Source organism: Trichomycterus rosablanca (assembly GCF_030014385.1).
Source record: "Trichomycterus rosablanca isolate fTriRos1 chromosome 5 unlocalized genomic scaffold, fTriRos1.hap1 SUPER_5_unloc_1, whole genome shotgun sequence".
Lineage (NCBI taxonomy): Eukaryota > Metazoa > Chordata > Actinopteri > Siluriformes > Trichomycteridae > Trichomycterus > Trichomycterus rosablanca.
This window is the reverse complement of record NW_026946943.1, coordinates 308403-380491: the sequence shown is the minus strand read 5'-3', so window position 1 is coordinate 380491 and position 72089 is coordinate 308403.

Below are 72089 nucleotides of genomic sequence, written 5' to 3'. Positions count from 1 at the left end.
AGGAACACCACTTAGATTCACCGCTTAGATTCACTGCTTAGATTCACCGCTTTGGCACATCGCTTAGATTCACCGCTTAGGCACATCGCTTAGATTCACCGCTTAGGCACATCGCTTAGATTCACCACTTAGGCACATCGCTTAGATTCACCCCTTAGATTCACCGCTTAGGCACATCGCTTAGATTCAACGCTTAGGCACATCGCTTAGATTCACCGCTTAGGCACACCGCTTAGATTTACCGCTTTGGCACATCGCTTAGATTCACTGCTTAGGCACACTGTTTAGATTCACCGCTTAGGCACATCGCTTAGATTCACCGCATAGGCACACCGCTTAGATTCACCGCTTAGGCACATTGCTTAGATTCACCGCTTAGATTCACCGCTTAGGCACATCGCTTAGACTCACCGCTTAGGCACACCGCTTAGGCACACCGCTTAGGCACATCGCTTAGATTCACCGCTTAGACACATCGCTTAGATTCACCGCTTAGGCATATCGCTTAGATTCACCACTTAGACACATCGCTTAGATTCACCGCTTAGACACATCGCTTAGATTCAGCGCTTAGGCACATCGCTTAGATTCAGCGCTTAGGCACATCGCTTAAATTCACCGCTTAGGCACATCGCTTAGATTCACCGCTCAGGCACATCGCATAGATTCACTGCTTAGACACATCGCTTAGATTCAACGCTTAGGCACACCGCTTAGATTCACCGCTTAGACACATCGCTTAGATTCACCGCTTAGGCAAATCGCTTAGATTCACCGCTTAGACACATTGCTTAGATTTACCGCTTAGATTCACCGCTTAGGCACACCGCTTAGATTCACCGCTTAGACACATCGCTTAGATTCACCGCTTAGACACATTGCTTAGATTCACCGCTTAGGCACATCGTTTAGATTCACCGCTTAGATTCACCGCTTAGTCACATCGCTTAGATTCACCGCTTAGACACATCGCTTAGATTCACCGCTTAGACACATCGCTTAGATTCACCGCTTAGGCACATCGCTTAGATTCACCGCTTAGGCACATCGCTTAAATTCACCGCTTAGGCACATCGTTTACATTCATCGCTTAGATTTACCGCTTAGGCACACCGCTTAGATTCACCGCTCAGGCACATCGCTTAGATTCACCGTTTAGGCACATCGCTCAGATTCGCCGCTTAGGCACTTCGCTTAGATTCACCGCTTAGACTCATCGCTTAGATTCACCGCTTAGGCACATCGCTTAGATTCACCACTTAGGCACACCGCTTAGATTCACCGCTTAGGCACACCGCTTAGACACATCGCTTAGATTCACCGCTTAGACACATCGCTTAGATTCACCGCTTAGACACATCGCTTAGATTCACCGCTTAGACACATCGCTTAGATTCACCGCTTAGGCACATCGCTTAGATTCAGCGCTTAGGCACATCGCTTAAATTCACCGCTTAGGCACATCGCTTAGATTCACCGCTCAGGCACATCGCATAGATTTACTGCTTAGACACATCACTTAGATTCAACGCTTAGGCACACCGCTTAGATTCACCGCTTAGACACATCGCTTAGATTCACCGCTTAGGCACATCGCTTAGATTCACCGCTTAGACACATTGTTTAGATTCACCGCTTAGACACATCGCTTAGATTCACCGCTTAGGCACATTGCTTAGATTCACTGCTTAGGCACATCGCTTAAATTCACCGCTTAGGCACATCGTTTAGATTCACCGCTTAGATTCACCGCTTAGGCACACCGCTTAGATTCAGGCACACCGCTTAGATTCACCGCTCAGGCACATCGCTTAGATTCACCGTTTAGGCACATCGCTTAGATTCACCGCTTAGACACATCGCTTAGATTCACCGCTTAGGCACACCGCTTAGACACATCGCTTACATTCACCGCTTAGACACATCGCTTAGAGTCACCGCTTTGGCACATCGCTTAGATTCACTGCTTAGACACATCGCTTAGATTTACCGCTTAGGCACACCGCTTAGATTCACCGCTTAGACACATCGCTTAGATTCACCGCTTTGGCACATCGCTTAGATTCACTGCTTAGACACATCGCTTAGATTCACCGTTTAGGCACATCGCTTAGATTCACCGCTTAGACACATCGCTTAGATTCACCGCTTAGGCACACTGCTTAGACACATCGCTTAGATTCACCGCTTAGACACATCGCTTAGATTCACCGCTTAGACACCTCGCTTAGATTCACCGCTTAGACACATCGCTTAAATTCACCGCTTAGGCACACCGCTTAGATTCACCGCTTAGGCACATCGCTTAGATTCACCGCTTAGGCACACCGCTTAGATTCACCGCTTAGGCACATCGCTTAGATTCACCGCTTAGACACATCGCTTAGATTCACTGCTTAGGCACACCGCTTAGACACATCGCTTAGATTCACCGCTTAGACACATCGCTTAGATTCACCGCTTAGACACATCGCTTAGATTCACCGCTTAGGCACACCGTTTAGATTCAACGCTTAGACACATCGCTTAGATTCACTGCTTAGACACATCGCTTAGATTCACCGCTTAGACACATCGCTTAGATTCACCGCTTAGGCACACCGTTTAGACACATCGCTTAGATTCACCGCTTAGACACATCGCTTAGATTCACCGCTTAGGCACATCGCTTAGATTCACCGCTTACACACATCGCTTAGATTCACCGCTTAGACACATCGCTTAGATTCACCGCTTAGGCACATCGCTTAGATTCACCGCTTAGGCACACCGTTTAGACACATCGCTTAGATTCACCGCTTAGGCACATCGCTTAGATTCACCGCTTAGGCACATCGCTTAGATTCACCGCTTAGACACATCGCTTAGATTCACCGCTTAGACACATCGCTTAGATTCACCGCTTAGGCACACCGCTTAAATTCACCGCTTAGGCACATCGTTTAGATTCACCGCTTAGATTCACCGCTTTGGCACACCGCTTAGATTCAGGCACACCGCTTAGATTCACCGCTCAGGCACATCGCTTAGATTCACCGTTTAGGCACATTGTTTAGATTCACCGCTTAGATTCACCGCTTAGGCACACCGCTTAGATTCAGGCACACCGTTTAGATTCAACGCTTAGGCACATCGCTTAGATTCACCGCTTAGGCACATCGCTTAGATTCACCACTTAGGCACATCGCTTAGATTCATCGCTTAGATTCACCGCTTAGGCACATCGCTTAGATTCAACGCTTAGGCACATCGCTTAGATTCACCGCTTAGGCACACCGCTTAGATTTACCACTTTGGCACATCGCTTACATTCGCCGCTTAGACACATTGCTTAGGCACACCGCTTAGGCACACCGCTTAGGCACATCGCTTAGATTCACCGCTTAGGCATATCGCTTAGATTCACCACTTAGACACATCGCTTAGATTCACCGCTTAGGCATATCGCTTAGATTCACCACTTAGACACATCGCTTAGATTCACCGCTTAGACACATCGCTTAGATTCACCGCTTAGGCACATCGCTTAGATTCAGCGCTTAGGCACATCGCTTAAATTCACCGCTTAGACACATCGCTTAGATTCACCGCTCAGGCACATCGCATAGATTCACTGCTTAGACACATCGCTTAGATTCAACGCTTAGGCACACCGCTTAGATTCACCGCTTAGACACATCGCTTAGATTCACCGCTTAGGCAAATCGCTTAGATTCACCGCTTAGACACATTGCTTAGATTTACCGCTTAGATTCACCGCTTAGGCACACCGCTTAGATTCACCGCTTAGACACATCGCTTAGATTCACCGCTTAGACACATTGCTTAGATTCACCGCTTAGGCACATCGTTTAGATTCACCGCTTAGATTCACCGCTTAGTCACATCGCTTAGATTCACCGCTTAAACACATCGCTTAGATTCACCGCTTAGACACATCGCTTAGATTCACCGCTTAGGCACATCGCTTAGATTCACCGCTTAGGCACATCGCTTAAATTCACCGCTTAGGCACATCGTTTACATTCATCGCTTAGATTTACCGCTTAGGCACACCGCTTAGATTCACCGCTCAGGCACATCGCTTAGATTCACCGTTTAGGCACATCGCTCAGATTCGCCGCTTAGGCACATCGCTTAGATTCACCGCTTAGACTCATCGCTTAGATTCACCGCTTAGGCACATCGCTTAGATTCACCATTTAGACACATCGCTTAGATTTACCGCTTAGACACATCGCTTAGATTCACCGCTTAGGCACATCGCTTAGATTCAGCGCTTAGGCACATCGCTTAAATTCACCGCTTAGGCACATCGCTTAGATTCACCGCTCAGGCACATCGCATAGATTCACTGCTTAGACACATCACTTAGATTCAACACTTAGGCACACCGCTTAGATTCACCGCTTAGACACATCGCTTAGATTCACCGCTTAGGCACATCGCTTAGATTCACCGCTTAGACACATTGTTTAGATTCACCGCTTAGACACATCGCTTAGATTCACCGCTTAGGCACATTGCTTAGATTCACTGCTTAGGCACATCGCTTAAATTCACCGCTTAGGCACATCGTTTAGATTCACCGCTTAGATTCACCGCTTAGGCACACCGCTTAGATTCAGGCACACCGCTTAGATTCACCGCTCAGGCACATCGCTTAGATTCACCGTTTAGGCACATCGCTTAGATTCACCGCTTAGACACATCGCTTAGATTCACCGCTTAGGCACACCGCTTAGACACATCGCTTACATTCACCGCTTAGACACATCGCAGGCACATCGCTTAGATTCACCGTTTAGGCACATCGCTTAGATTCACCGCTTAGACACATCGCTTAGATTCACCGCTTAGGCACACCGCTTAGACACATCGCTTACATTCACCGCTTAGACACATCGCTTAGAGTCACCGCTTTGGCACATCGCTTAGATTCACTGCTTAGACACATCGCTTAGATTTACCGCTTAGGCACACCGCTTAGATTCACCGCTTAGGCACACCGCTTAGACACATCGCTTAGATTCACCGCTTAGACACATCGCTTAGATTCACCGCTTAGACACATCGCTTAGATTCACCGCTTAGACACACCGCTTAGATTCACCGCTTAGGCACACCGCTTAGATTCACCGCTTAGGCACATCGCTTAGATTCACCGCTTAGACACATCGCTTAGATTCACTGCTTAGGCACACCGCTTAGACACATCGCTTAGATTCACCGCTTAGACACATCGCTTAGATTCACCGCTTAGACACATCGCTTAGATTCACCACTTAGGCACACCGTTTAGATTCAACGCTTAGACACATCGCTTAGATTCACTGCTTAGACACATCGCTTAGATTCACCGCTTAGACACATCGCTTAGATTCACCGCTTAGGCACATCGCTTAGATTCACCGCTTACACACATCGCTTAGATTCACCGCTTAGACACATCGCTTAGATTCACCGCTTAGGCACACCGTTTAGACACATCGCTTAGATTCACCGCTTAGGCACATCGCTTAGATTCACCGCTTACACACATCGCTTAGATTCACCGCTTAGACACATCGCTTAGATTCACCGCTTAGGCACACCGTTTAGACACATCGCTTAGATTCACCGCTTAGGCACATCGCTTAGATTCACCGCTTAGGCACATCGCTTAGATTCACCGCTTAGACACATCGCTTAGATTCACCGCTTAGGCACATCGTTTAGATTCACCGCTTAGATTCACCGCTTTGGCACACCGCTTAGATTCAGGCACACCGCTTAGATTCACCGCTCAGGCACATCGCTTAGATTCACCGTTTAGGCACATTGTTTAGATTCACCGCTTAGGCACACCGCTTAGATTCAGGCACACCGCTTAGATTAACCGCTCAGGCACATCGCTTAGATTCACCGTTTAGGCACATAGCTTAGATTCACCGCCAAGACACTCCGCTTAGATTCACCGCTAAGGCACATCGCTTAGATTCACCGCTTAGGCACATCGCTTAGATTCACCGCTTAGGCACATCGCTTACATTTACCGCTCAGACACACCGCTTAGATTCACCGCTTAGGCACATCGCTTAGATTCACCGCTTAGGCACATCGCTTAGATTCACCGCTTAGGCATATCGCTTAGATTCACCGCTTAGATTCACCGCTAAGGCACATCGCTTAGGCACAACGCTTAGATTCACCGCTTAGGCACATTGCTTAGGCACAACGCTTAGATTCACCGCTTAGGCACATCGCTTAGATTCACCGCTTAGGCACACCGCTTAGATTCACCGCTTAGGAACACCGCTTAGATTCACCGCTTAGATTCACTGCTTAGATTCACCGCTTAGGAACACCACTTAGATTCACCGCTTAGATTCACTGCTTAGATTCACCGCTTTGGCACATCGCTTAGATTCACCGCTTAGGCACATCGCTTAGATTTACCGCTTAGATTCACCGCTTTGTCACATCGCTTAGATTCACCGCTAAGATTCACCGCTTAGGCACATAGCTTAGATTCACCGCTTAGGCACATCGCTTAGATTCACCGCTTAGGCACATCACTTAGATTCACCACTTAGGCACATCGCTTAGATTCACCGCTTAGATTCACCGCTAAGGCACATCGCTTAGATTCACTGCTTAGGCACACTGTTTAGATTCACCGCTTAGGCACATCGCTTAGATTCACCGCTCAGGCACACCGCTTAGATTCACCGCTCAGGCACATCGCTTAGATTCACCGCTTAGGCACACCGCTTAGATTTACCGCTTAGGCACATCGCTTAGATTCACCGCTTAGACACATCGCTTAGATTCACTGCTTAGGCACATCGCTTAGACACATCGCTTAGATTCACCGCTTAGACACATCGCTTAGATTCACCGCTTAGACACATCGCTTAGATTCACCGCTTAGGCACACCGTTTAGATTCAACGCTTAGACACATCGCTTAGATTCACTGCTTAGACACATCGCTTAGATTCACCGCTTAGACACATCGCTTAGATTCACCGCTTAGGCACACCGTTTAGACACATCGCTTAGATTCACCGCTTAGACACATCGCTTAGATTCACCGCTTAGGCACATCGCTTAGATTCACCGCTTACACACATCGCTTAGATTCACCGCTTAGACACATCGCTTAGATTCACCGCTTAGGCACATCGCTTAGATTCACCGCTTAAGCACACCGTTTAGACACATCGCTTAGATTCACCGCTTAGGCACATCGCTTAGATTCACCGCTTAGGCACATCGCTTAGATTCACCGCTTAGACACATCGCTTAGATTCACCGCTTAGACACATCGCTTAGATTCACCGCTTAGGCACACCGCTTAAATTCACCGCTTAGGCACATCGTTTAGATTCACCGCTTAGATTCACCGCTTTGGCACACCGCTTAGATTCAGGCACACCGCTTAGATTCACCGCTCAGGCACATCGCTTAGATTCACCGTTTAGGCACATTGTTTAGATTCACCGCTTAGATTCACCGCTTAGGCACACCGCTTAGATTCAGGCACACCGCTTAGATTAACCGATCAGGCACATCGCTTAGATTCACCGTTTAGGCACATAGCTTAGATTCACCGCTAAGACACTCCGCTTAGATTCACCGCTAAGGCACATCGCTTAGATTCACCGCTTAGGCACATCGCTTAGATTCACCGCTTAGGCACATCGCTTACATTTACCGCTCAGACACACCGCTTAGATTCACCGCTTAGGCACATCGCTTAGATTCACCGCTTAGGCACATCGCTTAGATTCACCGCTTAGGCATATCGCTTAGATTCACCACTTAGATTCACCGCTTAGGCACATTGCTTAGGCACAACGCTTAGATTCACCGCTTAGGCACATCGCTTAGATTCACCGCTTAGGCACACCGCTTAGATTCACCGCTTAGGAACACCGCTTACATTCACCGCTTAGATTCACTGCTTAGATTCACCGATTAGGAACACCACTTAGATTCACCGCTTAGATTCACTGCTTAGATTCACCGCTTTGGCACATCGCTTAGATTCACCGCTTAGGCACATCGCTTAGATTCACCGCTTAGGCACATCGCTTAGATTCACCACTTAGGCACATCGCTTAGATTCACCCCTTAGATTCACCGCTTAGGCACATCGCTTAGATTCAACGCTTAGGCACATCGCTTAGATTCACCGCTTAGGCACACCGCTTAGATTTACCGCTTTGGCACATCGCTTAGATTCACTGCTTAGGCACACTGTTTAGATTCACCGCTTAGGCACATCGCTTAGATTCACCGCATAGGCACACCGCTTAGATTCACCGCTTAGGCACATTGCTTAGATTCACCGCTTAGATTCACCGCTTAGGCACATCGCTTAGACTCACCGCTTAGGCACACCGCTTAGGCACACCGCTTAGGCACATCGCTTAGATTCACCGCTTAGACACATCGCTTAGATTCACCGCTTAGGCATATCGCTTAGATTCACCACTTAGACACATCGCTTAGATTCACCGCTTAGACACATCGCTTAGATTCAGCGCTTAGGCACATCGCTTAGATTCAGCGCTTAGGCACATCGCTTAAATTCACCGCTTAGGCACATCGCTTAGATTCACCGCTCAGGCACATCGCATAGATTCACTGCTTAGACACATCGCTTAGATTCAACGCTTAGGCACACCGCTTAGATTCACCGCTTAGACACATCGCTTAGATTCACCGCTTAGGCAAATCGCTTAGATTCACCGCTTAGACACATTGCTTAGATTTACCGCTTAGATTCACCGCTTAGGCACACCGCTTAGATTCACCGCTTAGACACATCGCTTAGATTCACCGCTTAGACACATTGCTTAGATTCACCGCTTAGGCACATCGTTTAGATTCACCGCTTAGATTCACCGCTTAGTCACATCGCTTAGATTCACCGCTTAGACACATCGCTTAGATTCACCGCTTAGGCACATCGCTTAGATTCACCGCTTAGGCACATCGCTTAAATTCACCGCTTAGGCACATCGTTTACATTCATCGCTTAGATTTACCGCTTAGGCACACCGCTTAGATTCACCGCTCAGGCACATCGCTTAGATTCACCGTTTAGGCACATCGCTCAGATTCGCCGCTTAGGCACTTCGCTTAGATTCACCGCTTAGACTCATCGCTTAGATTCACCGCTTAGGCACATCGCTTAGATTCACCACTTAGGCACACCGCTTAGATTCACCGCTTAGGCACACCGCTTAGACACATCGCTTAGATTCACCGCTTAGACACATCGCTTAGATTCACCGCTTAGACACATCGCTTAGATTCACCGCTTAGACACATCGCTTAGATTCACCGCTTAGGCACATCGCTTAGATTCAGCGCTTAGGCACATCGCTTAAATTCACCGCTTAGGCACATCGCTTAGATTCACCGCTCAGGCACATCGCATAGATTTACTGCTTAGACACATCACTTAGATTCAACGCTTAGGCACACCGCTTAGATTCACCGCTTAGACACATCGCTTAGATTCACCGCTTAGGCACATCGCTTAGATTCACCGCTTAGACACATTGTTTAGATTCACCGCTTAGACACATCGCTTAGATTCACCGCTTAGGCACATTGCTTAGATTCACTGCTTAGGCACATCGCTTAAATTCACCGCTTAGGCACATCGTTTAGATTCACCGCTTAGATTCACCGCTTAGGCACACCGCTTAGATTCAGGCACACCGCTTAGATTCACCGCTCAGGCACATCGCTTAGATTCACCGTTTAGGCACATCGCTTAGATTCACCGCTTAGACACATCGCTTAGATTCACCGCTTAGGCACACCGCTTAGACACATCGCTTACATTCACCGCTTAGACACATCGCTTAGAGTCACCGCTTTGGCACATCGCTTAGATTCACTGCTTAGACACATCGCTTAGATTTACCGCTTAGGCACACCGCTTAGATTCACCGCTTAGACACATCGCTTAGATTCACCGCTTTGGCACATCGCTTAGATTCACTGCTTAGACACATCGCTTAGATTCACCGTTTAGGCACATCGCTTAGATTCACCGCTTAGACACATCGCTTAGATTCACCGCTTAGGCACACTGCTTAGACACATCGCTTAGATTCACCGCTTAGACACATCGCTTAGATTCACCGCTTAGACACCTCGCTTAGATTCACCGCTTAGACACATCGCTTAAATTCACCGCTTAGGCACACCGCTTAGATTCACCGCTTAGGCACATCGCTTAGATTCACCGCTTAGGCACACCGCTTAGATTCACCGCTTAGGCACATCGCTTAGATTCACCGCTTAGACACATCGCTTAGATTCACTGCTTAGGCACACCGCTTAGACACATCGCTTAGATTCACCGCTTAGACACATCGCTTAGATTCACCGCTTAGACACATCGCTTAGATTCACCGCTTAGGCACACCGTTTAGATTCAACGCTTAGACACATCGCTTAGATTCACTGCTTAGACACATCGCTTAGATTCACCGCTTAGACACATCGCTTAGATTCACCGCTTAGGCACACCGTTTAGACACATCGCTTAGATTCACCGCTTAGACACATCGCTTAGATTCACCGCTTAGGCACATCGCTTAGATTCACCGCTTACACACATCGCTTAGATTCACCGCTTAGACACATCGCTTAGATTCACCGCTTAGGCACATCGCTTAGATTCACCGCTTAGGCACACCGTTTAGACACATCGCTTAGATTCACCGCTTAGGCACATCGCTTAGATTCACCGCTTAGGCACATCGCTTAGATTCACCGCTTAGACACATCGCTTAGATTCACCGCTTAGACACATCGCTTAGATTCACCGCTTAGGCACACCGCTTAAATTCACCGCTTAGGCACATCGTTTAGATTCACCGCTTAGATTCACCGCTTTGGCACACCGCTTAGATTCAGGCACACCGCTTAGATTCACCGCTCAGGCACATCGCTTAGATTCACCGTTTAGGCACATTGTTTAGATTCACCGCTTAGATTCACCGCTTAGGCACACCGCTTAGATTCAGGCACACCGTTTAGATTCAACGCTTAGGCACATCGCTTAGATTCACCGCTTAGGCACATCGCTTAGATTCACCACTTAGGCACATCGCTTAGATTCATCGCTTAGATTCACCGCTTAGGCACATCGCTTAGATTCAACGCTTAGGCACATCGCTTAGATTCACCGCTTAGGCACACCGCTTAGATTTACCACTTTGGCACATCGCTTACATTCGCCGCTTAGACACATTGCTTAGGCACACCGCTTAGGCACACCGCTTAGGCACATCGCTTAGATTCACCGCTTAGGCATATCGCTTAGATTCACCACTTAGACACATCGCTTAGATTCACCGCTTAGGCATATCGCTTAGATTCACCACTTAGACACATCGCTTAGATTCACCGCTTAGACACATCGCTTAGATTCACCGCTTAGGCACATCGCTTAGATTCAGCGCTTAGGCACATCGCTTAAATTCACCGCTTAGACACATCGCTTAGATTCACCGCTCAGGCACATCGCATAGATTCACTGCTTAGACACATCGCTTAGATTCAACGCTTAGGCACACCGCTTAGATTCACCGCTTAGACACATCGCTTAGATTCACCGCTTAGGCAAATCGCTTAGATTCACCGCTTAGACACATTGCTTAGATTTACCGCTTAGATTCACCGCTTAGGCACACCGCTTAGATTCACCGCTTAGACACATCGCTTAGATTCACCGCTTAGACACATTGCTTAGATTCACCGCTTAGGCACATCGTTTAGATTCACCGCTTAGATTCACCGCTTAGTCACATCGCTTAGATTCACCGCTTAAACACATCGCTTAGATTCACCGCTTAGACACATCGCTTAGATTCACCGCTTAGGCACATCGCTTAGATTCACCGCTTAGGCACATCGCTTAAATTCACCGCTTAGGCACATCGTTTACATTCATCGCTTAGATTTACCGCTTAGGCACACCGCTTAGATTCACCGCTCAGGCACATCGCTTAGATTCACCGTTTAGGCACATCGCTCAGATTCGCCGCTTAGGCACATCGCTTAGATTCACCGCTTAGACTCATCGCTTAGATTCACCGCTTAGGCACATCGCTTAGATTCACCATTTAGACACATCGCTTAGATTTACCGCTTAGACACATCGCTTAGATTCACCGCTTAGGCACATCGCTTAGATTCAGCGCTTAGGCACATCGCTTAAATTCACCGCTTAGGCACATCGCTTAGATTCACCGCTCAGGCACATCGCATAGATTCACTGCTTAGACACATCACTTAGATTCAACACTTAGGCACACCGCTTAGATTCACCGCTTAGACACATCGCTTAGATTCACCGCTTAGGCACATCGCTTAGATTCACCGCTTAGACACATTGTTTAGATTCACCGCTTAGACACATCGCTTAGATTCACCGCTTAGGCACATTGCTTAGATTCACTGCTTAGGCACATCGCTTAAATTCACCGCTTAGGCACATCGTTTAGATTCACCGCTTAGATTCACCGCTTAGGCACACCGCTTAGATTCAGGCACACCGCTTAGATTCACCGCTCAGGCACATCGCTTAGATTCACCGTTTAGGCACATCGCTTAGATTCACCGCTTAGACACATCGCTTAGATTCACCGCTTAGGCACACCGCTTAGACACATCGCTTACATTCACCGCTTAGACACATCGCAGGCACATCGCTTAGATTCACCGTTTAGGCACATCGCTTAGATTCACCGCTTAGACACATCGCTTAGATTCACCGCTTAGGCACACCGCTTAGACACATCGCTTACATTCACCGCTTAGACACATCGCTTAGAGTCACCGCTTTGGCACATCGCTTAGATTCACTGCTTAGACACATCGCTTAGATTTACCGCTTAGGCACACCGCTTAGATTCACCGCTTAGGCACACCGCTTAGACACATCGCTTAGATTCACCGCTTAGACACATCGCTTAGATTCACCGCTTAGACACATCGCTTAGATTCACCGCTTAGACACACCGCTTAGATTCACCGCTTAGGCACACCGCTTAGATTCACCGCTTAGGCACATCGCTTAGATTCACCGCTTAGACACATCGCTTAGATTCACTGCTTAGGCACACCGCTTAGACACATCGCTTAGATTCACCGCTTAGACACATCGCTTAGATTCACCGCTTAGACACATCGCTTAGATTCACCACTTAGGCACACCGTTTAGATTCAACGCTTAGACACATCGCTTAGATTCACTGCTTAGACACATCGCTTAGATTCACCGCTTAGACACATCGCTTAGATTCACCGCTTAGGCACATCGCTTAGATTCACCGCTTACACACATCGCTTAGATTCACCGCTTAGACACATCGCTTAGATTCACCGCTTAGGCACACCGTTTAGACACATCGCTTAGATTCACCGCTTAGGCACATCGCTTAGATTCACCGCTTACACACATCGCTTAGATTCACCGCTTAGACACATCGCTTAGATTCACCGCTTAGGCACACCGTTTAGACACATCGCTTAGATTCACCGCTTAGGCACATCGCTTAGATTCACCGCTTAGGCACATCGCTTAGATTCACCGCTTAGACACATCGCTTAGATTCACCGCTTAGGCACATCGTTTAGATTCACCGCTTAGATTCACCGCTTTGGCACACCGCTTAGATTCAGGCACACCGCTTAGATTCACCGCTCAGGCACATCGCTTAGATTCACCGTTTAGGCACATTGTTTAGATTCACCGCTTAGGCACACCGCTTAGATTCAGGCACACCGCTTAGATTAACCGCTCAGGCACATCGCTTAGATTCACCGTTTAGGCACATAGCTTAGATTCACCGCCAAGACACTCCGCTTAGATTCACCGCTAAGGCACATCGCTTAGATTCACCGCTTAGGCACATCGCTTAGATTCACCGCTTAGGCACATCGCTTACATTTACCGCTCAGACACACCGCTTAGATTCACCGCTTAGGCACATCGCTTAGATTCACCGCTTAGGCACATCGCTTAGATTCACCGCTTAGGCATATCGCTTAGATTCACCGCTTAGATTCACCGCTAAGGCACATCGCTTAGGCACAACGCTTAGATTCACCGCTTAGGCACATTGCTTAGGCACAACGCTTAGATTCACCGCTTAGGCACATCGCTTAGATTCACCGCTTAGGCACACCGCTTAGATTCACCGCTTAGGAACACCGCTTAGATTCACCGCTTAGATTCACTGCTTAGATTCACCGCTTAGGAACACCACTTAGATTCACCGCTTAGATTCACTGCTTAGATTCACCGCTTTGGCACATCGCTTAGATTCACCGCTTAGGCACATCGCTTAGATTTACCGCTTAGATTCACCGCTTTGTCACATCGCTTAGATTCACCGCTAAGATTCACCGCTTAGGCACATAGCTTAGATTCACCGCTTAGGCACATCGCTTAGATTCACCGCTTAGGCACATCACTTAGATTCACCACTTAGGCACATCGCTTAGATTCACCGCTTAGATTCACCGCTAAGGCACATCGCTTAGATTCAACGCTTAGGCACATCGCTTAGATTCACCGCTTAGGCACACCGCTTAGATTTACCGCTTTGGCACATCGCTTAGATTCACTGCTTAGGCACACTGTTTAGATTCACCGCTTAGGCACATCGCTTAGATTCACCGCTTAGGCACATCGCTTAGATTCACCGCTTAGGCACACCGCTTAGATTCACCGCTTAGGCACATCGCTTAGATTCACCGCTTAGATTCACCGCTTAGGCACATCGCTTAGACTCACCGCTTAGGCACACCGCTTAGGCACATCGCTTAGATTCACCGCTTAGGCACATCGCTTAGATTCACCGCTTAGGCACATCGCTTAATTTCACCGCTGAGGCACACCGCTTAGAATCACCGCTTAGGCACACCGCTTAGATTCACCGCTTAGGCACATCGCTTAGTTTCACCGCTGAGACACACCGCTTAGAATCACCGCTTAGGCACACCGCTTAGATTCACAGCTTAGGCACATCGCTTAGATTCACCGCTTAGGCACACCGCTTAGATTCACCGTTTAGGCACATCGCTTAGATTCACCGCTTAGACACATCGCTTAGATACACCGCTTAGGCACATCGCTTAGATTCACCGCTTAGGCACATCGCTTAGATTCACCACTTAGGCACATCGCTTAGATTCACCGCTTAGGCACATCGCTTAAATTCAACGCTTAGGCACATCGCTTAGATTCACCGCTTAGGCACACCGCTTAGATTTACCGCTTTGGCACATCGCTTACATTCGCCGCTTAGACACATTGCTTAGGCACACCGCTTAGGCACACCGCTTAGGCACATCGCTTAGATTCACCGCTTAGGCACACTGTTTAGATTCACCGCTTAGGCACATCGCTTAGATTCACCGCCTAGGCACACCGCTTAGATTCACCGCTTAGGCACATCGCTTAGATTCACCGCTTAAATTCACCGCTCAGGCACACCGCTTAGATTCACCGCTCAGGCACACGCTTAGATTCACCGCTTAGGCACATAGCTTAGATTCACCGCTAAGACACTCCGCTTAGATTCACCGCTAAGGCACATCGCTTAGATTCACCGCTTAGGCACATCGCTTAGATTCACCGCTTAGGCACATCGCTTACATTTACCGCTCAGACACACCGCTTAGATTCACCGCTTAGGCACATCGCTTAGATTCACCGCTTAGGCACATCGCTTAGATTCACCACTTAGGCATATCGCTTAGATTCACCGCTTAGATTCACCGCTTAGGCACATTGCTTAGGCACAACGCTTAGATTCACCGCTTAGGCACATCGCTTAGATTCACCGCTTAGGCACACCGCTTAGATTCACCGCTTAGGAACACCGCTTACATTCACCGCTTAGATTCACTGCTTAGATTCACCGATTAGGAACACCACTTAGATTCACCGCTTAGATTCACTGCTTAGATTCACCGCTTTGGCACATCGCTTAGATTCACCGCTTAGGCACATCGCTTAGATTTACCGCTTAGATTCACCGCTTTGTCACATCGCTTAGATTCACCGCTAAGATTCACCGCTTAGGCACATAGCTTAGATTCACCGCTTAGGCACATCGCTTAGATTCACCGCTTAGGCACATCGCTTAGATTCACCACTTAGGCACATCGCTTAGATTCACCCCTTAGATTCACCGCTTAGGCACATCGCTTAGATTCAACGCTTAGGCACATCGCTTAGATTCACCGCTTAGGCACACCGCTTAGATTTACCGCTTTGGCACATCGCTTAGATTCACTGCTTAGGCACACTGTTTAGATTCACCGCTTAGGCACATCGCTTAGATTCACCGCATAGGCACACCGCTTAGATTCACCGCTTAGGCACATTGCTTAGATTCACCGCTTAGATTCACCGCTTAGGCACATCGCTTAGACTCACCGCTTAGGCACACCGCTTAGGCACACCGCTTAGGCACACCGCTTAGGCACATCGCTTAGATTCACCGCTTAGACACATCGCTTAGATTCACCGCTTAGGCATATCGCTTAGATTCACCACTTAGACACATCGCTTAGATTCACCGCTTAGACACATCGCTTAGATTCACCGCTTAGGCACATCGCTTAGATTCAGCGCTTAGGCACATCGCTTAAATTCACCGCTTAGGCACATCGCTTAGATTCACCGCTCATGCACATCGCATAGATTCACTGCTTAGACACACCGCTTAGATTCACCGCTTAGACACATCGCTTAGATTCACCGCTTAGGCAAATCGCTTAGATTCACCGCTTAGACACATTGCTTAGATTTACCGCTTAGATTCACCGCTTAGGCACACCGCTTAGATTCACCGCTTAGACACATCGCTTAGATTCACCGCTTAGACACATTGCTTAGATTCACCGCTTAGGCACATCGTTTAGATTCACCGCTTAGATTCACCGCTTAGTCACATCGCTTAGATTCACCGCTTAGACACATCGCTTAGATTCACCGCTTAGACACATCGCTTAGATTCACCGCTTAGGCACATCGCTTAGATTCACCGCTTAGGCACATCACTTAAATTCACCGTTTAGGCACATCGCTCAGATTCGCCGCTTAGGCACATCGCTTAGATTCACCGCTTAGACTCATCGCTTAGATTCACCGCTTAGGCACATCGCTTAGATTCACCACTTAGACACATCGCTTAGATTCACCGCTTAGACACATCGCTTAGATTCACCGCTTAGGCACATCGCTTAGATTCAGCGCTTAGGCACATCGCTTAAATTCACCGCTTAGGCACATCGCTTAGATTCACCGCTCAGGCACATCGCATAGATTCACTGCTTAGACACATCACTTAGATTCAACGCTTAGGCACACCGCTTAGATTCACCGCTTAGACACATCGCTTAGATTCACCGCTTAGGCACATCGCTTAGATTCACCGCTTAGACACATCGCTTAGATTCACCGCTTAGGCACATCGCTTAGATTCACCGCTTAGACACATTGTTTAGATTCACCGCTTAGGCACACCGCTTAGATTCACCGCTTAGACACATCGCTTAGATTCACCGCTTAGACACATTGTTTAGATTCACCGCTTAGGCACATTGCTTAGATTCACCGCTTAGACACATCGCTTAGATTCACCGCTTAGGCACATCGCTTAGATTCACCGCTTAGACACATCGCTTAGATTCACCGCTTAGGCATATCGCTTAGATTCACCGCTTAGATTCACCGCTAAGGCACATCGCTTAGGCACAACGCTTAGATTCACCGCTTAGGCACATCGCTTAGATTCACCGCTTAGACACATCGCTTAGATTCACCGCTTAGGCATATCGCTTAGATTCACCTCTTAGATTCACCGCTAAGGCACATCGCTTAGGCACAACGCTTAGATTCACCGCTTAGGCACATTGCTTAGGCACAACGCTTAGATTCACCGCTTAGGCACATCGCTTAGATTCACCGCTTAGGCACACCGCTTAGATTCACCGCTTAGGAACACCGCTTAGATTCACCGCTTAGATTCACTGCTTAGATTCACCGCTTAGGAACACCACTTAGATTCACCGCTTAGATTCACTGCTTAGATTCACCGCTTTGGCACATCGCTTAGATTCACCGCTTAGGCACATCGCTTAGATTTACCGCTTAGATTCACCGCTTTGTCACATCGCTTAGATTCACCGCTAAGATTCACCGCTTAGGCACATAGCTTAGATTCACCGCTTAGGCACATCGCTTAGATTCACCGCTTAGGCACATCACTTAGATTCACCACTTAGGCACATCGCTTAGATTCACCGCTTAGATTCACCGCTAAGGCACATCGCTTAGATTCAACGCTTAGGCACATCGCTTAGATTCACCGCTTAGGCACACCGCTTAGATTTACCGCTTTGGCACATCGCTTAGATTCACTGCTTAGGCACACTGTTTAGATTCACCGCTTAGGCACATCGCTTAGATTCACCGCTTAGGCACATCGCTTAGATTCACCGCTTAGGCACACCGCTTAGATTCACCGCTTAGGCACATCGCTTAGATTCACCGCTTAGATTCACCGCTTAGGCACATCGCTTAGACTCACCGCTTAGGCACACCGCTTAGGCACATCGCTTAGATTCACCGCTTAGGCACATCGCTTAGATTCACCGCTTAGGCACATCGCTTAATTTCACCGCTGAGGCACACCGCTTAGAATCACCGCTTAGGCACACCGCTTAGATTCACCGCTTAGGCACATCGCTTAGTTTCACCGCTGAGACACACCGCTTAGAATCACCGCTTAGGCACACCGCTTAGATTCACAGCTTAGGCACATCGCTTAGATTCACCGCTTAGGCACACCGCTTAGATTCACCGTTTAGGCACATCGCTTAGATTCACCGCTTAGACACATCGCTTAGATACACCGCTTAGGCACATCGCTTAGATTCACCGCTTAGGCACATCGCTTAGATTCACCACTTAGGCACATCGCTTAGATTCACCGCTTAGGCACATCGCTTAGATTCAACGCTTAGGCACATCGCTTAGATTCACCGCTTAGGCACACCGCTTAGATTTACCGCTTTGGCACATCGCTTACATTCGCCGCTTAGACACATTGCTTAGGCACACCGCTTAGGCACACCGCTTAGGCACATCGCTTAGATTCACCGCTTAGGCACACTGTTTAGATTCACCGCTTAGGCACATCGCTTAGATTCACCGCCTAGGCACACCGCTTAGATTCACCGCTTAGGCACATCGCTTAGATTCACCGCTTAAATTCACCGCTCAGGCACACCGCTTAGATTCACCGCTCAGGCACACGCTTAGATTCACCGCTTAGGCACATAGCTTAGATTCACCGCTAAGACACTCCGCTTAGATTCACCGCTAAGGCACATCGCTTAGATTCACCGCTTAGGCACATCGCTTAGATTCACCGCTTAGGCACATCGCTTACATTTACCGCTCAGACACACCGCTTAGATTCACCGCTTAGGCACATCGCTTAGATTCACCGCTTAGGCACATCGCTTAGATTCACCACTTAGGCATATCGCTTAGATTCACCTCTTAGATTCACCGCTTAGGCACATTGCTTAGGCACAACGCTTAGATTCACCGCTTAGGCACATCGCTTAGATTCACCGCTTAGGCACACCGCTTAGATTCACCGCTTAGGAACACCGCTTACATTCACCGCTTAGATTCACTGCTTAGATTCACCGATTAGGAACACCACTTAGATTCACCGCTTAGATTCACTGCTTAGATTCACCGCTTTGGCACATCGCTTAGATTCACCGCTTAGGCACATCGCTTAGATTTACCGCTTAGATTCACCGCTTTGTCACATCGCTTAGATTCACCGCTAAGATTCACCGCTTAGGCACATAGCTTAGATTCACCGCTTAGGCACATCGCTTAGATTCACCGCTTAGGCACATCGCTTAGATTCACCACTTAGGCACATCGCTTAGATTCACCCCTTAGATTCACCGCTTAGGCACATCGCTTAGATTCAACGCTTAGGCACATCGCTTAGATTCACCGCTTAGGCACACCGCTTAGATTTACCGCTTTGGCACATCGCTTAGATTCACTGCTTAGGCACACTGTTTAGATTCACCGCTTAGGCACATCGCTTAGATTCACCGCATAGGCACACCGCTTAGATTCACCGCTTAGGCACATTGCTTAGATTCACCGCTTAGATTCACCGCTTAGGCACATCGCTTAGACTCACCGCTTAGGCACACCGCTTAGGCACACCGCTTAGGCACACCGCTTAGGCACATCGCTTAGATTCACCGCTTAGACACATCGCTTAGATTCACCGCTTAGGCATATCGCTTAGATTCACCACTTAGACACATCGCTTAGATTCACCGCTTAGACACATCGCTTAGATTCACCGCTTAGGCACATCGCTTAGATTCACCGCTTAGGCATATCGCTTAGATTCACCACTTAGACACATCGCTTAGATTCACCGCTTAGACACATCGCTTAGATTCACCGCTTAGACACATTGCTTAGATTCACCGCTTAGGCACATCGTTTAGATTCACCGCTTAGATTCACCGCTTAGTCACATCGCTTAGATTCACCGCTTAGACACATCGCTTAGATTCACCGCTTAGACACATCGCTTAGATTCACCGCTTAGGCACATCGCTTAGATTCACCGCTTAGGCACATCACTTAAATTCACCGTTTAGGCACATCGCTCAGATTCGCCGCTTAGGCACATCGCTTAGATTCACCGCTTAGACTAATCGCTTAGATTCACCGCTTAGGCACATCGCTTAGATTCACCACTTAGACACATCGCTTAGATTCACCGCTTAGACACATCGCTTAGATTCACCGCTTAGGCACATCGCTTAGATTCAGCGCTTAGGCACATCGCTTAAATTCACCGCTTAGGCACATCGCTTAGATTCACCGCTCAGGCACATCGCATAGATTCACTGCTTAGACACATCACTTAGATTCAACGCTTAGGCACACCGCTTAGATTCACCGCTTAGACACATCGCTTAGATTCACCGCTTAGGCACATCGCTTAGATTCACCGCTTAGACACATTGTTTAGATTCACCGCTTAGGCACACCGCTTAGATTCACCGCTTAGACACATCGCTTAGATTCACCGCTTAGACACATTGTTTAGATTCACCGCTTAGGCACATTGCTTAGATTCACCGCTTAGACACATCGCTTAGATTCACCGCTTAGGCACATCGCTTAGATTCACCGCTTAGACACATCGCTTAGATTCACCGCTTAGGCACATTGCTTAGATTCACTGCTTAGGCACATCGCTTAAATTCACCGCTTAGGCACATCGTTTAGATTCACCGCTTAGATTCACCGCTTAGGCACACCGCTTAGATTCAGGCACACCGCTTAGATTCACTGCTCAGGCACATCGCTTAGATTCACCGTTTAGGCACATCGCTTAGATTCACCGCTTAGACACATCGCTTAGATTCACCGCTTAGGCACACCGCTTAGACACATCGCTTACATTCACCGCTTAGACACATCGCTTAGAGTCACCGCTTTGGCACATCGCTTAGATTCACTGCTTAGACACATCGCTTAGATTTACCGCTTAGGCACACCGCTTAGATTCACCGCTTAGGCACACCGCTTAGACACATCGCTTAGATTCACCGCTTAGACACATCGCTTAGATTCACCGCTTAGACACATCGCTTAGATTCACCGCTTAGACACATCGCTTAAATTCACCGCTTAGGCACACCGCTTAGATTCACCGCTTAGGCACATCGCTTAGATTCACCGCTTAGGCACACCGCTTAGATTCACCGCTTAGGCACATCGCTTAGATTCACCGCTTAGACACATCGCTTAGATTCACTGCTTAGGCACACCGCTTAGACACATCGCTTAGATTCACCGCTTAGACACATCGCTTAGATTCACCGCTTAGACACATCGCTTAGATTCACCGCTTAGGCACACCGTTTAGATTCAACGCTTAGACACATCGCTTAGATTCACTGCTTAGACACATCGCTTAGATTCACCGCTTAGACACATCGCTTAGATTCACCGCTTAGGCACACCGTTTAGACACATCGCTTAGATTCACCGCTTAGACACATCGCTTAGATTCACCGCTTAGGCACATCGCTTAGATTCACCGCTTACACACATCGCTTAGATTCACCGCTTAGGCACATCGCTTAGATTCACCGCTTAGGCACACCGTTTAGACACATCGCTTAGATTCACCGCTTAGGCACATCGCTTAGATTCACCGCTTAGGCACATCGCTTAGATTCACCGCTTAGACACATCGCTTAGATTCACCGCTTAGACACATCGCTTAGATTCACCGCTTAGGCACACCGCTTAAATTCACCGCTTAGGCACATCGTTTAGATTCACCGCTTAGATTCACCGCTTTGGCACACCGCTTAGATTCAGGCACACCGCTTAGATTCACCGCTCAGGCACATCGCTTAGATTCACCGTTTAGGCACATTGTTTAGATTCACCGCTTAGATTCACCGCTTAGGCACACCGCTTAGATTCAGGCACACCGTTTAGATTCAACGCTTAGGCACATCGCTTAGATTCACCGCTTAGGCACATCGCTTAGATTCACCACTTAGGCACATCGCTTAGATTCATCGCTTAGATTCACCGCTTAGGCACATCGCTTAGATTCAACGCTTAGGCACATCGCTTAGATTCACCGCTTAGGCACACCGCTTAGATTTACCACTTTGGCACATCGCTTACATTCGCCGCTTAGACACATTGCTTAGGCACACCTCTTAGGCACACCGCTTAGGCACATCGCTTAGATTCACCGCTTAGGCATATCGCTTAGATTCACCACTTAGACACATCGCTTAGATTCACCGCTTAGGCATATCGCTTAGATTCACCACTTAGACACATCGCTTAGATTCACCGCTTAGACACATCGCTTAGATTCACCGCTTAGGCACATCGCTTAGATTCAGCGCTTAGGCACATCGCTTAAATTCACCGCTTAGGCACATCGCTTAGATTCACCGCTCAGGCACATCGCATAGATTCACTGCTTAGACACATCGCTTAGATTCAACGCTTAGGCACACCGCCTAGATTCACCGCTTAGACACATCGCTTAGATTCACCGCTTAGGCAAATCGCTTAGATTCACCGCTTAGACACATTGCTTAGATTTACCGCTTAGATTCACCGCTTAGGCACATCGCTTAGATTCACCGCTTAGACACATTGCTTAGATTTACCGCTTAGATTCACCGCTTAGACACATCGCTTAGATTCACCGCTTAGACACATTGCTTAGATTCACCGCTTAGGCAAATCGCTTAGATTCACCGCTTAGACACATTGCTTAGATTTACCGCTTAGATTCACCGCTTAGACACATCGCTTAGATTCACCGCTTAGGCAAATCGCTTAGATTCACCGCTTAGACACATTGCTTAGATTTACCGCTTAGATTCACCGCTTAGACACATCGCTTAGATTCACCGCTTAGACACATTGCTTAGATTCACCGCTTAGGCACATCGTTTAGATTCACCGCTTAGATTCACCGCTTAGTCACATCGCTTAGATTCACCGCTTAGACACATCGCTTAGATTCACCGCTTAGACACATCGCTTAGATTCACCGCTTAGGCACATCGCTTAGATTCACCGCTTAGGCACATCGCTTAAATTCACCGCTTAGGCACATCGTTTACATTCATCGCTTAGATTTACCGCTTAGGCACACCGCTTAGATTCACCGCTCAGGCACATCGCTTAGATTCACCGTTTAGGCACATCGCTCAGATTCGCCGCTTAGGCACATCGCTTAGATTCACCGCTTAGACTCATCGCTTAGATTCACCGCTTAGGCACATCGCTTAGATTCACCATTTAGACACATCGCTTAGATTTACCGCTTAGACACATCGCTTAGATTCACCGCTTAGGCACATCGCTTAGATTCAGCGCTTAGGCACATCGCTTAAATTCACCGCTTAGGCACATCGCTTAGATTCACCGCTCAGGCACATCGCATAGATTCACTGCTTAGACACATCACTTAGATTCAACACTTAGGCACACCGCTTAGATTCACCGCTTAGACACATCGCTTAGATTCACCGCTTAGGCACATCGCTTAGATTCACCGCTTAGACACATTGTTTAGATTCACCGCTTAGACACATCGCTTAGATTCACCGCTTAGGCACATTGCTTAGATTCACTGCTTAGGCACATCGCTTAAATTCACCGCTTAGGCACATCGTTTAGATTCACCGCTTAGATTCACCGCTTAGGCACACCGCTTAGATTCAGGCACACCGCTTAGATTCACCGCTCAGGCACATCGCTTAGATTCACCGTTTAGGCACATCGCTTAGATTCACCGCTTAGACACATCGCTTAGATTCACCGCTTAGGCACACCGCTTAGACACATCGCTTACATTCACCGCTTAGACACATCGCAGGCACATCGCTTAGATTCACCGTTTAGGCACATCGCTTAGATTCACCGCTTAGACACATCGCTTAGATTCACCGCTTAGGCACACCGCTTAGACACATCGCTTACATTCACCGCTTAGACACATCGCTTAGAGTCACCGCTTTGGCACATCGCTTAGATTCACTGCTTAGACACATCGCTTAGATTTACCGCTTAGGCACACCGCTTAGATTCACCGCTTAGGCACACCGCTTAGACACATCGCTTAGATTCACCGCTTAGACACATCGCTTAGATTCACCGCTTAGACACATCGCTTAGATTCACCGCTTAGACACACCGCTTAGATTCACCGCTTAGGCACACCGCTTAGATTCACCGCTTAGGCACATCGCTTAGATTCACCGCTTAGACACATCGCTTAGATTCACTGCTTAGGCACACCGCTTAGACACATCGCTTAGATTCACCGCTTAGACACATCGCTTAGATTCACCGCTTAGACACATCGCTTAGATTCACCACTTAGGCACACCGTTTAGATTCAACGCTTAGACACATCGCTTAGATTCACTGCTTAGACACATCGCTTAGATTCACCGCTTAGACACATCGCTTAGATTCACCGCTTAGGCACATCGCTTAGTTTCACCGCTTACACACATCGCTTAGATTCACCGCTTAGACACATCGCTTAGATTCACCGCTTAGGCACATCGCTTAGATTCACCGCTTAGGCACACCGTTTAGACACATCGCTTAGATTCACCGCTTAGGCACATCGCTTAGATTCACCGCTTAGGCACATCGCTTAGATTCACCGCTTAGACACATCGCTTAGATTCACCGCTTAGACACATCGCTTAGATTCACCGCTTAGACACATCGTTTAGATTCACCGCTTAGATTCACCGCTTTGGCACACCGCTTAGATTCAGGCACACCGCTTAGATTCACCGCTCAGGCACATCGCTTAGATTCACCGTTTAGGCACATTGTTTAGATTCACCGCTTAGGCACACCGCTTAGATTCAGGCACACCGCTTAGATTAACCGCTCAGGCACATCGCTTAGATTCACCGTTTAGGCACATAGCTTAGATTTACCGCCAAGACACTCCGCTTAGATTCACCGCTAAGGCACATCGCTTAGATTCACCGCTTAGGCACATCGCTTAGATTCACCGCTTAGGCACATCGCTTACATTTACCGCTCAGACACACCGCTTAGATTCACCGCTTAGGCACATCGCTTAGATTCACCGCTTAGGCACATCGCTTAGATTCACCGCTTAGGCATATCGCTTAGATTCACCGCTTAGATTCACCGCTAAGGCACATCGCTTAGGCACAACGCTTAGATTCACCGCTTAGGCACATTGCTTAGGCACAACGCTTAGATTCACCGCTTAGGCACATCGCTTAGATTCACCGCTTAGGCACACCGCTTAGATTCACCGCTTAGGAACACCGCTTAGATTCACCGCTTAGATTCACTGCTTAGATTCACCGCTTAGGAACACCACTTAGATTCACCGCTTAGATTCACTGCTTAGATTCACCGCTTTGGCACATCGCTTAGATTCACCGCTTAGGCACATCGCTTAGATTTACCGCTTAGATTCACCGCTTTGTCACATCGCTTAGATTCACCGCTAAGATTCACCGCTTAGGCACATAGCTTAGATTCACCGCTTAGGCACATCGCTTAGATTCACCGCTTAGGCACATCACTTAGATTCACCACTTAGGCACATCGCTTAGATTCACCGCTTAGATTCACCGCTAAGGCACATCGCTTAGATTCAACGCTTAGGCACATCGCTTAGATTCACCGCTTAGGCACACCGCTTAGATTTACCGCTTTGGCACATCGCTTAGATTCACTGCTTAGGCACACTGTTTAGATTCACCGCTTAGGCACATCGCTTAGATTCACCGCTTAGGCACATCGCTTAGATTCACCGCTTAGGCACACCGCTTAGATTCACCGCTTAGGCACATCGCTTAGATTCACCGCTTAGATTCACCGCTTAGGCACATCGCTTAGACTCACCGCTTAGGCACACCGCTTAGGCACATCGCTTAGATTCACCGCTTAGGCACATCGCTTAGATTCACCGCTTAGGCACATCGCTTAATTTCACCGCTGAGGCACACCGCTTAGAATCACCGCTTAGGCACACCGCTTAGATTCACCGCTTAGGCACATCGCTTAGTTTCACCGCTGAGACACACCGCTTAGAATCACCACTTAGGCACACCGCTTAGATTCACAGCTTAGGCACATCGCTTAGATTCACCGCTTAGGCACACCGCTTAGATTCACCGTTTAGGCACATCGCTTAGATTCACCGCTTAGACACATCGCTTAGATACACCGCTTAGGCACATCGCTTAGATTCACCGCTTAGGCACATCGCTTAGATTCACCACTTAGGCACATCGCTTAGATTCACCGCTTAGGCACATCGCTTAGATTCAACGCTTAGGCACATCGCTTAGATTCACCGCTTAGGCACACCGCTTAGATTTACCGCTTTGGCACATCGCTTACATTCGCCGCTTAGACACATTGCTTAGGCACACCGCTTAGGCACACCGCTTAGGCACATCGCTTAGATTCACCGCTTAGGCACACTGTTTAGATTCACCGCTTAGGCACATCGCTTAGATTCACCGCCTAGGCACACCGCTTAGATTCACCGCTTAGGCACATCGCTTAGATTCACCGCTTAAATTCACCGCTCAGGCACACCGCTTAGATTCACCGCTCAGGCACACGCTTAGATTCACCGCTTAGGCACATAGCTTAGATTCACCGCTAAGACACTCCGCTTAGATTCACCGCTAAGGCACATCGCTTAGATTCACCGCTTAGGCACATCGCTTAGATTCACCGCTTAGGCACATCGCTTACATTTACCGCTCAGACACACCGCTTAGATTCACCGCTTAGGCACATCGCTTAGATTCACCGCTTAGGCACATCGCTTAGATTCACCACTTAGGCATATCGCTTAGATTCACCGCTTAGATTCACCGCTTAGGCACATTGCTTAGGCACAACGCTTAGATTCACCGCTTAGGCACATCGCTTAGATTCACCGCTTAGGCACACCGCTTAGATTCACCGCTTAGGAACACCGCTTACATTCACCGCTTAGATTCACTGCTTAGATTCACCGATTAGGAACACCACTTAGATTCACCGCTTAGATTCACTGCTTAGATTCACCGCTTTGGCACATCGCTTAGATTCACCGCTTAGGCACATCGCTTAGATTTACCGCTTAGATTCACCGCTTTGTCACATCGCTTAGATTCACCGCTAAGATTCACCGCTTAGGCACATAGCTTAGATTCACCGCTTAGGCACATCGCTTAGATTCACCGCTTAGGCACATCGCTTAGATTCACCACTTAGGCACATCGCTTAGATTCACCCCTTAGATTCACCGCTTAGGCACATCGCTTAGATTCAACGCTTAGGCACATCGCTTAGATTCACCGCTTAGGCACACCGCTTAGATTTACCGCTTTGGCACATCGCTTAGATTCACTGCTTAGGCACACTGTTTAGATTCACCGCTTAGGCACATCGCTTAGATTCACCGCATAGGCACACCGCTTAGATTCACCGCTTAGGCACATTGCTTAGATTCACCGCTTAGATTCACCGCTTAGGCACATCGCTTAGACTCACCGCTTAGGCACACCGCTTAGGCACACCGCTTAGGCACACCGCTTAGGCACATCGCTTAGATTCACCGCTTAGACACATCGCTTAGATTCACCACTTAGACACATCGCTTAGATTCACCGCTTAGACACATCGCTTAGATTCACCGCTTAGGCACATCGCTTAGATTCAGCGCTTAGGCACATCGCTTAAATTCACCGCTTAGGCACATCGCTTAGATTCACCGCTCAGGCACATCGCATAGATTCACTGCTTAGACACACCGCTTAGATTCACCGCTTAGACACATCGCTTAGATTCACCGCTTAGGCAAATCGCATAGATTCACTGCTTAGACACACCGCTTAGATTCACCGCTTAGACACATTGCTTAGATTTACCGCTTAGATTCACCGCTTAGGCACACCGCTTAGATTCACCGCTTAGACACATCGCTTAGATTCACCGCTTAGACACATTGCTTAGATTCACCGCTTAGGCACATCGTTTAGATTCACCGCTTAGATTCACCGCTTAGTCACATCGCTTAGATTCACCGCTTAGACACATCGCTTAGATTCACCGCTTAGACACATCGCTTAGATTCACCGCTTAGGCACATCGCTTAGATTCACCGCTTAGGCACATCACTTAAATTCACCGTTTAGGCACATCGCTCAGATTCGCCGCTTAGGCACATCGCTTAGATTCACCGCTTAGACTCATCGCTTAGATTCACCGCTTAGGCACATCGCTTAGATTCACCACTTAGACACATCGCTTAGATTCACCGCTTAGACACATCGCTTAGATTCACCGCTTAGGCACATCGCTTAGATTCAGCGCTTAGGCACATCGCTTAAATTCACCGCTTAGGCACATCGCTTAGATTCACCGCTCAGGCACATCGCATAGATTCACTGCTTAGACACATCACTTAGATTCAACGCTTAGGCACACCGCTTAGATTCACCGCTTAGACACATCGCTTAGATTCACCGCTTAGGCACATCGCTTAGATTCACCGCTTAGACACATTGTTTAGATTCACCGCTTAGGCACATCGCTTAGATTCACCGCTTAGACACATTGTTTAGATTCACCGCTTAGGCACACCGCTTAGATTCACCGCTTAGACACATCGCTTAGATTCACCGCTTAGACACATTGTTTAGATTCACCGCTTAGGCACATTGCTTAGATTCACCGCTTAGACACATCGCTTAGATTCACCGCTTAGGCACATCGCTTAGATTCACCGCTTAGACACATCGCTTAGATTCACCGCTTAGGCACATTGCTTAGATTTACTGCTTAGGCACATCGCTTAAATTCACCGCTTAGGCACATCGTTTAGATTCACCGCTTAGATTCACCGCTTAGGCACACCGCTTAGATTCAGGCACACCGCTTAGATTCACCGCTCAGGCACATCGCTTAGATTCACCGTTTAGGCACATCGCTTAGATTCACCGCTTAGACACATCGCTTAGATTCACCGCTTAGGCACACCGCTTAGACACATCGCTTACATTCACCGCTTAGACACATCGCTTAGAGTCACCGCTTTGGCACATCGCTTAGATTCACTGCTTAGACACATCGCTTAGATTTACCGCTTAGGCACACCGCTTAGATTCACCGCTTAGGCACACCGCTTAGACACATCGCTTAGATTCACCGCTTAGACACATCGCTTAGATTCACCGCTTAGACACATCGCTTAGGTTCACCGCTTAGACACATCGCTTAAATTCACCGCTTAGGCACACCGCTTAGATTCACCGCTTAGGCACATCGCTTAGATTCACCGCTTAGGCACACCGCTTAGATTCACCGCTTAGGCACATCGCTTAGATTCACCGCTTAGACACATCGCTTAGATTCACTGCTTAGGCACATCGCTTAGATTCACAGCTTAGACACATCGCTTAGATTCACCGCTTAGGCACACCGTTTAGACACATCGCTTAGATTCACCGCTTAGGCACACCGCTTAGACACATCGCTTAGATTCACCGCTTAGACACATCGCTTAGATTCACAGCTTAGACACATCGCTTAGATTCACCGCTTAGGCACACCGTTTAGATTCAACGCTTAGACACATCGCTTAGATTCACTGCTTAGACACATCGCTTAGATTCACCGCTTAGACACATCGCTTAGATTCACCGCTTAGGCACACCGTTTAGACACATCGCTTAGATTCACCGCTTAGACACATCGCTTAGATTCACCGCTTAGGCACATCGCTTAGATTCACCGCTTACACACATCGCTTAGATTCACCGCTTAGACACATCGCTTAGATTCACCGCTTAGGCACATCGCTTAGATTCACCGCTTAGGCACACCGTTTAGACACATCGCTTAGATTCACCGCTTAGGCACATCGCTTAGATTCACCGCTTAGGCACATCGCTTAGATTCACCGCTTAGACACATCGCTTAGATTCACCGCTTAGACACATCGCTTAGATTCACCGCTTAGGCACACCGCTTAAATTCACCGCTTAGGCACATCGTTTAGATTCACCGCTTAGATTCACCGCTTTGGCACACCGCTTAGATTCAGGCACACCGCTTAGATTCACCGCTCAGGCACATCGCTTAGATTCACCGTTTAGGCACATTGTTTAGATTCACCGCTTAGATTCACCGCTTAGGCACACCGCTTAGATTCAGGCACACCGCTTAGATTAACCGCTCAGGCACATCGCTTAGATTCACCGCTTACGCACATCGCTTAGATTCACCGCTTAGACACATCGCTTAGATCCACCGATTAGACACATCGCTTAGATTCACGGCTTAGACACATCGCTTAGATTCACCGCTTAGGCACATCGCTTAGATTCACCGCTCAGGCACATCGCTTAGATTCACTGCTTAGACACATCGCTTAGATTTATCGCTCAGGCACATCGCTTAGATTCAGGCACAACGCTTAGATTCACCGCTTAGACACATTGCTTAGATTCACCGCTTAGACACATCGCTTAGATTCACCGTTTGGGCACACCGCTTAGATTCACCACTTAGATTCACCGCTTAGATTCACCGCTTAAATTCACCGCTTAGACACATCGCTTAGATTCACCGCTCAGACACATCGCTTAGATTCACCACTTAGACACATCGCTTAGATTCACCGCTTAGGCACACCGCATAGATTCACCGCTCAGACACGTCGCTTAGATTCACCGCTCAGACACATCGCTTAGATTCACTGCTTAGACACATCGCTTAGATTCACTGCTTAGGCACATCGCTTAGATTCACCGCTTAGACACATCGCTTAGATTCACCGCTTAGGCACATCGCTTAGATTCACCGCTTATGCACATCGCTTAGATTCACCACTTAGGCACATCGCTTAGATTCACCGCTTAGATTCACCGCTTAGGCACATCGCTTAGATTCAACGCTTAGGCACATCGCTTAGATTCACCGCTGAGGCACACCGCTTAGATTTACCGCTTTGGCACATCGCTTACATTCGCCGCTTAGACACATTGCTTAGGCACACCGCTTAGGCACATCGCTTAGATTCACCGCTTAGGCACATCGCTTAGATTCACCGCTTAGGCACACCGCTTAGGCACATCGCTTAGATTCACCGCTTAGGCACACTGTTTAGATTCACCGCATAGGCACACCGCTTAGATTCACCGCTTAGGCACATCGCTTAGATTCACCGCTTAGGCACATCGCTTAGATTCACCGCTTAGGCACATCGCTTAGATTCACCACTTAGGCACATCGCTTAGATTCACCGCTTAGATTCACCGCTTAGGCACATCGCTTAGATTTACCGCTTTGGCACATCGCTTACATTCGCCGCTTAGACACACTGTTTAGATTCACCGCTTAGGCACATCGCTTAGATTCACCGCATAGGCACACCTCTTAGATTCACCGCTTAGAAACATCGCTTAGATTCACCGCTTAGGCACATCGCTTAGATTCACCGCTTAGATTCACCGCTTAGGCACATCGCTTAGAGTCACCTCTTAGGCACATCGCTTAGATTCACCGCTTAGGAACATCGCTTAGATTCACCGCTTAGGCACATCGCTTAGATTCACAGCTTAGGCACATCGCTTAGATTCACCGTTTAGATTCACCGCTTAGGCACATCGCTTAGAATCACCGCTTAGGCACATCGCTTAGATTCACTGCTTAGGCACATCGCTTAGAATAACCGCTTAGGCACATCGCTTAGATTCACCGCTTAGGCACATCGCTTAGATTCACCGCTTAGGCACATCGCTTAGATTCACCGTTTAGATTCACCGCTTAGGCACATCGCTTAGAATCACCGCTTAGGCACATCGCTTAGATTCACCGCTTAGGCACATCGCTTAGAATCACCGCTTAGGCACATCGCTTAGATTCACCGTTTAGATTCACCGCTTAGGCACATCGCTTAGAATCACCGCTTAGGCACATCGCTTAGATTTGCCGCTTAGACACATCGCTTACATTCACCGCTTAGGCACATCGCTTAGATCCACCGATTAGACACATCGCTTAGATTCACCGCTTAGACACATCGCTTAGATTCACCGCTTAGGCACATCGCTTAGATTCACCGCTCAGGCACATCGCTTAGATTCACTGCTTAGACACATCGCTTAGATTCATCGCTCAGGCACATCGCTTAGATTCAGGCACAACGCTTAGATTCACCGCTTAGACACATTGCTTAGATTCACCGCTTAGACACATCGCTTAGATTCACCGTTTAGGCACACCGCTTAGATTCACCACTTAGATTCACCGCTTAGATTCACCACTTAAATTCACCGCTTAGACACATCGCTTAGATTCACCGCTCAGACACATCGCTTAGATTCACCGCTTAGACACATCGCTTAGATTCAGTGCTTAGACACATCGCTTAGATTCACTGCTTAGGCACACCGCTTAGATTCACCGCTTAGAGACACCGCTTAGATTCACCGCTTAGGCACATCGCTTAGATTCACCGCTTAGGCACATTGCTTAGATTCACCGCTTGGGCACATCGCTTAGATTCACCGCTTATGCACATCGCTTAGATTCACCACTTAGGCACATCGCTTAGATTCACCGCTTAGATTCACCGCTTAGGCACATCGCTTAGATTCAACGCTTAGGCACATCGCTTAGATTCACCGCTGAGGCACACCGCTTAGATTTACCGCTTTGGCACATCGCTTAGATTCACCGCTTAGGCACATCGCTTAGATTCACCGCTTTGGCAAATCGCTTAGATTCACTGCTTAGATTCACCGCTTAGGCACATCGCTTAGAATCACCGCTTAGGCACATCGCTTAGATTCACCGCTTAGGAACATCGCTTAGTTTCACCGCTTATGCACATCGCTTAGATTCACCGCTCAGGCACATCGCTTAGATTCACCGTTTAGGCACATCGCTTAGATTCACCGCTTAGACACATCGCTTAGATTCACCGCTTAGGCACACCGCTTAGACACATCGCTTACATTCACCGCTTAGACACATCGCTTAGAGTCACCGCTTTGGCACATCGCTTAGATTCACTGCTTAGACACATCGCTTAGATTTACCGCTTAGGCACACCGCTTAGATTCACCGCTTAGGCACACCGCTTAGACACATCGCTTAGATTCACCGCTTAGACACATCGCTTAGATTCACCGCTTAGACACATCGCTTAGATTCACCGCTTAGACACATCGCTTAAATTCACCGCTTAGGCACACCGCTTAGATTCACCGCTTAGGCACATCGCTTAGATTCACCGCTTAGGCACACCGCTTAGATTCACCGCTTAGGCACATCGCTTAGATTCACCGCTTAGACACATCGCTTAGATTCACTGCTTAGGCACACCGCTTAGACACATCGCTTAGATTCACCGCTTAGACACATCGCTTAGATTCACCGCTTAGACACATCGCTTAGATTCACCGCTTAGGCACACCGTTTAGATTCAACGCTTAGACACATCGCTTAGATTCACTGCTTAGACACATCGCTTAGATTCACCGCTTAGACACATCGCTTAGATTCACCGCTTAGGCACACCGTTTAGACACATCGCTTAGATTCACCGCTTAGACACATCGCTTAGATTCACCGCTTAGGCACATCGCTTAGATTCACCGCTTAGGCACACCGTTTAGACACATCGCTTAGATTCACCGCTTACACACATCGCTTAGATTCACCGCTTAGACACATCGCTTAGATTCACCGCTTAGGCACATCGCTTAGATTCACCGCTTAGGCACACCGTTTAGACACATCGCTTAGATTCACCGCTTAGGCACATCACTTAGATTCACCGCTTAGGCACATCGCTTAGATTCACCGCTTAGACACATCGCTTAGATTCACCGCTTAGACACATCGCTTAGATTCACCGCTTAGGCACACCGCTTAAATTCACCGCTTAGGCACATCGTTTAGATTCACCGCTTAGATTCACCGCTTTGGCACACCGCTTAGATTCAGGCACACCGCTTAGATTCACCGCTCAGGCACATCGCTTAGATTCACCGTTTAGGCACATTGTTTAGATTCACCGCTTAGATTCACCGCTTAGGCACACCGCTTAGATTCAGGCACACCGCTTAGATTAACCGCTCAGGCACATCGCTTAGATTCACCGCTTACGCACATCGCTTAGATTCACCGCTTAGACACATCGCTTAGATCCACCGATTAGACACATCGCTTAGATTCACCGCTTAGACACATCGCTTAGATTCACCGCTTAGGCACATCGCTTAGATTCACCGCTCAGGCACATCGCTTAGATTCACTGCTTAGACACATCGCTTAGATTCATCGCTCAGGCACATCGCTTAGATTCAGGCACAACGCTTAGATTCACCGCTTAGACACATTGCTTAGATTCACCGCTTAGACACATCGCTTAGATTCACCGTTTGGGCACACCGCTTAGATTCACCACTTAGATTCACCGCTTAGATTCACCGCTTAAATTCACCGCTTAGACACATCGCTTAGATTCACCGCTCAGACACATCGCTTAGATTCACCACTTAGACACATCGCTTAGATTCACCGCTTAGGCACACCGCACAGATTCACCGCTCAGACACGTCGCTTAGATTCACCGCTCAGACACATCGCTTAGATTCACTGCTTAGACACATCGCTTAGATTCACTGCTTAGGCACATCGCTTAGATTCACCGCTTAGACACATCGCTTAGATTCACCGCTTAGGCACATCGCTTAGATTCACCGCTTATGCACATCGCTTAGATTCACCAATTAGGCACATCGCTTAGATTCACCGCTTAGATTCACCGCTTAGGCACATCGCTTAGATTCAACGCTTAGGCACATCGCTTAGATTCACCGCTGAGGCACACCGCTTAGATTTACCGCTTTGGCACATCGCTTACATTCGCCGCTTAGACACATTGCTTAGGCACACCGCTTAGGCACATCGCTTAGATTCACCGCTTAGGCACACTGTTTAGATTCACCGCTTAGGCACATCGCTTACATTCACCGCTTAGGCACATCGCTTAGATTCACCGCTTAGGCACACCGCTTAGGCACATCGCTTAGATTCACCGCTTAGGCACACTGTTTAGATTCACCGCATAGGCACACCGCTTAGATTCACCGCTTAGGCACATCGCTTAGATTCACCGCTTAGGCACATCGCTTAGATTCACCGCTTAGGCACATCGCTTAGATTCACCACTTAGGCACATCGCTTAGATTCACCGCTTAGATTCACCGCTTAGGCACATCACTTAGATTCAACGCTTAGGCACATCGCTTAGATTCACAGCTGAGGCACACCGCTTAGATTTACCGCTTTGGCACATCGCTTACATTCGCCGCTTAGACACACTGTTTAGATTCACCGCTTAGGCACATCGCTTAGATTCACCGCATAGGCACACCGCTTAGATTCACCGCTTAGAAACATCGCTTAGATTCACCGCTTAGGCACATCGCTTAGATTCACCGCTTAGATTCACCGCTTATGCACATCGCTTAGAGTCACCTCTTAGGCACATCGCTTAGATTCACCGCTTAGGAACATCGCTTAGATTCACCGCTTAGGCACATCGCTTAGATTCACAGCTTAGGCACATCGCTTAGATTCACCGTTTAGATTCACCGCTTAGGCACATCGCTTAGAATCACCGCTTAGGCACATCGCTTAGATTCACTGCTTAGGCACATCGCTTAGAATCACCGCTTAGGCACATCGCTTAGATTCACCGCTTAGGCACATCGCTTAGATTCACCGCTTAGGCACATCGCTTAGATTCACCGTTTAGATTCACCGCTTAGGCACATCGCTTAGAATCACCGCTTAGGCACATCGCTTAGATTCACCGCTTAGGCACATCGCTTAGAATCACCGCTTAGGCACATCGCTTAGATTCACCATTTAGATTCACCGCTTAGGCACATCGCTTAGAATCACCGCTTAGGCACATCGCTTAGATTCACTGCTTAGATTCACCGCTTAGGCACATCGCTTAGAATCACCGCTTAGGCACATCGCTTAGATTCACCGCTTAGGAACATCGCTTAGTTTCACCGCTTATGCACATCGCTTAGGTTCACCGCTTAGGAACATCGCTTAGAGTCACCGCTTAGGCACATCGCTTAGATTTACCGCTTAGAAACATCGCTTAGATTCACCGCTTAGGCACATCGCTTAGATTTGCCGCTTAGACACATCGCTTACATTCACCGCTTAGGCACATCGCTTAGATCCACCGATTAGACACATCGCTTAGATTCACCGCTTAGACACATCGCTTAGATTCACCGCTTAGGCACATCGCTTAGATTCACCGCTCAGGCACATCGCTTAGATTCACTGCTTAGACACATCGCTTAGATTCATCGCTCAGGCACATCGCTTAGATTCAGGCACAACGCTTAGATTCACCGCTTAGACACATTGCTTAGATTCACCGCTTAGACACATCGCTTAAATTCACCGTTTAGGCACACCGCTTAGATTCACCACTTAGATTCACCGCTTAGATTCACCACTTAAATTCACCGCTTAGACACATCGCTTAGATTCACCGCTCAGACACATCGCTTAGATTCACCGCTTAGACACATCGCTTAGATTCACCGCTTAGGCACACCGCATAGATTCACCGCTCAGACACGTCGCTTAGATTCACCGCTTAGACACATCGCTTAGATTCACTGCTTAGACACATCGCTTAGATTCACTGCTTAGGCACACCGCTTAGATTCACCGCTTAGAGACACCGCTTAGATTCACCGCTTAGGCACATCGCTTAGATTCACCGCTTAGGCACATTGCTTAGATTCACCGCTTGGGCACATCGCTTAGATTCACCGCTTAGACACATCGCTTAGATTCACCGCTTAGGCACATCGCTTAGTTTCACCGCTTATGCACATCGCTTAGATTCACCACTTAGGCACATCGCTTAGATTCACCGCTTAGATTCACCGCTTAGGCACATCGCTTAGATTCAACGCTTAGGCACACCGCTTAGATTCACCGCTGAGGCACACCGCTTAGATTTACCGCTTTGGCACATCGCTTAGATTCACCGCTTAGGAACATCGCTTAGATTCACCGCTTAGGCACATCGCTTAGATTCACCGCTTTGGCACATCGCTTAGATTCACTGCTTAGATTCACCGCTTAGGCACATCGCTTAGAATCACCGCTTAGGCACATCGCTTAGATTCACCGCTTATGAACATCGCTTAGTTTCACCGCTTATGCACATCGCTTAGGTTCACCGCTTAGGAACATCGCTTAGAGTCACCGCTTAGGCACATCGCTTAGATTTACCGCTTAGGAACATCGCTTAGATTCACCGCTTAGGCACATCGCTTAGATTTGCCGCTTAGACACATCGCTTACATTCACCGCTTAGGCACATCGCTTAGATCCACCGATTAGACACATCGCTTAGATTCACCGCTTAGACACATCGCTTAGATTCACCGCTTAGGCACATCGCTTAGATTCACCGCTCAGGCACATCGCTTAGATTCACTGCTTAGACACATCGCTTAGATTCATCGCTCAGGCACATCGCTTAGATTCAGGCACAACGCTTAGATTCACTGCTTAGACACATTGCTTAGATTCACCGCTTAGACACATCGCTTAGATTCACCGTTTAGGCACACCGCTTAGATTCACCACTTAGATTCACCGCTTAGATTCACCGCTTAAATTCACCGCTTAGGCACATCGCTTAGATTTACCGCTTAGGAACATCGCTTAGATTCACCGCTTAGGCACATCGCTTAGATTTGCCGCTTAGACACATCGCTTACATTCACCGCTTAGGCACATCGCTTAGATCCACCGATTAGACACATCGCTTAGATTCACCGCTTAGACACATCGCTTAGATTCACCGCTTAGGCACATCGCTTAGATTCACCGCTCAGGCACATCGCTTAGATTCACTGCTTAGACACATCGCTTAGATTCATCGCTCAGGCACATCGCTTAGATTCAGGCACAACGCTTAGATTCACCGCTTAGACACATTGCTTAGATTCACCGCTTAGACACATCGCTTAGATTCACCGTTTAGGCACACCGCTTAGATTCACCACTTAGATTCACCGCTTAGATTCACCGCTTAAATTCACCGCTTAGACACATCGCTTAGATTCACCGCTCAGACACATCGCTTAGATTCACCACTTAGACACATCGCTTAGATTCACCGCTTAGGCACACCGCATAGATTCACCGCTCAGACACGTCGCTTAGATTCACCGCTTAGACACATCGCTTAGATTCACTGCTTAGACACATCGCTTAGATTCTCTGCTTAGGCACACCGCTTAGATTCACCGCTTAGACACATCGCTTAGATTCACCGCTTAGGCACATCGCTTAGATTCACCGCTTAGGCACATTGCTTAGATTCACCGCTTGGGCACATCGCTTAGATTCACCGCTTAGACACATCGCTTAGATTCACCGCTTAGGCACATCGCTTAGATTCACCGCTTATGCACATCGCTTAGATTCACCACTTAGGCACATCGCTTAGATTCACCGCTTAAATTCACCGCTTAGGCACATCGCTTAGATTCAACGCTTAGGCACATCGCTTAGATTCACCGCTGAGGCACACCGCTTAGATTTACTGCTTTGGCACATCGCTTACATTCGGCGCTTAGACACATTGCTTAGGCACACCGCTTAGGCACACCGCTTAGGCACACAGCTTAGGCACATCGCTTAGATTCACCGCTTAGGCACACTGTTTAGATTCACCGCTTAGGCACATCGCTTAGATTCACCGCATAGGCACACCGCTTAGATTCACCGCTTAGGCACATCGCTTAGATTCACCGCTTAGATTCACCGCTTAGGCACATCGCTTAGAGTCACCGCTTAGGCACATCGCTTAGATTCACCGCTTAGGAACATCGCTTAGATTCACCGCTTAGGCACATCGCTTAGATTCACCGCTTAGGCACATTGCTTAGATTCACTGCTTAGATTCACCGCTTAGGCACATCGCTTAGAATCACCGCTTAGGCACATCGCTTAGATTCACCGCTTAGGAACATCGCTTAGATTCACCGCTTATGCACATCGCTTAGGTTCACCGCTTAGGAACATCGCTTAGAGTCACCGCTTAGGCACATCGCTTAGATTTACCGCTTAGGAACATCGCTTAGATTCACCGCTTAGGCACATCGCTTAGATTTGCCGCTTAGACACATCGCTTAGATTCACCGCTTAGGCACATCGCTTAGATCCACCGCTTAGATTCACCACTTAGAAACATCGCATAGATTCACCGCTTAGGCACATCGCTTAATTTCACCGCTTAGGCACACCGCTTAGATTCACCGCTTAGGAACATCGCTTAGATCCACCGCTTAGATTCACTGCTTAGGAACATCGCTTAGATTCACCGCTTAGGCACATCGCTTAGATTCACCGCTTAGGAACATCGCTTAGATTCACCGCTTATGCACATCGCTTAGGTTCACCGCTTAGGAACATCGCTTAGAGTCACCACTTAGGCACATCGCTTAGATTTACCGCTTAGGAACATCGCTTAGATTCACCGCTTAGGCACATCGCTTAGATTTGCCGCTTAGACACATCGCTTAGATTCACCGCTTAGGCACATCGCTTAGATCCACCGCTTAGATTAACCACTTAGAAACATCGCATAGATTCACCGCTTAGGCACACCGCTTAGATTCACCGCTTAGGAACATCGCTTAGATCCACCGCTTAGGCACATTGCTTAGATTCACTGCTTAGGAACATCGCTTAGATTCACCGCTTAGGCACATCGCTTAATTTCACTGCTTAGGCACTCCGCTTAGATTCACCGCTTAGGAACATCGCTTAGATTCACCGCTTAGGCACATCGCTTAGATTTGCCGCTTAGACACATCGCTTAGATTCACCGCTTAGGCACATCGCTTAGATCCACCGCTTAGATTCACCACTTAGAAACATCGCATAGATTCACCGCTTAGGCACACCGCTTAGATTCACCGCTTAGGAACATCGCTTAGATCCACCGCTTAGGCACATTGCTTAGATTCACTGCTTAGGAACATCGCTTAGATTCACCGCTTAGGCACATCGCTTAATTTCACTGCTTAGGCACTCCGCTTAGATTCACCGCTTAGGCACATCGCTTAGATTCACCACTTAGAAACATCGCATAGATTCACCGCTTAGGCACATCGCTTAATTTCACCGCTTAGGCACACCGCTTAGATTCACTGCTTAGGAACATCGCTTAGATTCACCGCTTAGGCACATCGCTTAATTTCACTGCTTAGGCACTCCGCTTAGATTCACCGCTTAGGCACATCGCTTAGATTTACCACTTAGGCACATCGCTTAGATTCACCGCTTAGACACACCGCTTAGGCACACCGCTTAGGCACACCGCTTAGATTCACCGCTTAGGCACATCGCTTAGATTCACCGGTTAGGCACACCGCTTAGATTCACCGCTTAGGCACATCGCTTAGATTCACCGCTTAGACACATCGCTTAGATTCACCGCTTACGCACATCGCTTAGATTCACCGCTCAGGCACATCGCTTAGATTCACCGCTTAGACACATCGCTTAGATCCACCGCTTAGACACATCGCTTAGATTCACCGCTTAGGCACATCGCTTAGATTCACCGCTCAGGCACATCGCTTAGATTCAGTGCTTAGACACATCGCTTAGATTCATCGCTCAGGCACATCGCTTAGATTCAGGCACAACGCTTAGATTCACCGCTTAGACAAATTGCTTAGATTCACCGCTTAGACACATCGCTTAGATTCACCGTTTAGGCACACCGCTTAGATTCACCACTTAGGTTCACCGCTTAGATTCACCGCTTAAATTCACCGCTTAGACACATCGCTTAGATTCACCGCTCAGACACATCGCTTAGATTCACCACTTAGACACATCGCTTAGATTCACCACTTAGACACACCGCATAGATTCACCGCTCAGACACGTCGCTTAGATTCACCGCTTAGACACATTGCTTAGATTCACCGCTTAGGCACATCGCTTAGATTCACCGCTTAGGCACACCGCTTAGATTCACCGCTCAGACACATCGCTTAGATTCACCGCTTAGGCACATCGCTTAGATTCACCGCTTGGGCACACCGCTTAGATTCACCGCTTAGACACATCGCTTAGATTCACCGCTCAGGCACATCGCTTAGATTCACCGCTTAGGCACATCGCTTAGATTCACCGCTAAGGCACATCGCTTAGATTCACCGCTTAGGCACATCGCTTAGATTCACCGCTCAGGCACACCGCTTAGATTCACCGCTTAGACACATCGCTTAGATTCACCGCTTAGGCACATTGCTTAGATTCACCGCTTAGACACATCGTTTAGATTCACCGCTCAGGCACATCGCTTAGATTCACCGTTTAGGCACATCGCTCAGATTCACCGCTTAGACACATCGCTTAGATTCAACGCTTAGGCACATCGCTTAGATTCACCGCTTAGATTCACCGCTTAGATTCACCGCTTAGGCACACCGCTTAGATTCAGGCACACCGCTTAGATTCACCGCTCAGGCACATCGCTCAGATTCACCGCTTAGGCACATCGCTTAGATTCACCGCTTAGACACATCGCTTAGATTCACCGCTTAGGCACACCGCTTAGACACATCGCTTAGATTCTCCGCTTAGACACATCGCTTAGATTCACCGCTTAGACACATCGCTTAGATTCACCGCTTAGGCACATCGCTTAGATTCACCGCTTAGACACATCGCTTAGATTCACCGCTTAGGCACATCGCTTAGATTCACCGCTTAGACACATCGCTTAGATTCAACGCTTAGGCACATCGCTTAGATTCACCGCTTAGGCACATCGCTTAGATTCACCGCTTAGACACATCGCTTAGATTCACCGCTTAGACACATCGCTTAGATTCTCCGCTTAGACACATCGCTTAGATTCACCGCTTAGACACATCGCTTAGATTCACTGCTTAGACACATCGCTTAGATTCACCGCTTAGGCACATCGCTTAGATTCACCGCTTAGGCACATCGCTTAGATTCACCGCTTAGACACATCGCTTAGATTCACCGCTTAGGCACATCGCTTAGATTCACCGCTTAGACACATCGCTTAGATTCACCGCTTAGGCACATCGCTTAGATTCACCGCTTAGACACATCGCTTAGATTCACCGCTTAGACACATCGCTTAGATTCACTGCTTAGACACATCGCTTAGATTCACCGCTTAGGCACATCGCTCAGATTCACCGCTTAGGCACATCGCTTAGATTCACTGCTTAGACACATCGCTTAGATTCAACGCTTAGGCACATCGCTTAGATTTACCGCTTAGATTCACCGCTTAGATTCAGGCACACCGCTTAGATTCACCGCTCAGGCACATCGCTCAGATTCACCGCTTAGGCACATCGCTTAGATTCACCGCTTAGACACATCGCTTAGATTCACCGCTTAGGCACACCGCTTAGACACATCGCTTAGATTCTCCGCTTAGACACATCGCTTAGATTCACCGCTTAGACACATCGCTTAGATTCACCGCTTAGGCACATCGCTTAGATTCACCGCTTAGACACATCGCTTAGATTCACCGCTTAGGCACATCGCTTAGATTCACCGCTTAGACACATCGCTTAGATTCAACGCTTAGGCACATCGCTTCGATTCACCGCTTAGATTCACCGCTTAGATTCACCGCTTAGGCACACCGCTTAGATTCAGGCACACCGCTTAGATTCACCGCTCAGGCACATCGCTCAGATTCACCGCTTAGGCACATCGCTTAGATTCACCGCTTAGACACATCGCTTAGATTCACCGCTTAGGCACACCGCTTAGACACATCGCTTAGATTCTCCGCTTAGACACATCGCTTAGATTCACCGCTTAGACACATCGCTTAGATTCACTGCTTAGACACATCGCTTAGATTCACCGCTTAGGCACATCGCTTAGATTCACTGCTTAGACACATCGCTTAGATTCACCGCTTAGGCACATCGCTTAGATTCACCGCTTAGACACATCGCTTAGATTCACCGCTTAGGCACATCGCTTAGATTCACCGCTTAGACACATCGCTTAGATTCACCGCTTAGGCACATCGCTTAGATTCACCGCTTAGACACATCGCTTAGATTCACCGCTTTGACACAACGCTTAGATTCACCGCTTAGGCACACCGCTTAGACACATCGCTTAGATTCTCCGCTTAGACACATCGCTTAGATTCACCGCTTAGACACATCGCTTAGATTCACCGCTTAGGCACATCGCTTAGATTCACCGCTTAGACACATCGCTTAGATTCACCGCTTAGGCACATCGCTTAGATTCACCGCTTAGACACATCGCTTAGATTCACCGCTTTGACACAACGCTTAGATTCACCGCTTAGACACATCGCTTAGATTCACCGCTTTGACACAACGCTTAGATTCACCGCTTAGACACATCGCTTAGATTCACCGCTTTGACACATCGCTTAGATTCACTGCTTAGGCACATCGCTTAGATTCACTGCTTAGACACATCGCTTAGATTCAACGCTTAGGCACATCGCTTAGATTTACCGCTTAGATTCACCGCTTAGATTCATCGCTTAGATTCACCGCTTAGATTCACCGCTTAGGCACACCGCTTAGATTCAGGCACACCGCTTAGATTCACCGCTCAGGCACATCGCTCAGATTCACCGCTTAGGCACATCGCTTAGATTCACCGCTTAGACACATCGCTTAGATTCACCGCTTAGGCACACCGCTTAGACACATCGCTTAGGCACTTTGCTTAGATTCACCGCTTAGACACATCGCTTAGATTCACCGCTTACGCACATCGCTTAGATTCACCGCTCAGGCACATCGCTTAGATTCACCGCTTAGACACATCGCTTAGATTCACCGCTCAGGCACACCGCTTAGACACATCGCTTAGATCCACCGCTTAGACACATCGCTTAGATTTACCGCTTAGGCACATCGCTTAGATTCACCGCTCAGACACATCGCTTAGATTCACCACTTAGACACATCGCTTAGATTCACCGCTTAGGCACACCGCACAGATTCACCGCTCAGACACGTCGCTTAGATTCACCGCTCAGACACATCGCTTAGATTCACTGCTTAGACACATCGCTTAGATTCACTGCTTAGGCACATCGCTTAGATTCACCGCTTAGACACATCGCTTAGATTCACCGCTTAGGCACATCGCTTAGATTCACCGCTTATGCACATCGCTTAGATTCACCAATTAGGCACATCGCTTAGATTCACCGCTTAGATTCACCGCTTAGGCACATCGCTTAGATTCAACGCTTAGGCACATCGCTTAGATTCACCGCTGAGGCACACCGCTTAGATTTACCGCTTTGGCACATCGCTTACATTCGCCGCTTAGACACATTGCTTAGGCACACCGCTTAGGCACATCGCTTAGATTCACCGCTTAGGCACACTGTTTAGATTCACCGCTTAGGCACATCGCTTACATTCACCGCTTAGGCACATCGCTTAGATTCACCGCTTAGGCACACCGCTTAGGCACATCGCTTAGATTCACCGCTTAGGCACACTGTTTAGATTCACCGCATAGGCACACCGCTTAGATTCACCGCTTAGGCACATCGCTTAGATTCACCGCTTAGGCACATCGCTTAGATTCACCGCTTAGGCACATCGCTTAGATTCACCACTTAGGCACATCGCTTAGATTCACCGCTTAGATTCACCGCTTAGGCACATCGCTTAGATTCAACGCTTAGGCACATCGCTTAGATTCACAGCTGAGGCACACCGCTTAGATTTACCGCTTTGGCACATCGCTTACATTCGCCGCTTAGACACACTGTTTAGATTCACCGCTTAGGCACACTGTTTAGATTCACCGCATAGGCACACCGCTTAGATTCACCGCTTAGGCACATCGCTTAGATTCACCGCATAGGCACACCGCTTAGATTCACCGCTTAGAAACATCGCTTAGATTCACCGCTTAGGCACATCGCTTAGATTCACCGCTTAGATTCACCGCTTAGGCACATCGCTTAGAGTCACCTCTTAGGCACATCGCTTAGATTCACCGCTTAGGAACATCGCTTAGATTCACCGCTTAGGCACATCGCTTAGATTCACAGCTTAGGCACATCGCTTAGATTCACCGTTTAGATTCACCGCTTAGGCACATCGCTTAGAATCACCGCTTAGGCACATCGCTTAGATTCACTGCTTAGGCACATCGCTTAGAATCACCGCTTAGGCACATCGCTTAGATTCACCGCTTAGGCACATCGCTTAGATTCACCGCTTAGGCACATCGCTTAGATTCACCGTTTAGATTCACCGCTTAGGCACATCGCTTAGAATCACCGCTTAGGCACATCGCTTAGATTCACCGCTTAGGCACATCGCTTAGAATCACCGCTTAGGCACATCGCTTAGATTCACCGCTTAGGAACATCGCTTAGATTCACCGCTTAGGCACATCGCTTAGATTTGCCGCTTAGACACATCGCTTACATTCACCGCTTAGGCACATCGCTTAGATCCACCGATTAGACACATCGCTTAGATTCACCGCTTAGACACATCGCTTAGATTCACCGCTTAGGCACATCGCTTAGATTCACCGCTCAGGCACATCGCTTAGATTCACTGCTTAGACACATCGCTTAGATTCATCGCTCAGGCACATCGCTTAGATTCAGGCACAACGCTTAGATTCACTGCTTAGACACATTGCTTAGATTCACCGCTTAGACACATCGCTTAGATTCACCGTTTAGGCACACCGCTTAGATTCACCACTTAGATTCACCGCTTAGATTCACCGCTTAAATTCACCGCTTAGGCACATCGCTTAGATTTACCGCTTAGGAACATCGCTTAGATTCACCGCTTAGGCACATCGCTTAGATTTGCCGCTTAGACACATCGCTTACATTCACCGCTTAGGCACATCGCTTAGATCCACCGATTAGACACATCGCTTAGATTCACCGCTTAGACACATCGCTTAGATTCACCGCTTAGGCACATCGCTTAGATTCACCGCTCAGGCACATCGCTTAGATTCACTGCTTAGACACATCGCTTAGATTCATCGCTCAGGCACATCGCTTAGATTCAGGCCCAACGCTTAGATTCACCGCTTAGACACATTGCTTAGATTCACCGCTTAGACACATCGCTTAGATTCACCGTTTAGGCACACCGCTTAGATTCACCACTTAGATTCACCGCTTAGATTCACCGCTTAAATTCACCGCTTAGACACATCGCTTAGATTCACCGCTCAGACACATCGCTTAGATTCACCACTTAGACACATCGCTTAGATTCACCGCTTAGGCACACCGCATAGATTCACCGCTCAGACACGTCGCTTAGATTCACCGCTTAGACACATCGCTTAGATTCACTGCTTAGACACATCGCTTAGATTCTCTGCTTAGGCACACCGCTTAGATTCACCGCTTAGACACATCGCTTAGATTCACCGCTTAGGCACATCGCTTAGATTCACCGCTTAGGCACATTGCTTAGATTCACCGCTTGGGCACATCGCTTAGATTCACCGCTTAGACACATCGCTTAGATTCACCGCTTAGGCACATCGCTTAGATTCACCGCTTATGCACATCGCTTAGATTCACCACTTAGGCACATCGCTTAGATTCACCGCTTAGATTCACCGCTTAGGCACATCGCTTAGATTCAACGCTTAGGCACATCGCTTAGATTCACCGCTGAGGCACACCGCTTAGATTTACTGCTTTGGCACATCGCTTACATTCGCCGCTTAGACACATTGCTTAGGCACACCGCTTAGGCACACCGCTTAGGCACACAGCTTAGGCACATCGCTTAGATTCACCGCTTAGGCACACTGTTTAGATTCACCGCTTAGGCACATCGCTTAGATTCACCGCATAGGCACACCGCTTAGATTCACCGCTTAGGCACATCGCTTAGATTCACCGCTTAGATTCACCGCTTAGGCACATCGCTTAGAGTCACCGCTTAGGCACATCGCTTAGATTCACACCGCTTAGGCACATCGCTTAGATTCACCGCTTAGGCACATTGCTTAGATTCACTGCTTAGATTCACCGCTTAGGCACATCGCTTAGATTCACCGCTTAGGAACATCGCTTAGATTCACCGCTTATGCACATCGCTTAGGTTCACCGCTTAGGAACATCGCTTAGAGTCACCGCTTAGGCACATCGCTTAGATTTACCGCTTAGGAACATCGCTTAGATTCACCGCTTAGGCACATCGCTTAGATTTGCCGCTTAGACACATCGCTTAGATTCACCGCTTAGGCACATCGCTTAGATCCACCGCTTAGATTCACCACTTAGAAACATCGCATAGATTCACCGCTTAGGCACATCGCTTAATTTCACCGCTTAGGCACACCGCTTAGATTCACCGCTTAGGAACATCGCTTAGATCCACCGCTTAGATTCACTGCTTAGGAACATCGCTTAGATTCACCGCTTAGGCACATCGCTTAGATTCACCGCTTAGGAACATCGCTTAGATTCACCGCTTATGCACATCGCTTAGGTTCACCGCTTAGGAACATCGCTTAGAGTCACCACTTAGGCACATCGCTTAGATTTACCGCTTAGGAACATCGCTTAGATTCACCGCTTAGGCACATCGCTTAGATTTGCCGCTTAGACACATCGCTTAGATTCACCGCTTAGGCACATCGCTTAGATCCACCGCTTAGATTCACCACTTAGAAACATCGCATAGATTCACCGCTTAGGCACACCGCTTAGATTCACCGCTTAGGAACATCGCTTAGATCCACCGCTTAGGCACATTGCTTAGATTCACTGCTTAGGAACATCGCTTAGATTCACCGCTTAGACACATCGCTTAATTTCACTGCTTAGGCACTCCGCTTAGATTCACCGCTTAGGAACATCGCTTAGATTCACCGCTTAGGCACATCGCTTAGATTTGCCGCTTAGACACATCGCTTAGATTCACCGCTTAGGCACATCGCTTAGATCCACCGCTTAGATTCACCACTTAGAAACATCGCATAGATTCACCGCTTAGGCACACCGCTTAGATTCACCGCTTAGGAACATCGCTTAGATCCACCGCTTAGGCACATTGCTTAGATTCACTGCTTAGGAACATCGCTTAGATTCACCGCTTAGGCACATCGCTTAATTTCACTGCTTAGGCACTCCGCTTAGATTCACCGCTTAGGCACATCGCTTAGATTCACCACTTAGAAACATCGCATAGATTCACCGCTTAGGCACATCGCTTAATTTCACCGCTTAGGCACACCGCTTAGATTCACTGCTTAGGAACATCGCTTAGATTCACCGCTTAGGCACATCGCTTAATTTCACTGCTTAGGCACTCCGCTTAGATTCACCGCTTAGGCACATCGCTTAGATTTACCACTTAGGCACATCGCTTAGATTAACCGCTTAGACACACCGCTTAGGCACACCGCTTAGGCACACCGCTTAGATTCACCGCTTAGGCACATCGCTTAGATTCACCGGTTAGGCACACCGCTTAGATTCACCGCTTAGGCACATCGCTTAGATTCACCGCTTAGACACATCGCTTAGATTCACCGCTTACGCACATCGCTTAGATTCACCGCTCAGGCACATCGCTTAGATTCACCGCTTAGACACATCGCTTAGATCCACCGCTTAGACACATCGCTTAGATTCACCGCTTAGGCACATCGCTTAGATTCACCGCTCAGGCACATCGCTTAGATTCAGTGCTTAGACACATCGCTTAGATTCATCGCTCAGGCACATCGCTTAGATTCAGGCACAACGCTTAGATTCACCGCTTAGACAAATTGCTTAGATTCACCGCTTAGACACATCGCTTAGATTCACCGTTTAGGCACACCGCTTAGATTCACCACTTAGGTTCACCGCTTAGATTCACCGCTTAAATTCACCGCTTAGACACATCGCTTAGATTCACCGCTCAGACACATCGCTTAGATTCACCACTTAGACACATCGCTTAGATTCACCACTTAGACACACCGCATAGATTCACCGCTCAGACACGTCGCTTAGATTCACCGCTTAGACACATTGCTTAGATTCACCGCTTAGGCACATCGCTTAGATTCACCGCTTAGGCACACCGCTTAGATTCACCGCTCAGACACATCGCTTAGATTCACCGCTTAGGCACATCGCTTAGATTCACCGCTTGGGCACACCGCTTAGATTCACCGCTTAGACACATCGCTTAGATTCACCGCTCAGGCACATCGCTTAGATTCACCGCTTAGGCACATCGCTTAGATTCACCGCTAAGGCACATCGCTTAGATTCACCGCTTAGGCACATCGCTTAGATTCACCGCTCAGGCACACCGCTTAGATTCACCGCTTAGACACATCGCTTAGATTCACCGCTTAGGCACATTGCTTAGATTCACCGCTTAGACACATCGTTTAGATTCACCGCTCAGGCACATCGCTTAGATTCACCGTTTAGGCACATCGCTCAGATTCACCGCTTAGACACATCGCTTAGATTCAACGCTTAGGCACATCGCTTAGATTCACCGCTTAGATTCACCGCTTAGATTCACCGCTTAGGCACACCGCTTAGATTCAGGCACACCGCTTAGATTCACCGCTCAGGCACATCGCTCAGATTCACCGCTTAGGCACATCGCTTAGATTCACCGCTTAGACACATCGCTTAGATTCACCGCTTAGGCACACCGCTTAGACACATCGCTTAGATTCACTGCTTAGGCACATCACTTAGATTCACCGCTTAGATTCACCGCTTAGATTCACCGCGTAGGCACATCGCTTAGATTCACTGCTTAGGCACATTGCTTAGATCAGCCTTTCTCAACCGGGGTGCCGTCTGGCTTCGTCAGGGGTGCCGTCATAAATATTCTGATGTTACTGATATTAAAAATAAAATACATTTAAAATACAAAAAAAAGTCAACTTATCCATGAAAATGTAGACCATTAGCCGCCTCAAACATCAAAATTTGTCTCACATGCCCCTTTCCCCATGCTACAATGTCAACGCGTGTTGCATGCGTTGCCTATAGTGATGAGTCGTTCGCGAACGATCCGATTCTATTGAACGGCTCTTTAAAATGAACAAAATGAACAGAGTCGCGCCTCTGTGAGCCGTTAAAATAAATATTTATATTTCTATGCAGTTCTTATCGGCTGTAATTCAACCATTCCGCTTTCATAAGTAGAGGGAATTAATCATTCATAATAAGAGCTGCTTATTGTCAAAATTCAAATCACTTTCAGTATCGCGAAGAGAGCAAGCGACACATCGCTTAGATTCACCGCTCAGGCACATCACTTAGATTCACCGCTCAGGCACACCGCTTAGATTCACCGCTTAGGCACACCGCTTAGATTCACCGCTTAGGCACATCGCTTAGATTCACCGCTTAGGCACGCCGCTTAGATTTACCGCTTAGGCACATCGCTTAGATTCACCGCTTAGGCTCACCGCTTAGGCACACCGCTTAGATTCACCGCTCAGGCACATCGCTTAGATTCACCGCTTAGGCACACCGCTTAGATTCACCGATTCGGCACATCGCTTAGATTCACCGCTTCGGCACATCGCTTAGATTCACTGCTCAGGCACATCACTTAGATCCACCGTTTAGGCACACCGCTTAGATTCACCGCTTAGGCTCATCGCTTAGATTTACTGCTTAGGCACACCTCTTAGATTTACTGCCTAGATTCTTCGCTTAGATTCACCGCTTAGGCACATCGCTTAGATTCTTTGCCTAGATTCATCGCTTAGATTCACCGCTTAGGCACATCGCTTAGATTCACCGCTTAGACACATCGCTTAGATTCACCGCTTAGGCACACCGCTTAGATTTACTGCTTAGGCACACCGCTTAGATTCTTTGCCTAGATTCATCGCTTAGATTCACCGCTTAGGCACATCGCTTAGATTCACCGCTTAGGCACATCGCTTAGATTCTTTGCCTAGATTCATCGCTTAGATTCACCGCTTAGGCACACCGCTTAGATTTACTGCTTAGGCACATCGCTTAGATTCACTGCCTAGATTCATCGCTTAGATTCACTGCTTAGGCACATCGCTTAGATTCACCGCTTTGGCACATCGCTTAGATTCACCGCTTAGGCACATCGCTTAGATTCACCGCTTAGGCACATCGCTTAGATTCACCGCTTAGGCACATCGCTTAGATTCACCGCTTAGGCACATCGCTTAGATTCACCGCTTAGGCACATCGCTTAGATGTGGACAATGATGGTTTTAATGCTTTTATCAAGCTTTTGGACCCCACATACACCATTCCAAGCAGGAAAGCTTTGAAAGAAAAACTGGATCAAAAATACAAGATTACCAAAGAAAATGCAATAGCTGAGATAGGGACAGTGTCTGCTGTCAGTCTAACAGCTGACATGTGGACATCCATAAACATGGATGCTTACCTTGCTGTGACATGTCACTTCATTACAGATGAGGCCAAGCTGTCAACTATTCTTTTAGGGGTAACAAAATTTCCCAAAACCCACACAAAGAAGTCTCTTGCACAAACTCCAGAACTTGAAGACATTCGCAATAGAGCAAGGAGAATTGTAGGGCAGTTTATATCAAGCACTACAGCTAAAGAAAAATTGTGTGAGATTTAGGATCAGATGGGCAGGCCAAAACTCAAGCTCATTCAGGAGGTAGACACTCGATGGAACAGTACTTATAACATGCTTCAAAGACTTTATGATCAACGGGAACCACTGGCAGCAGCTCTCACCAGTCTAAATACTGATCTTGTGACTTTTTCATCAGAGGAGTATGAAACAATCAATCAGTGTATCCAAGTACTCTGGCCAGTGCATCAAGCTACAGTGGAATTATCTGAAGAGAAAAGTCATTCCTCTAGTGAAGATGCTAAAACACCATAGTGTCACACAATGTGTGGCAATCAAACATCACATTGGTGCAAAACTGGCCAACAACATTAAAAATAATGTAAATGACAAATTTTCTGTCATAGAGAAGATGACTGCCCTGTCTTTAGCCACATTGCTGGACCCTAGATACAAGGAACTAGGTTTCTGTCATGTAAGCAATGCTCATGCAGCAGTGGAAAGGCTAACCAGAGAATGTGCCAGCTACATTGTGCCTGCAATGTTACAGGAATCTGTCCCAACAGTGCCGCCACCACCAAACGCCCCAGACGTGCTGCAGGATAGGAATCTTTGGGGCCTGCTTGATAGTCATATAGATGCAGAGCAGCGAGCTCCCAGTGCAACTGCAAGTGCTATTGTAGAGGTGCAGAGGTAAAGTATATGTATTGCTGATTATCTGCTGCTGAAATACAATACTGTATTTACTGTATTTTCCTACTCTTAATGTAGGTATTTAAGAGATGCACACCTGCCAAGGTCAGAAGACCCTCTGAGATACTGGGCTGCACACAAGCCAGTTTATCCACATCTTTTTCAGGTTGTTGTACAATACCTCTGCACCCCAGCCTCGTCTGTGCCATGTGAGAGAGTTTTCTCAAAGGCTGGTGAAATAGTGAACCAAAGAAGAAACAGGCTAAAACCTAACACTGTGGAGAAACTTTTATTCCTAAATAAAAATTTGTCAGCATAACTGTTCATTTGGGCTTACTTGCTCCTCTTCTGTTTTATGTTCTGTTCCCAGTTAACCACAAGCACAATCCCTTAAATTTCACAGTCACTATACCAAAGCACAATGTTTCATCAGATCATATTTTCAAACTTTGTAGACTATGTTCATATTCCTTATATACCCCTCATATTCCATATATAATCATGGTTACATGATTCACATATGAGTGGTTACTTTGTTGCTAATGTATGACTTATATTTATTTTCCGTTGGCCTTATACATTCTATAATCAATAATGACAACATTCAAGAATTTGTTGCAGCACTTTAATAATTAAACATGATTTTCAGCGGATCGGAACAGACAGTAGTTGAACTGTAAAATCACACACAGGGTTAACACGCTTCACAGTGTTCAGCTGCAGGCTGCAATCATTTCTTCTAGCCACCAGATGTCACTTTTCTTTGATGTAGGATTTCAACGCTCCAATGCGTCGAATCTTTTTCAGCACAATCAGGAAGAAGCAGCTAAAGCTTCAATTGGGCTTCATTCACCTATCACTACTAAACAGGCTAACAAAACAAACAAACCAAAACAAGGTAAACTGACAAACAAACAGACAGACAGACAGAAGAGCTACTAATCAGGGAGCTAGTAACAGATCAGAACTAAGACAAACAGACCGAGTTACTGGGAAAATAATCTCCAACACTGTTCTCCAGCTCTTCCCTTAAATAGGGGAGCTGGAGCTGATTAGTGGCAGAGGACCAATGAAAAAAGGGGCGTTGGCTCAGGACTGAGCGTGCTCTTGTGGAGGTGGGCGTGGCACACACAGTTCCTCAGAGCACAGGGGCTCAAGACAATAACAGTAATGCTGAAATAATGTGTTTTCAAGAGACATGTTGGGATGAAGAATGTGCTAAAAAATATAAGCCACAGTGGGATGGAAATATTTATTTTAATAATGGACATAAGAAACAAAGAGGGGTGCAATTCTAAACCGGAGAAATACATGTGAAAAAGAAAAGGTTATTTTCAGTGATGGGGAAGGAAAAAGCATAGCTGTGCATATGGAAAAAGATGGAAGGAAATTAATACTGTATAATATACATGCACCGAATGAGGAAAAAGAAAAAGCTGATTTCTTTAAAAGGATTATGGTAAATTTGTCTACATGGGAAAATGTGTTTTTATTGGGAGATTTCAACACAGTATTAAGCAAGCTAGATGTTAATGAAATGGCATTTAGAACAGATAAAGGAAGGGAACAATTAAAAACTCTAATGGAAAAGTATGGTTTGATAGAAGTATGGAGATTAAGAAATGAACAGAAAAGGGAGTACTCAAGAGAACAAAATGTTCAAGCGACAATAAAACAAAGTAGAATAGACTTGCTTTTGTGTACTAAAGAGATGGAGGAGAAAATAAGAGAGATCTACTATAAAAGAACAACTTTTAGTGATCACAACTATTTAATCTGGAAAATAGACTTTACAGAGGTGGAAAAGGGCCCAGGAGTGTGGGATTTAAACTCAGCATTTTTAAAAGATAAATTATACAACGGACTAGTAAAAGACATGATAATATGACAATTTATATAATGTAGATAAAACAATTTGGTGGGACAATTTAAAGTTTGATATTAAAAAGTTGTCAATTAAACATTGTCAATTAGTGCAGAAAATAAAGAAAAATACGGAAAATGAAGTGAGAAGAGAACTAGAAAAGGAGCTTAGAAACCTTGAGAACAATAGAAGTACAGGAAGTATACAGTAGAAAAGGTAAAAGCATTGCAAGATAAAATGAAAACCATTAAAGAAGAAAAATGCAGAGGTTTAATGATAAGGAGTAAAGTCAGATATGCAGTAGAAGGTGAAAGAAGTACTAAATTATTTTATGCATTAGAAAAAAGTAGGCAAGCTGCAGCTACAATCAAGGAAGTGCAAAATATTACAGGGGAAACTAAAAAAGGAACAAAAGAAGTTTTAAATGCTATTAAACATTTTTATGAGGACCTGTTTAGAGGAAGAGGTATTGATAGAACAGCAGAACAGAAACTACTGGATCAAATTAAAACTAAAGTCTCCAAGGAAGACAACGAGGAGTGTGATAATGAGATATCAGAAGATGAAATTTTAACTGCAATTGAACAACTGAAGACAGGGAAAAGTCCAGGAATAGATGGGTTGACAAATGAATTTTATAAAAACTTTAAAGATATTTTAGTACCGATTCTAAAAGAAATTTATAATGAAATTTTTAACAGAGCAGAATTAAGTGAAAGCATGAAAATGGGAATGATAAAACTAATATTTAAGAAAAGAGGGAAGGTTACTGAAATTAAGAATTATAGACCAATAACAATGCTAAATACATATGTTATAAAAATAATTGCAAACAGATTGAAAAGGGTCATACCAACCATTATAAAAACAACACAAGCATATGGGGTGGAAGGAAGAGATATTGCTGATACGGTAGGTAGCATAAGGGACATAATATTATACATGAAGGAGAAAACCATAAAGGGATACTTGATAAATATAGATACTGAAAAGCCTTTGATAGGGTGGAGCACCAGTTTTTGTTTGATGTTATAAAGAAAATTTGGTTTTGGGGATAAACTTATAAAATGGATAAAAAATGTTTATTATGAAGTTTTAACATGTGTTAAGTGCAATGGTTTTACAACAGACTATTTTAAAGTTACAAGATCAATAAGACAAGGATGTCCACTGTCTGCACTCTTATACACAATGGTAGCTGAACCATTAGGACTAGCAATTAAAGAAAATGGAGAAATTAGAGGTATTAAAATTGAAGGAAATGAAAATAGTGAACCAATATACCAATACGCAGATGATACTACACTGGTACTCCAAGACATCTCTAGAGTAGAAAAGGCATTTGAAATACTAGAGATGTACTGTCGAGGAACAGGCGCGAAGGTAAATATGGGAAAAAGTCAGTATATGAGAATAGGTCAAATAGATACAATACCCGAGAACATACCCTTCAAAGAAGAAAAAGAAAATGTTAAGGTGCTAGGAGTTTTAATAAGTCAAAACATAAGAAAAACCAATGAAATTATGTGGGGAAAGTGCCATAAAAGGAATGGAACAATAATTAGAATTTTGGAAAACAAGGAACTTGACATTGAAAGGAAAAGTACTGGTTATAAATGCATTAATGTTCTCCAAAATATGGTATTTATTAAGTGTCAATTCAATACCAGTATCAGCTATTGAAAAAAATTAAAGAAATTGTGATAGGCTTTATTTGGGGAAAAGGAAGATGTAAAATAGCATATGAGACACTAATTGGAGCAGTGGAAGAAGGGGGACTGGGATTGCAGGATACTGTAATAATAATTAAAAGTTTTAAATAATAACTTAAATGAAGAGTTAAAATAGTAAAGAAGTTTTTGGATGGAGGAATTAAATCTACTTGGAAAAGGATAATGGAATATTTTCTAAACAAATGTGGAGACAGTAATTTAGGCTTGAATATTTTGTGGAGGAATATTTTCCTACTCTTAATGTAGGTATTTAAGAGATGCACACCTGCCAAGGTCAGAAGACCCTCTGAGATACTGGGCTGCACACAAGCCAGTTTATCCACATCTTTTTCAGGTTGTTGTACAATACCTCTGCACCCCAGCCTCGTCTGTGCCATGTGAGAGAGTTTTCTCAAAGGCTGGTGAAATAGTGAACCAAAGAAGAAACAGGCTAAAACCTAACACTGTGGAGAAACTTTTATTCCTAAATAAAAATTTGTCAGCATAACTGTTCATTTGGGCTTACTTGCTCCTCTTCTGTTTTATGTTCTGTTCCCAGTTAACCACAAGCACAATCCCTTAAATTTCACAGTCACTATACCAAAGCACAATGTTTCATCAGATCATATTTTCAAACTTTGTAGACTATGTTCATATTCCTTATATACCCCTCATATTCCATATATAATCATGGTTACATGATTCACATATGAGTGGTTACTTTGTTGCTAATGTATGACTTATATTTATTTTCCGTTGGCCTTATACATTCTATAATCAATAATGACAACATTCAAGAATTTGTTGCAGCACTTTAATAATTAAACATGATTTTCAGCGGATCGGAACAGACAGTAGTTGAACTGTAAAATCACACACAGGGTTAACACGCTTCACAGTGTTCAGCTGCAGGCTGCAATCATTTCTTCTAGCCACCAGATGTCACTTTTCTTTGATGTAGGATTTCAACGCTCCAATGCGTCGAATCTTTTTCAGCACAATCAGGAAGAAGCAGCTAAAGCTTCAATTGGGCTTCATTCACCTATCACTACTAAACAGGCTAACAAAACAAACAAACCAAAACAAGGTAAACTGACAAACAAACAGACAGACAGACAGAAGAGCTACTAATCAGGGAGCTAGTAACAGATCAGAACTAAGACAAACAGACCGAGTTACTGGGAAAATAATCTCCAACACTGTTCTCCAGCTCTTCCCTTAAATAGGGGAGCTGGAGCTGATTAGTGGCAGAGGACCAATGAAAAAAGGGGCGTTGGCTCAGGACTGAGCGTGCTCTTGTGGAGGTGGGCGTGGCACACACAGTTCCTCAGAGCACAGGGGCTCAAGACAATAACAGTAATGCTGAAATAATGTGTTTTCAAGAGACATGTTGGGATGAAGAATGTGCTAAAAAATATAAGCCACAGTGGGATGGAAATATTTATTTTAATAATGGACATAAGAAACAAAGAGGGGTGCAATTCTAAACCGGAGAAATACATGTGAAAAAGAAAAGGTTATTTTCAGTGATGGGGAAGGAAAAAGCATAGCTGTGCATATGGAAAAAGATGGAAGGAAATTAATACTGTATAATATACATGCACCGAATGAGGAAAAAGAAAAAGCTGATTTCTTTAAAAGGATTATGGTAAATTTGTCTACATGGGAAAATGTGTTTTTATTGGGAGATTTCAACACAGTATTAAGCAAGCTAGATGTTAATGAAATGGCATTTAGAACAGATAAAGGAAGGGAACAATTAAAAACTCTAATGGAAAAGTATGGTTTGATAGAAGTATGGAGATTAAGAAATGAACAGAAAAGGGAGTACTCAAGAGAACAAAATGTTCAAGCGACAATAAAACAAAGTAGAATAGACTTGCTTTTGTGTACTAAAGAGATGGAGGAGAAAATAAGAGAGATCTACTATAAAAGAACAACTTTTAGTGATCACAACTATTTAATCTGGAAAATAGACTTTACAGAGGTGGAAAAGGGCCCAGGAGTGTGGGATTTAAACTCAGCATTTTTAAAAGATAAATTATACAACGGACTAGTAAAAGACATGATAATATGACAATTTATATAATGTAGATAAAACAATTTGGTGGGACAATTTAAAGTTTGATATTAAAAAGTTGTCAATTAAACATTGTCAATTAGTGCAGAAAATAAAGAAAAATACGGAAAATGAAGTGAGAAGAGAACTAGAAAAGGAGCTTAGAAACCTTGAGAACAATAGAAGTACAGGAAGTATACAGTAGAAAAGGTAAAAGCATTGCAAGATAAAATGAAAACCATTAAAGAAGAAAAATGCAGAGGTTTAATGATAAGGAGTAAAGTCAGATATGCAGTAGAAGGTGAAAGAAGTACTAAATTATTTTATGCATTAGAAAAAAGTAGGCAAGCTGCAGCTACAATCAAGGAAGTGCAAAATATTACAGGGGAAACTAAAAAAGGAACAAAAGAAGTTTTAAATGCTATTAAACATTTTTATGAGGACCTGTTTAGAGGAAGAGGTATTGATAGAACAGCAGAACAGAAACTACTGGATCAAATTAAAACTAAAGTCTCCAAGGAAGACAACGAGGAGTGTGATAATGAGATATCAGAAGATGAAATTTTAACTGCAATTGAACAACTGAAGACAGGGAAAAGTCCAGGAATAGATGGGTTGACAAATGAATTTTATAAAAACTTTAAAGATATTTTAGTACCGATTCTAAAAGAAATTTATAATGAAATTTTTAACAGAGCAGAATTAAGTGAAAGCATGAAAATGGGAATGATAAAACTAATATTTAAGAAAAGAGGGAAGGTTACTGAAATTAAGAATTATAGACCAATAACAATGCTAAATACATATGTTATAAAAATAATTGCAAACAGATTGAAAAGGGTCATACCAACCATTATAAAAACAACACAAGCATATGGGGTGGAAGGAAGAGATATTGCTGATACGGTAGGTAGCATAAGGGACATAATATTATACATGAAGGAGAAAACCATAAAGGGATACTTGATAAATATAGATACTGAAAAGCCTTTGATAGGGTGGAGCACCAGTTTTTGTTTGATGTTATAAAGAAAATTTGGTTTTGGGGATAAACTTATAAAATGGATAAAAAATGTTTATTATGAAGTTTTAACATGTGTTAAGTGCAATGGTTTTACAACAGACTATTTTAAAGTTACAAGATCAATAAGACAAGGATGTCCACTGTCTGCACTCTTATACACAATGGTAGCTGAACCATTAGGACTAGCAATTAAAGAAAATGGAGAAATTAGAGGTATTAAAATTGAAGGAAATGAAAATAGTGAACCAATATACCAATACGCAGATGATACTACACTGGTACTCCAAGACATCTCTAGAGTAGAAAAGGCATTTGAAATACTAGAGATGTACTGTCGAGGAACAGGCGCGAAGGTAAATATGGGAAAAAGTCAGTATATGAGAATAGGTCAAATAGATACAATACCCGAGAACATACCCTTCAAAGAAGAAAAAGAAAATGTTAAGGTGCTAGGAGTTTTAATAAGTCAAAACATAAGAAAAACCAATGAAATTATGTGGGGAAAGTGCCATAAAAGGAATGGAACAATAATTAGAATTTTGGAAAACAAGGAACTTGACATTGAAAGGAAAAGTACTGGTTATAAATGCATTAATGTTCTCCAAAATATGGTATTTATTAAGTGTCAATTCAATACCAGTATCAGCTATTGAAAAAAATTAAAGAAATTGTGATAGGCTTTATTTGGGGAAAAGGAAGATGTAAAATAGCATATGAGACACTAATTGGAGCAGTGGAAGAAGGGGGACTGGGATTGCAGGATACTGTAATAATAATTAAAAGTTTTAAATAATAACTTAAATGAAGAGTTAAAATAGTAAAGAAGTTTTTGGATGGAGGAATTAAATCTACTTGGAAAAGGATAATGGAATATTTTCTAAACAAATGTGGAGACAGTAATTTAGGCTTGAATATTTTGTGGAGGAATATTTTCCTACTCTTAATGTAGGTATTTAAGAGATGCACACCTGCCAAGGTCAGAAGACCCTCTGAGATACTGGGCTGCACACAAGCCAGTTTATCCACATCTTTTTCAGGTTGTTGTACAATACCTCTGCACCCCAGCCTCGTCTGTGCCATGTGAGAGAGTTTTCTCAAAGGCTGGTGAAATAGTGAACCAAAGAAGAAACAGGCTAAAACCTAACACTGTGGAGAAACTTTTATTCCTAAATAAAAATTTGTCAGCATAACTGTTCATTTGGGCTTACTTGCTCCTCTTCTGTTTTATGTTCTGTTCCCAGTTAACCACAAGCACAATCCCTTAAATTTCACAGTCACTATACCAAAGCACAATGTTTCATCAGATCATATTTTCAAACTTTGTAGACTATGTTCATATTCCTTATATACCCCTCATATTCCATATATAATCATGGTTACATGATTCACATATGAGTGGTTACTTTGTTGCTAATGTATGACTTATATTTATTTTCCGTTGGCCTTATACATTCTATAATCAATAATGACAACATTCAAGAATTTGTTGCAGCACTTTAATAATTAAACATGATTTTCAGCGGATCGGAACAGACAGTAGTTGAACTGTAAAATCACACACAGGGTTAACACGCTTCACAGTGTTCAGCTGCAGGCTGCAATCATTTCTTCTAGCCACCAGATGTCACTTTTCTTTGATGTAGGATTTCAACGCTCCAATGCGTCGAATCTTTTTCAGCACAATCAGGAAGAAGCAGCTAAAGCTTCAATTGGGCTTCATTCACCTATCACTACTAAACAGGCTAACAAAACAAACAAACCAAAACAAGGTAAACTGACAAACAAACAGACAGACAGACAGAAGAGCTACTAATCAGGGAGCTAGTAACAGATCAGAACTAAGACAAACAGACCGAGTTACTGGGAAAATAATCTCCAACACTGTTCTCCAGCTCTTCCCTTAAATAGGGGAGCTGGAGCTGATTAGTGGCAGAGGACCAATGAAAAAAGGGGCGTTGGCTCAGGACTGAGCGTGCTCTTGTGGAGGTGGGCGTGGCACACACAGTTCCTCAGAGCACAGGGGCTCAAGACAATAACAGTAATGCTGAAATAATGTGTTTTCAAGAGACATGTTGGGATGAAGAATGTGCTAAAAAATATAAGCCACAGTGGGATGGAAATATTTATTTTAATAATGGACATAAGAAACAAAGAGGGGTGCAATTCTAAACCGGAGAAATACATGTGAAAAAGAAAAGGTTATTTTCAGTGATGGGGAAGGAAAAAGCATAGCTGTGCATATGGAAAAAGATGGAAGGAAATTAATACTGTATAATATACATGCACCGAATGAGGAAAAAGAAAAAGCTGATTTCTTTAAAAGGATTATGGTAAATTTGTCTACATGGGAAAATGTGTTTTTATTGGGAGATTTCAACACAGTATTAAGCAAGCTAGATGTTAATGAAATGGCATTTAGAACAGATAAAGGAAGGGAACAATTAAAAACTCTAATGGAAAAGTATGGTTTGATAGAAGTATGGAGATTAAGAAATGAACAGAAAAGGGAGTACTCAAGAGAACAAAATGTTCAAGCGACAATAAAACAAAGTAGAATAGACTTGCTTTTGTGTACTAAAGAGATGGAGGAGAAAATAAGAGAGATCTACTATAAAAGAACAACTTTTAGTGATCACAACTATTTAATCTGGAAAATAGACTTTACAGAGGTGGAAAAGGGCCCAGGAGTGTGGGATTTAAACTCAGCATTTTTAAAAGATAAATTATACAACGGACTAGTAAAAGACATGATAATATGACAATTTATATAATGTAGATAAAACAATTTGGTGGGACAATTTAAAGTTTGATATTAAAAAGTTGTCAATTAAACATTGTCAATTAGTGCAGAAAATAAAGAAAAATACGGAAAATGAAGTGAGAAGAGAACTAGAAAAGGAGCTTAGAAACCTTGAGAACAATAGAAGTACAGGAAGTATACAGTAGAAAAGGTAAAAGCATTGCAAGATAAAATGAAAACCATTAAAGAAGAAAAATGCAGAGGTTTAATGATAAGGAGTAAAGTCAGATATGCAGTAGAAGGTGAAAGAAGTACTAAATTATTTTATGCATTAGAAAAAAGTAGGCAAGCTGCAGCTACAATCAAGGAAGTGCAAAATATTACAGGGGAAACTAAAAAAGGAACAAAAGAAGTTTTAAATGCTATTAAACATTTTTATGAGGACCTGTTTAGAGGAAGAGGTATTGATAGAACAGCAGAACAGAAACTACTGGATCAAATTAAAACTAAAGTCTCCAAGGAAGACAACGAGGAGTGTGATAATGAGATATCAGAAGATGAAATTTTAACTGCAATTGAACAACTGAAGACAGGGAAAAGTCCAGGAATAGATGGGTTGACAAATGAATTTTATAAAAACTTTAAAGATATTTTAGTACCGATTCTAAAAGAAATTTATAATGAAATTTTTAACAGAGCAGAATTAAGTGAAAGCATGAAAATGGGAATGATAAAACTAATATTTAAGAAAAGAGGGAAGGTTACTGAAATTAAGAATTATAGACCAATAACAATGCTAAATACATATGTTATAAAAATAATTGCAAACAGATTGAAAAGGGTCATACCAACCATTATAAAAACAACACAAGCATATGGGGTGGAAGGAAGAGATATTGCTGATACGGTAGGTAGCATAAGGGACATAATATTATACATGAAGGAGAAAACCATAAAGGGATACTTGATAAATATAGATACTGAAAAGCCTTTGATAGGGTGGAGCACCAGTTTTTGTTTGATGTTATAAAGAAAATTTGGTTTTGGGGATAAACTTATAAAATGGATAAAAAATGTTTATTATGAAGTTTTAACATGTGTTAAGTGCAATGGTTTTACAACAGACTATTTTAAAGTTACAAGATCAATAAGACAAGGATGTCCACTGTCTGCACTCTTATACACAATGGTAGCTGAACCATTAGGACTAGCAATTAAAGAAAATGGAGAAATTAGAGGTATTAAAATTGAAGGAAATGAAAATAGTGAACCAATATACCAATACGCAGATGATACTACACTGGTACTCCAAGACATCTCTAGAGTAGAAAAGGCATTTGAAATACTAGAGATGTACTGTCGAGGAACAGGCGCGAAGGTAAATATGGGAAAAAGTCAGTATATGAGAATAGGTCAAATAGATACAATACCCGAGAACATACCCTTCAAAGAAGAAAAAGAAAATGTTAAGGTGCTAGGAGTTTTAATAAGTCAAAACATAAGAAAAACCAATGAAATTATGTGGGGAAAGTGCCATAAAAGGAATGGAACAATAATTAGAATTTTGGAAAACAAGGAACTTGACATTGAAAGGAAAAGTACTGGTTATAAATGCATTAATGTTCTCCAAAATATGGTATTTATTAAGTGTCAATTCAATACCAGTATCAGCTATTGAAAAAAATTAAAGAAATTGTGATAGGCTTTATTTGGGGAAAAGGAAGATGTAAAATAGCATATGAGACACTAATTGGAGCAGTGGAAGAAGGGGGACTGGGATTGCAGGATACTGTAATAATAATTAAAAGTTTTAAATAATAACTTAAATGAAGAGTTAAAATAGTAAAGAAGTTTTTGGATGGAGGAATTAAATCTACTTGGAAAAGGATAATGGAATATTTTCTAAACAAATGTGGAGACAGTAATTTAGGCTTGAATATTTTGTGGATGAAAACTAAAAACTACATGAGGGATTTAATCCCATGCTTTTACAGAGAAGTACTGGAATCTTGGGGAGACTTTTTGAGCAAAACAGAAATTTTACAGAAAATGGTGGGAAGGAGGGATTAAACAAATAAAATATATTTTGTACAGGGTTAAAGAAGGATTTTTACCAACACAAGCAATAATAGAGGCCCTAGAATCTATAGGAGAGAAATATAAAAAGGAAATGTAGCAGAAAAATGATAAAAAGACTTATTGCTGGATTAAACATTGATACTTCTCTTCAGTTTTCTCTGCGTCCGGAGATCTCCATGTCTGTTTACCTTCAAAGACGTTTATGACCCCCCAGAGGGAACCCTAAAACGTCTTTCTCACACTGTTGCATGCTCAATAATCCAGGTACACAATTCCACAAAGTTAAATCAGTTCATCTGGACACAAGTTTGTTTGTTGAGATACGTTTCGTCACTCAATACGAATGACTTCTTTAGTCTGAGCTGGTGGTGAATACCCCAACCATTAATTACAATGGTCATGTGTGTACTTCACATACAGTGGGGCCAAAAAGTATTTAGTCAGCCACTGATTGTGCAGGTTCTCCTACTTAGAAAGATGAGAGAGGTCTGTAATTTTCATCATAGGTACACTTCAACTATGAGAGACAAAATGAGAAAAAAAAAAATCCAGGAAATCACATTGTAGGATTTTTAAAGAATTTATTTGTAAATTATGGTGAAAAATAAGTATTTGGTCAATAACAAAAGTTCAACTCAATACTTTGTAACATAAGCTTTGTTGGCAATGACAGAGGTCAAAGGTTTCCTGTAAGTCTTCACCAGGTTTGCACACACTGTAGCTGGTATTTTGGCCCATTCCTCCATGCAGATCTCCTCTAGAGCAGTGATGTTTTGGGGCTGTCGCTGGGCAACACGGACTCCACAAATTGTCTATGGGGTTGAGGTCTGGAGACTGGCTAGGCCACTCCAGGACCTTGAAATGCTTTTTACAGAGCCACTCCTTCGTTGCCCGAGCGGTGTGTTTGGGATCATTGTCATGCTGGAAGACCCAGCCACGTTCCATCTTCAATGCTCTCACTGATGGAAGGAGGTTTTGGCTTAAAATCTCACGATACATGGCCCCGTTCATTCTTCCCTTAACACGGATCAGTCGTCCTGTCCCCTTTGCAGAAAAACAGCCCCAAAGCATGATGTTTCCACCCCCATGCTTCACAGTAGGTATGGTGTTCTTGGGTTTTTCTTCTTCCTCCAAACACGACGAGTTGAGTTTTTACCAAAAAGTTCCATTTTGGTTTCATCTGACCACATGATATTCTCCCAATCCTCTTCTGGATCATCCATATGCTCTCTGGCAAACTTCAGATGGGCCTGGACATGTACTGGCTTAAGCAGGGGGACACGCCTGGCACTGCAGGATTTGAGTCCCTCTTGGCATAGTGTGTTACTGATGGTAGCCTTTGTTACTTTGGTCCAGTTCTCTGCAGGTCATTCATCAGGTCCCTCCGTGTAGTTCTGGGATTTTTGCTCACCGTTCTCATGATCATTTTGACCCCACGGGATGAGATCTTGACCCCAAGGGAGATTATCAATGGTCTTGTATGTCTTCAATTTTCTTACAATTGCTCCCACAGTTGATTTATTCACACCAACCTGCTTGCCTATTGTAGATTCACTCTTCCCAGCCTGGTGCAGGTCTACAATTTTCTTCCTGGTGTCCTTCGACAGCTCTTTGGTCTTGGCCATGGTTGAGTTTGGAGTCTGACTGTTTGAGGCTGTGGACAGGTGTCTTTTATACAGATAACGAGGTCAAACAGGTGCCATTAATACAGGTAACGAGTGGAGGACAGAAGAGCTTCTTAAAGAAGAAGTTACAGGTCTGTGAGAGCCAGAAATCTTGCTTGTTTGTGGGTGACCAAATACTTATTTTCCACCATAATTTACAAATAAATTCTTTAAAAATCCTACAATGTGATTTCCTGGATTTTTTTTTCTTATTTTGTCTCTCATAGTTGAAGTGTACCTATGATGAAAATTACAGACCTCTCTCATCTTTCTAAGTAGGAGAACCTGCACAATCAGTGGCTGAGTAAATACTTTTTGACCGCACTGTATGATTGGGGTAAAGCTCCTATTACGGCATTGTAAGATGGTGAGAGATGTACTCTCAGGCCCCCTCCCCGGTTCAGCGATGGTCGTTCCCTCCTCACATAGATGGCCTCTTTGACTCCCCGTTCAAACCAGCGTTCCTCCTTGTCAAGGACCTGCACATCTTCATCATTAAATGAGTGGCCGCTGGCTTGCAGGTGGGTGTAAACCGCAGAGTCCTGGCCAGAAGAGGTTGATGTTGGGCCATCCGTTTCGTTTCCGTTCCGTTACACTATGTTACTCTGTTTGTGTCGAGGAACCCGGTCCTTAGGGTGAACTAATTTCTGGCGTAGCGTGTTCTGGGATTTGAAAGCAACTGAAACACGGTGTTTGGAGAATATCCGTCTTAACTGTTGCGATACTCCTGCCACATACGGAATCACCACTGGTTTGCGCTTAGACCGCGGTTGTTCTTCTCCTCCCTTCGATCCACTGGAGCTGTGTTTGGGCATTTTTCCCGTTTTTACGAATGCCCAGTTGGGATAACCACATTCACCCAGGGCCTTCTTGACATGAGATTTCTCTCTATCCTTGGCCGTAGTGTCTGTGAGGATGCTGTTCGCCTGGTGGTGCAGCATCCTGATGACTCCTAGTTTGTGCTCCAATGCATGATGGGAGTCAAACCTTAAGTACTGTGTGTGTTGGTTTACGGTACACATTTACTTTCAAACGTCCCCCATCTTTACTAGCAATTTCACAGTCTAAGAAGGCTAAACTGTTGTTGCTTGCAACCTTCCTTGTGAACTTGATGTGTTTGTCCACCGAGTTGATGTGGTCCGTGAAATGTGGTACTTCCTCGGATTTTATTTTAACCCAGGTGTCGTCCACATATCTGAACCAATGACTCGTGGTGTCCCTGAGTAGGACCTTAGTGCCTTCTTTTCCACTTCCTCCATGTACAGGTTTGCAACAATAGGTGAGACCCCATAGCACACCCATGTTTCTGTTTGTAGAACTGTCCTCTGTATGAGAAGTAGGTGGACTGATGACACAGTTCTAGGAGTGTGCACACCTGATCTGTGGTAAGGGTGGTCCTCATGCTCAGGGTGAGGTCGCCTTGTAGTTTCCTATGGACCACCTCCACTGCCTCAGCAACCGGAATGCACGTGAAGAGGGATGTAACATCATACGAGACCATAGTTTCCTCAGTCTCCATGATGACGCCCTTCACCTTGTCCACAAAATCCTTGGTGTTCTGAATGTGGTTTTTCGTGCTACCTACCAACGGGTTGATAATCGATGCTAGAAACTTCATCCTGTTTGTGTATCTTAGGTAACCCATACAGACTAAGTGTAGTCTCCCCCGGATATAATTTCTAGTACAAAGCACTGTCAATAGCATTGTTCTGTTCTAAAACTTTCAGACAATCTATTACCTTTTTCTTGTAGCTACTACCTGGATCTCGTTTCAGCAGCTCATAGGTGTTAGTGTCACTAAGTAACAACATCACTTTCTAATGATAGTCTATCTGCTTTAACAGAACAGTACATCCACCCTTGTCAACAGGAAGTGATGATGTTATTGTCCTTACTAAGTGTAGTAAGTGCATACCTCTCGTCTCTGCTGATGTTGGATGGCGTTGGCTTTGCATTACTCAGGCAAGCTGACACTTTCATCCGCAACTGTTCCGCTTCCAGATAGGAGATATTGTTGTTGCGGATTGCTGATTCTGTGGCTGTGATCAATTCCACTGGTGGGACTTGCTTTGGTGTAACAGCGAAATTCAACCCCTTAGCCAAGATGTCTTTCTCCGCTTGTGTGATTTGTCTGTCCGACAAGTTCTTCACCCACTTGTCCACATCACCATTGTGTGTTTGCCCTTCATTCCTTTTTCGGCCATCCATGGTCTGTTGGTGTTTCTGTCCTGCAGCAAGCAAGTCAAACTTTTTTCGCTGCCTGGTTTTTTACTTTTCATGTTGTCCTAGACGAGCCCTCTGCGTGAAGTTAATCACCTGTTGGAGAGTGGGTTCATCTAGACGTGATGTAAGTCTTTGTACGATCTGCTCCTCTCTAGTTTTTAAGACATCAATTGTGAAGTTAGTTTGTCTCACCCGTTCATTCAGTAGCTGGTTCTGTGCCTTCTAAATGATCTTGCTAGCTCGGTGACCCTTTACTGAAGATCTAAGTTTCAGGCTCTTAGGTGTGATCCTGCTCTGTCTGCATCTGATGTTAAATCACAGGTGGTTCCTGTAGTCAGCCATCTTACGTGCCGTTTTCTCATACTCTCGTACGAGTTTGAGGCAATCCTTACCGAAGTTGATGCATGCTCAATAATCCAGGTACACAATTCCACAAAGTTGAATCAGTTCATCTGGACACACCTACCCTCACACCTACCTTTCATTAGAAGGTCTTTTGGCATAGACATGCTACTCCCCAGGGGACTTTTATGACTGGTCAGAGCTCTAAAGTTGTCAAGGTAATTTGTGGGCTTAACCAGATCTGGACATTAAGTTCAGCTTTTGGTGCCAGCAAGGCCAGCCAGATGTCACCATTAAACTCCAATTGTTTACACTTAAGGATGCTAAAGACATGGAAAATGTGGATTCCATTTAGGGACAGGCATCGTAAAAATTCCTCCAGCCAAATAGAAGCCTGCCTTGACCAGAACACACTGGCTAACCCCCTAAGCCACTTTTACGACTCCAGAGGCCAGAGACAATGTGTCCTAACACACACCCACACACATACTCTGGAATTCGGGGACTGGGACAATATGGAAAATGAACTAAACCAAATTGATTTTAACCAAGGGACCTTTAACAATTACCTTTACAAACTTGTATGTTTTATAATACAAGTGACCTGTGGTTATTTCGTTTATGTTTTATTTACTCTTCATGGACCCCATACAAGTGCTACTATCGTATACAAAGATGTGAACATCTGTACTGTACAGTGGTGCTTGAAAGTTTGTGAACCCTTTAGAATTTTCTATATTTCTGCATAAATATGACCTAAAACATCATCAGATTTTCACACCTAAAAGTAGATAAAGAGAACCCAGTTAAACAAATGAGACAAAAATATTGTACTTGGTCATTTATTTATTGAGGAAAATGATCAAATATTACATATTTGTGAGTGGCAAAAGTATGTGAACCTTTGCTTTCAGTATCTGGTGTGACCCCCCTTTGCAGCAATAACTGCAACTAAACGTTTCCGATAACTGTTGATCAGTCCTGCACACCGGCTTGGAGAAATTTTAGCCCATTCCTCCGTACAGAACAGCTTCAACTCTGGGATGTTGGTGGGTTTCCTCACATTAACTGCTCGCTTCAGGTCCTTCCACAACATTTCGATTGGATTAAGGTCAGGACTTTGACTTGGCCATTCCAAAACATTAACTTTATTCTTCTTTAACCATTCTTTGTAGAACGACTTGTGTGCTTAGGGTCGTTGTCTTGCTGCATGACCCACCTTCTCTTGAGATTCAGTTCATGGACAGATGTCCTGACATTTTCCTTAAGAATTCTCTGATATAATTCAGAATTCATTGTTCCATCAATGATGGCAAGCCGTCCTGGCCCAGATGCAGCAAAACAGGCCCAAACCATGATACTACCACAACCATGTTTCACAGATGGGATAAGGTTCTTATGCTGGAATGCAGTGTTTTCCTTTCTCCAAACATAACGCTTTTCATTTAAACCAAAAAGTTCTATTTTGGTCTCATCCGTCCACAAAACATTCTTCCAATAGCCTTCTGGCTTGTCCACGTGATCTGTAGCAAACTGCAGACGAGCAGCAATGTTCTTTTTGGAGAGCAGTGGCTTTCTCCTTGCAACCCTGCCATGCACACCATTGTTGTTCAGTGTTCTCCTGATGGTGGACTCATGAACTTTAATTCCAATATGTATTGATTTCTGTATGTTGTACTTGTGTAATCCATTAATGACTGTTCAGATTTTCTGTTATAATTTTAGGTAATACTAAGAGTTGATTTGAAATAACTTCCACAAAGATCTAACTCTTACAAAACTTAATTTGTGAACCAACTTAACCAACTCATGTATAGTTGTATCTTAGCGCCACCTGCTGGTTGTCAGTAGTTAAAAGTACATGGTGGGAGGAGACCTGTCGTCACGTGATCTCAAAGAGAAGTTTAAACTGATTGGCTTTGACTTAGATAACCCCGCCCTTTGTCGTGTAGTTTAAAAAAACAAGGCGGGCTTTGTTACTCAGTTCAGTTCAGAAGGCAGTCCAGGAACTACAGCAGCAGCAGTTTTCATTCCTGAATTCCAGGTCAATATAGGGAGGCGGTTATCAAATAATATTTTAGTGTTTGCCACTGAACTTGTGGCAATTCTGTTGGCATTGCAATGGGCTGAGGATGTGTGCCCTATGCACTTAGTAATCTGTTCAGACTTGTTAGCTGCTCTCGTTTGTCTCTGAACTGGGCAGTTGTCTTGCAGGCTGGATCTAATATTAGAAATATATCACACATTGTTTAAGCTTCAAATGCAATGCATAAGTGTGAAATTCCTTTGGGTTCCAGTACATGTGGGAGTAGATGGAAATGAAACAGCTGATAGGATAGCGAAACAATGTTTAAAAAGATCCAGATGTGAAATGGCAATTCCTCTCAGTAAGGCAGAGGTGAAAGTACTCATTAAGAGGCATGTTCAAAACATATGGCAGAGTGAGTGGGAACAAGAAAAAAAGGGCAGACATCTGTACAATATCCAGCCTAGGATAAGTTCAGGTACAATAGAGGGATACGGGCGGAGACAAGAAGTGGTTCTGACTAGGCTACGAATAGATCACACCTTATTGAATGCATCACTACATCTCATTCAGAAACACGACACAGGGCTTTGTAGGTATTGCATGAATAGGGAGACTTCAGAACGTGTACTTCTACATTGTGAGGAACATGCTGCCAACCGGTCTGCCAACCGCCATAATCCGAAAGAAGAAGAAGAAGGCAGTCCAGTAAGATGGAGTAAGTTGGAATAAGTTCTAGAGGTCAACTAGGCCTTAAAACAAAAACATGTTAACTGTTAGCGTTAGCAAGTTCGGGTTCAACAAAAGTTCGCGTTTGGACAAACAAAGTCCTTATTCGACCGCGTGTAGGAATCCAACCTTTTTGAGCGAATAGCACAACTCGTGGTGATCGGAAAATCTGTACCTGTGGAGAGACTCAGAAAGGAGCATCATTTGGCCCTAAAGGACACCTTTTATATGCGTGTGTGTTCGAGATTCTTCGGTGAAGAGACGGTGAGAACAGCAATTGTTCTACGGACCAAAGCCCGAAATAGAATCAACAAAGACAACCGTGAGGTGATCCAAACCTGGGCCTCTCTCTTCTACCTCCTACTGCCGATGTCTCCAGGTAACACTGTTTATGTGCTCTTGTTAAAAGGTTGGTTTCACTACAAATATTTTATTCGTTTCACTATTTTCGTATATTCTTTAATTAGATCTTAGAAGGGTTTCCTTCCATCATTCAATCATTAATCTCAACCTAATTTCACGTAATAGTCCATCTAACAA